Below are 60948 nucleotides of genomic sequence, written 5' to 3'. Positions count from 1 at the left end.
CACCGTGCCCTTGAGGTATTTTTTTACGAAAATGGCGCTATATAAGTTATCCAATTTTATTATTATTATTATTATTAACAAAATTTGCTTCATAAATCAATTTCTCATTTTAAAACTTAAATTTACTTATTCATTAATTATTTATATATATATATCGCTCACTCCTTTCAACAACGTCATAAATCAAATACTTGATTTTTCAGGAGATTGTTTTTAATGTAAGAATATAATAAAATATATTGAAAATAAATAACAAGCCACTTATTGAACTTTTTACTGTACAACAGATCTTTTAACCGGATCCACGCGGTCGCATAACCGTATGTGTTTTCACAAAACATTCCCCGTACGCGGCTGACATAAGCGTTTGTGTTTTTACTTTGCTCCAAGTTTCCAACCTCAGTTCAACTTGGAGGGATTTTTTAATGATGTGGAACTTTGGGTAAAATAATACGTCGATCCTCGGCCTTATGACATCTGTTGAAATATCTGACTAATAATTAGTAACATCACAAGGATAAATAAAAGAACAGATCCCTGATTTTTCTCGAGGTCGGTAATTAGTCCGCGCCATAATCATGCCTTATATCTGTCTCACTCTCGACGCTACGCATCGCCAGTGGGTAAGAGTGACACACGATGCGCGCTTTGATTTATTTATGTTACGATCTTATTTGTTTATATTACGATATATTTCAAGAATTATGTGACACAAGTGTATTATAAAGTACCAAAAAGGCACAAAGAATCCCATTGAATGTTTTTGTTTAGGAAAATAAATCGTTTCTTAACTAAATACATGATAAAAGTAATCATTTAAAAAACGGCAAAATACCGCCGCGCACGGGCGTCTCTCAGGAACAAAGTGAACGCAGTTAAAAGGTTAAGGTAAAACCTGAAGGTTTTTCTCCATTTGAAAAATATTTAGTATATTTAGAAAAATAATTAAACAATACCTTTTCTTCGAAATGCAAAAACAACACTGCCCTGTAGCGGGTAAATATTAAGTTAAAAATATGCCGCTCCTAAAAACTAACTGAATATCAATGGGTAGAATTGGTGAATATTACACGTGTGTAAAGTGATCACTTAACCAAGCCTAAGACGGTTGTAAGCTCCGTAAATACCCAGACTTCCATATTCTTCTTCATCTATGTTGAGGTGTCAAAAAACAACCCCTGATTGGAGATAATCCATGTTTCTGAACAAGTATTTGGACACACTCAAAATGTTGTACATAAAATCCTCATTAAAACTCATCAGTCAAAATCAGCAATGAATCCAAATAACACCGCGAGGATTTCGTCCGATGCCCTATGCACCATTTGGGTTCAAAAAGGTTGGGAAAAATGGATAAAACAGAAATATAAATAAACATTTATTATAGCCTTATTTTATATAACTATTTACAAAAACAAAGGATTTTAAATTATACAAACTGGACCTCAACTAGCGGCAAACTGTGGATCGCAAAATGCCTTCAGCAGATCAAACAGCCGTTGCAATAATCAATAATCTACCTCAAAATGCTCGTATGGTAATTTTTAAAAAAACCCCTGCACCGGTGATATGTATTTTGTACACCATATGAATGTAGTTTAAAAACGGGAAAAATGTGAATATCCCTAAATGTTGCTTTTATCGACCATAGTTGAAAGTGAAATGTAACAATTTTGTAATGTTAGCTCTGGTAATTATCTGAAAATGAGAAAAAAATACGTCGCAAGTGTCCGCAATAGCTGGCGTAGCGACACGACCGCCACGCAAGACGATCTGCTCATATGTGTGTATACTTATAAAGCACGCCACACGTGCGTGGCGCACACACAGAAACGTTTGCGTATTGGTAATCTCATCCCCGATTTATTCACAAATTATTTATCTCCGTGGCTGCAAATGAATAAATTTATATTTTATTATATTATATTGTCCGCCTCCGTAGTGTAATGGTCAGCATGCTCGGCTACCGTTCTGGAGGTCCTGGGTTCGATTCCCAGCGGGGGTTAAATAAATATAAGTGATTTTTTCACTGTAATATGTATTACCCTGGACTGGTACCTGAAGCGGAGGGCTGATCACCTTTCCTTCATGTGTAAATGATCAAGATAACACTGCGTTTATATGATGCAGTGCTCTATGCACCATTGGGGTGGGGATAAGGGTTTTATTATTATTATTTTTTTATATTATATTATTATTATTTACTTTTGTGTAATACATAATTGTATTACGGAGAAATACAAAAATTGTGAGGCCGTATCTATTATATTTTATATTGATATTCTCATTTGAAAAGTCAAGTTGTAGTAAATACATATCGCCGGGAGGCGAAGGTTAAATTCCTACTGCAGAGGCAACTGTTAGAGTGAAGTTTGCTCGGGGGTCCCGGGGGCCCCGGGTGTCTGGGGGCCGGGCGGCCGGGGGCCTACCGGTCGATCTCCCCGAACACGACGTCCAGGGTGCCGATGATGGCCACGATGTCGGCCAGCATGGAGTTCTTGCCTATTTTGTCCAGCGCCGCGAGGTGCGCGAAGCCGGGCGCCTTGATCTTGCAACTGCGGACACAAAACAAATCGTTTTTTCAAATTTTATCATAGAATAAAATAACAACTATGAAAAAAATATAAAACTAAAATTTTTTCGAATTTCATCATGGAATAAAATAACAACTATGTAATTTTTTCCACATGTATTTAATTTGACCAGCAACCGGGTTTTGTCATAACCGACATCATCAGACTGGTGTTATTATGTAAACATATTTCATCACACTGTTGTCGGGCGCATACGGACAAGAATTAGTGCCAGGAGTAAGTGTTTTTATGGGGTCATTTTAGGCACTTATATAGAGTAATTTGGTGGCGTTTTATAGGGGTAATTGTAGGTTTTTTATGGGGTCATTTTAGGCGCTTTTATGGGTCATTTTTGACGTTTTTATGGGGTCATTTTTGGCGTTTTTACGGGGTCATTGTAGGTGATTTTATGGGGTCATTGTAGGTGCTCTTATGAAGTCATTCGGTAGTCATTTTAAGATGTGTTCTTATGACGTCATTTGGTGGTGATTTTAAGGGGTCATTGTACGTGTTCTTATGAGGTCATTTGGTGATGATTTTATGGGGTCATTGTAGGTGCTTTTATGAGGTCATTTGGTGGTGATTTTATGGGTTCGTTGTTGGTGCTTTTTTGAGGGTAATTATATGTGCATTTATGGGGAGGTGCTTTTTTGAGGGTCATTATAGGTGCTTTTATGGGGTCATTGTAGGTGGTTTTATGAGGTCATTTAGCGGTGATTTTATGGGGTCATTGTAAGCGCTTTTATGGGGTTATTGTAGGCGCTTTTATGGGGTCGCTTTAGGCGCTTTTGTGGGGTCATAAGGTAACGTTTTTATGGGTCATTTTAGATATTTCATGGTGTCATTGTATGCGCTTTTATGGTGTTATTTTAGGCGATTTTATGGGGTTTTCGTAGGTACTTTTATGGGGTCATTGTAGATGTTTTAATGTAGTCATTTTAGGCGCATTTATGGGGTTATTTTAGGTAATTTTATGGGGTCATTGTAGATGTTTTTAAGTGGTCATTGTAGGCGTTTTTATGGGGTCTGGGTACCTATCTCAAAATTTTAGGGGGGTTTACTGTATTTTCATTCAGATTAGCGAGACGAAACTATATATCTGGTGTTTGAAATAAAAAACCCCGCATTTTTTCCTAATGAATTCTTCATCAAAGTGTTAAACATAAAGAGCCAAGGAACTGAGCAGTGTTGCATAAGCTGTAGCTAGATTTCATTCATTGTTATCGACTAGTCGCCGCCCGGGACAGCCAAACAACCACACGTGAACCACAGTCTTTACATATCTAGATACACGTCAGTCCAACCCTCCTCCGCACCCCGACGGTGCATGGGGCACTGCATCATATAAACGCAGTGTTATCTTGATTGTTAGTTAGCATACGAAGGAAAGGTGGGCTGTCCCTCCGCTTCAGGTACCAGTCCGGGGTAATATTGAATAAATATTAGAGTGAAAAAATCATTAATGCTTATTTGATCCAGGCAGACAAACATAGCGTAATTTCATTAATTGATTCGGCAGTCACTTGGTGGTAAAATCTATCTATTTTTAATTAATGTTTTACTTAGTAAATACCACTATTTCTTCAAATCCACTGTGACACGTGTTTTAATGCATTCCTAAAAATAATCACTAAGAAAAGCCATAAACTGCAACATTTTGAAACAATAGAAATTCATAAAAATATAAGTAACAATAAACCCATAATAACAATATGACAATGACTAAAGCCTCCCCCTTTTTGTCTATGTTCCTACTGACAAGAAAAAAAAATTAAAATTAATAATAAAAATTAAATAAATAAATAAAAATAAGAAACAGCTACTACCCCCTCTTCAACCTTCTACGTCCCAAGGACCCAACTCCAAAATTTAGAATTAGCTTCACAAACGGCGTTTGAAACTGATGCGGAATGCATCGAAACACGTGTCACAGTAGATTTTAACCGGATCCACGCGGCTCGCATAACCGTATGTGTTTTCACAAAACATTCCCCGTACGCGGCTGACATAACCGTATGTGTTTTTACTTTACTCCAAGTTTCGAACCTCAGTTCAATATTACCCGAGACCGGTACCTGAAGCGGAGGGCTGATCACCTTTCCTTCGTGTGTTAACTACCAATCAAGATAACACTGCGTTTATATGATGCAGTGCCCTATGCACCATTGGGGTGCGGACAAGGGTTTAATTATTATTCAATTAAATTATATATAGATTATATAAAGTATTTTGTAAATATCTGTAAATATCTATAAAAGCGTTAACTGTAAGTACAGCATTCTTTAATTTTATTCTGGTATCTCTTGAAAATACGACCACCCAGCGTGATTACAAAACGCGGCAACAAGTCGGCAAACCTAAAAATAGCTAATCGCAGGGGTAGGCAGAGAGAATAGAACCCCACACCACTCTGTCTTTGCAAACATTCTTCGCCCCTTCCACGTTCATGCATCTCCTCATACGTACCCGCCGATTGTTGCAACTCCTAACCTGACCACTTTCAAGTATTTGGCATACCTGATCGTGCCATGTTTTTCTCGGTCTTCCTCTGCTCTTTTTTCTACTTACATTCGCCTCATAAATTTGTTTTACCGTTCTTTCCTCACTCATTCGTTCTACATGTTCTAGAAATAGCGATTGGCTATAATAGCGGCCGTACTGACCGGTAAGGCTTGGAGGAGCCGTCGGCCACGAGGTAGACCCCGAACTCTCCCTTGGGCGCCTCGATGGCCGTGTACGTAGCCCCCGGCGGCACCTGGTAGCCCTGCGTGAACAGCTTGAAGTGGTGGATGAGCGCCTCCATGGATGTCTGCAAGCATATATCACTTTGCACATATTCTGCTCCATCGTCATGCCAACATCTAGACAGCGGATTTATACTGTCTAATATTGTTTAATACAATCCACAAAGACTGTTAGATAAAGATAGCTGTTGTTCAAAATGCAAAAACAACACTTTCTACCCTGTAGCGGGTGAATATTAAGTTAAAAATAATCCGCTTTTGCTGGGATATAGTACATTTTCTGGGCATTCCGAAAACATGCACAGCTGAAAATTGTCAATTTTTGATTTATGACGTTCTTGAAAGGAGTGAGCGATATCTTTTATATTTTCGATTGATATTCTCATTATTAGAGTAGAGTTGTATTAAATACATATCAGCGGGAGGGGAGGGGGGGTTAATAATAATAATAAATCAATTTATTCAATAATTAATATATACATAACAAACTAACATTTAAGGCGTATACATTAAAAAAAACAAATAAAAAAGTAATCAATAAGACTCTTGTTAAAGGTGTAGAAGAATCCTGCTTCGGAAAACTTCTTCGGACACATGTATCAGATCAATATCCAATGTGATACCATGTGATACAATGTGATAAGTCCTACCAAAATTCATTTTTAAATCGAGATGTGCAATGAAATAGACATCAATAATGTTTCTTTTAATATGTTTAAAAGAAAAATTGTTGATGTTATTTGACCAGTTGATAAAGAAATGTTCTATATAGTCATACTTTTATGACAGTTTAGTTGAATTGTTTTATTTTTAAATTACTTAGGTGGAAACCTGTAATTGATTTTTTTTTTGTATTTTATCATATTATGTTATTTTTGTCGAAATATTCTGTTGGTTTTCCAATCAAATAAAATATTGTTCAACATAGCGGTAGCTCTTCCTACAGGCATAACCATCGGCAGGTTGGTCCTGTGTATAGGAATGTGAAACAACCTATGCAGACGCTGTCTTAGGTAACTATCAGGAACATACAGACCAATGTTCCGGATAATTTCAGGATTATCCATTATACCGCGCAACAATGGATAAAAATGCCTCATCAAATACACATTCCTTCTAGTCTCTAAACTATTGTAGCCAAGCATACCCTGGAGAAACTGGGTCGGGTAGAGCCGAGGATAATAGCCGTACTCTCTCATGTAGAGATACCTCAGAAACTTCTTTTGGACTTTCTCTACCATAAGAGAGTACTTAAGCTCGTGTGGCCCCCAAATCATGGAGCCACTCTCGAGTCTACTTCGCACCAAGGAGTTATAAAGAATTCTCAGCACGCGGGTATCATACCGCGCAACAATGGACTTGTTAATCTAAGGGGTTACCTTCATCTCGTTTCTAGACGGCGGACAGAGCTTGGCGTCGTCGGTCTTGATGTCCCCCGGGGGCATCTGGTTGAGGCATTGGTCGATGATCCTCAAAGACTGCCTCATCTCCTCGACGCGGCACAGATACCTGAACGCAAAAATACCACATTTTGAGACTTAGATATCTCAAACTTGTCTCGAGCGTTCAAATCAGAATTTCAATTAAAACTAACTAAACAACACGCTGCTTCTCCGCAGGGGTAGGCAGAGAGAATAGAACGCCACACCACTCTGTCCTTGCAAACATTCTTCGCCTTTTCTGCTTTCGTGCATCTGATAATAGATACCCGCAGATTGTTACGACTCCTTACCAGACCGCTTTCAAGTATTTGGCATACTCCGTCGTGCCAAGTTTTTCTCGGCCTTCCTCTGCTCCTTTTTCCAATTATATTCGCCTCAAAAATTTGTTTTACCGTTCTTTCCTCACTCATTCGTTCTACGTGTTCAAACCATCTCAACACGCCTTTCTTAATTTTATCGATAATGCTTGTTTTAGCTTTGCATTCCTTCCTTATTTCACTATTCGAACATCTATCATACATCGTTTTATCGCACATTCCTCTGAGAGATCGCATTTCGACTGCATTCCTGCATCCTAGTTGCTCCTGTATATAGGAATGGGAAACAATCCGAAGTGTCGGGTTGTGGTCCCAGGGTTTCTCAGTTCGAACCCACTCTACCACAATTTGATACCTATTTCTAATAATGAGCCGCTTAGGCTCACAGAAAAATACATACTATGAAATTGAAGTATTTTTCATTAATAATAAAAAACAAATATGTTTTTCCTTTTTTTTTTTTTTAAATATTTATTTGTATTAATTTACTTTGTTTTGTGTTGTATGCTCTTATATATATTTTTTTATACTGTAAATGAGAGTATTATCACAGGCTATGCTAAGTGAGGCGTTTAAAAAAAATATCAAAAATTATTTTACAGCATGTTATAAAGCATTGTAAAAAAAAAATAATGTCAAAATTTATATAGAAATGACGATAAATGTAACCTGTCGTAGCAGTCGCCGTGCGTCCCGATGGGCACGTCAAACTCCAGCAGGTCGTACGCGTCGTACGGCTGCGTCTTGCGCAGGTCCCACTTGATGCCAGATCCGCGCAGCATTACTCCGCTGCAAAATCGGACATTCTTCTAAATTAACACATTATTACAAAGAAAGAAAACATTTTGGTTGCTAGATTGGTTCAGGCGTACATAGGAAATATGCAGGTACTACTGACATTACAACAATAAGGGCGATTGTCCACTACCCGGAGTTACCGGGAATTCTACCGTCCGGCACGTCAGTTAGCATTTAAAAAACGATGATTGGCTTGGATTGGCTTGTGCTTTTGTCCATCTTTCTTTGGATTGGTGCGTGAACACGTTGCACGTAAATTCCATCACGTTAAACTGTCGTAAGCTTTTTCATTTTTCAAAAACAGACTGCCGATATCCTGTGAAATCCTGTGTAGTGGACAAACGCCCTAAGAGCGCTTGTACACTATACGGAATTTTACCGTCCGGCAGTCCGGTTTTTTAAAATAAATACCACTACGAAAGTCCAAAGTTAGTCCAGTGGTTAGTGTCGCAGACTCTTGAGTCAGAGTTTCGCGGTTGGAACCCACTCTACCACAGTTTGATACCTATTTCTAATAATGAGCCGCTTAGGGTCACAGAAATAGTATGAAATTGAAATATTTGTGTGAATAATAAAAAAACACAATCTTTTTGTAAAGAAAAAAATAAATAAATAAAAAAGTTTTGTACTGACATTTCTCAGTGGAACTGCATTTTATAGAATTAAATAACAACTATGTAATTTTTTAAGACTGGTCTGATGATGTCTGTTACGACAAAAATTGGTTGCTTGTCAAATAAAATTCATGTGGAAAAAATTACATTTTAAATTAGTTATTTTATTCTTCAAAAAACAATGTTTGATTTGAATATTGAACACATATATAAGACATGCTTATATGATGACGGATATTAGCCGGATCCACGCGGCTCACATAACCGTATGTGTTTTCACAAAACATGCCCCATACGCGCCTACATAAGCGTATGTGTTATTACTTTGCTCCAAGTTTCCAACCTCAGTTCAACTTGGAGGGATTTTTTCATGGTGTGGAACTTTGGATAAAATAATACGTCAATCCCCGGCCTTATGACATCTGTTGAAATATCTGACTAATAATTTGTAACATCACAAGGATAAATAAAAGAACAGATCCCTGATTTTTCTCGAGGTCGGTAATTAGTCCGCGCCATAATCATGCCCTATATCTGTCTCACTCTCGACGCTACGCATCGCCAGTGGGCAAGAGTGACACACGGTGCGTGCTTTGATTTATTTATGTTACAACCTTATTTGTTTAATATTACGATATATTTCAAGAATAATGTGACACACGTGTATTATAGAGTACCAAAAAGGCACAACGAATCCCATTGAACATTTTTGTTTAGGAAAATAAATAGTTTCTTGATATCCACCCGTCTGATGATGTCGGTAACGACGAAACCCGGTCGCTGGTCAAATAAAAAAGTGGAAAAGCTAAAAATATTGGTTTTAATCTAATAATAAATTAAAAATGCAATTCCATCACGAAGTGTCAGTGGATAATATAAATCTATTAAATAGTTTCTTAACTAAATACATACATGATAAAAGTAATCATTTAAAAAACGGAGAAATACCGCCGCGCACGGGCGTCTTCAGGAACAAAGTTAACGCAGTTAAAAGGTTAGTCAAAGAGCCCATTCCACCCGGGAGTGGAGAGACGGCCGACAGGAAGGAAGATGCACTAGCGGGTCACCTGAAGCCGTAGTTGAGCGCGTCCTCGGCCGACACGACCCCGATGTCCTTGGTCCGCTGCACCCAGAGCCGGTTGGTGGTGAGCACGTCCTCCACCTCGTCCAGCCGCTCCCCGAACTTGGCCGAGAACTCGTAGATGTCGTCCATCAGCCCCAGGGGGATGTCCTGCGCCAGCCCACACCACAATATCACCACAAAGTCAACAGCACTCAGACCCCGCTTTGCGTCGTTTCAATTTGCGTCTTTTCAAAGAAAAAATGGTCACAGTGGAAAGGGTGAAAATAATTATTCAGAGTATCATTTTTAAATTTTCTAAAAGGTAATTTCCCGTTTAGTAAATATCAATTTTCGTCGCGTTATTCTGGAACGTATCTGCTACGCAAAGTGAGGTCTGTGTGTATTTATTAAAACTTCATGTACGGAAAATAATTAGTACATTGGCGGGCCTTATTGTTACCAATATCTTCCATTCATTCATTCCTTCAAACCCTTATCCGCACCCCAATGGTGCATAGGGCACTGCATCATATAAACGCAGTGTTATCTTGATGGTTAACACATGAAAGAAAGGTGATCAGCCCTCCGCTTTCGGTACTAATCCAGGGTAATATTGAATAAATATAAGAGTGAAAAAATCACTTACATTTATTTGACCCCCCTTATAAAACTAATAATTACATCTACATATATAAATTCTTAAAAATAATTTTACCAACAATTGTATTAAGCTTTAAAATATTAATTCTCTAAAATATGGCCACGTCAATAAATTCTTCCTTTCCCAGAAAATAAATATAAGGGTACGTACCTATGTACATCCCCCATTAGCTACTGTTGTCTCCCATAAATTATTGCTGCACGTGTTAAAACTGTCACTTAGAATTGTATAGCTACATAAGGACCGTAGTCCATTTATTCTTCACATTCGTTTGATAATGCCCTAACAAGGCGAAACAATTGTCACAGTATAATTTTTTATGTGTTTTTGTTGATAAAATATAACTTAGTAGACTCAAAAACATCTGTGTTTGATTTAAAATTAATATGGAGTTCTACAAATTAAACAACAAATCTATAAATAAGTTAGGATTCTACGCCTGTCCAAATTTAAAACACAGTAACGGACATTTTTTTGTAGTACGTTTTTTTTTGCATTTATGGATTAAGTAGACTCTACTTAGTCCAAAAATGCAAAAAAAACGTACTACAAAAAAAATGTCCCTTACTGCGTTTTAAATTTGGACAGCCGTCTAATGAAGATAGTAATGCCTATTGCGAGGCTGACCGAGTCAGTTCAAAGTTCATTCTACTAATACTACTACTACTACGATGGAACGCCACACTCTTCTGTCATGACATACACTCCTCGCCTCCTTCACATCCATACATCTAGTCATACATGACCTCCGATTACGCAGACTTTTGACACCGCTAGATTTTAGGTGATAATGAAAAATAGATGCCTGAGGCGAATACTGGGTATAAAGTGGTATGACTTCGTCAGGAATGACGATGTGAGGAGAAGAACTCAACAGCCCCTCATACTGGAAGTCCTGAAGAGAAGAAGGTGGACATGGTTGGGACATGTCCTTAGAATGCCACCTGAGGGCATCAACCCCTCATGTCTCTTCTTCCAACCCCGAGGATTCCGGCGCCCCGGAAGGCCGCTGACGACCATTCACCGACTATACTCAGCGGAACTTCGAGACGCCGGACTGACCTGGGAGGAAGCCAAGGAGATGGCGCGTGACAGAGTGACTTGGAGACGACTCGTGTTGGCCATATGCTCCACCTAGGGAGCGAACATGGAAAAAGAAGAAGAAGAAGATTTTAGGTTCTGATTGATCTGATCGTGCCAAGTCTTTACAGCTCATTCCAAACATTATATTCGTCAATTCTAGACGTTGGGTCGGTTAGGCGGGCGGGCTGGATACTCACGATGGCCACGCCGCCCGGGCGGATGTAGGCGGCGTGCATGCGCGCCCCGCTGGCGCGCTCGTAGAACTCCATCATCTTCTCGCGCTCCTCGAACAGCCAGAAGAAGGGTGTCATGGCGCCGATGTCCAGCGCGTGAGTTCCCACCGCCATTATGTGGTTCAGCAGGCGCGTGATCTCCGCAAACAGCGCTGCGGACAACAAAACCAGTTACATCTAAACATCACAAACAGACCAAGAGGAATGCGGAGGAACTCGGATAGATGAAGAAGAATATGGAAATATATCGCGCACTCCTTTCAACAACGTCATATTTCAAAAATCGTCAATATTCAGAATGCCCAGAAAATGTACTATATCCTAGCAAAAGCGGCATATTTTTAACTTAATATTTACCCGCTACAGGGCAGAAAGTGTTGTTTTTGTTTTTTAAATATACTTAATATTTTTCAAATGGAGAATAAACCTTCAGGTTTTACCTACAAAGATCTGTTGCACAGTAAAAAGTTCAATAAGTGGCTTCATATTTATTTTTAATACATTTTATTATATTCTTAAACTTTAAAAACGATCTCCTGAAAAATCAAGTTTTTATATAAATGACGTTGTTGAAAGGAGTGAACAGTATATATATTTTTTTTAAATAAAAAGATAAATATTTTTGTATTCATTATTTAAAAAATACTTCAATTTCATACTATTTCTGTGAGCCTGAGCGTGTCATTATTAGAAATAAGTATCAAACTATGGTAGAGTGGTTTCGAACCCAGGAACTCTGACTCCAGAGTCCGCGACACTAACCACGGGACCACAACCCGACACGGGTGTATACATATTGTGTCTTCCATGGGTGTAGAAGATTTTTTCTAACCCTTATCCATACTCATAGGTGCATAGGGAACTGCATCATATAAAGGCTTATCTTATCTTGATCGTTAACACATGAAGGAAAGGTGATCAGCCCTCCGCTTCAGGCGCCAGTCCAGGGTAATATTGAATAAATATAAAAGTGAAAAAATCATATACATTTATTTGACCCCCCCCCCGAGAATCAAAACCAGGACCTCCAGAATGGTAGCCGAGCGTGCTGACCATTACACTACGGAGGTGAATAAGTGTTTATTAAAGTGGTTTTACACAAAGTGAAGGATGAATAATAAGCAGAGTGTTACATTCTGACTACACAGTTAGTTAGCAATTACTGAAGGATTAAGTACTAAGGAGAGTTTTACATTCCGACTGCATATGTAGTTAGTCAGCAAGTACTGGGGGTGAAGGATGAATGATAAGGAGAGTGTTACATTCCGACTGCATATGTAGTTAGTCAGCAAGTACTGGGGGTGAAGGATGAATGATAAGGAGAGTGCTACATTCTGACTATATATGCAGTTAGTTAGCAAGTACTGGAGGTGAAGAATGAATGATAAGGACTGCACATGCAGTTAGTTAGTTGGCAAGTAATGGAGGGGGAGTTACTTCGGATGTACTTGGCGCGCAGGGGCACGTCGATGTTGAGCAGCTTCTCCACGGCCAGGCTGTAGCACTGCTCGTTGCACATCATGGACACGTAGTCCAGGCGGTCGAAGTACGGCAGCGCCTGCGTGTACGTCTTGTACTCGATCAGCTTCTCTGTGCCGCGGTGCAGCAGCCCGATGTGCGGGTCGGAGCTGCGCACCGTCTGCAAGCGGGGAGCGCCACTATAGCCACAACACTCAACTAACACAGCCAAACAACCATACGTGAAAACAGTCTCTACATATCCAGGCACACATCAGTCGAACCCTTGTCCGCACCCCAATGGTGCATAGGGCACTGCATCATATAAACGCAGTGTTCTCACATGAAGGAAAGGCGATCAGCGCTCCGCTTCAGGTACCGGTCCAGGGTAATATTGAATGAATATTAGAGTGAAAAAACCACTTATTTATAAAAATAAAAATATTTATTATACCCCCTCTGGAAATCGAACCCGGGACCTCCAGAACGGTAGCCGAGCGTGCTTTTGTATTGGGGGTTCCAAACGGGAGATGCAAATTCTAACTGACTATGAACATATCGCTCACTCCTTTCAACAATGTCATATATCAAAAATTGTCGATTTTCGTTTGTGCATGTATTCGGAATGCCCAGAAAATGTACTATATCCCAGCAAAAGCGGCATATTTTTTAACTTAATATTAACCTGCTACAGGGCAGAAAGTGTTGTTTTTTGCATTTTGAAGAAAAGGTATTTTTTAAGTATTTTTCAAATGGAGAATAAACAATTTCAAAGGTTTTACTGTGCAACAGATATTTTTAGGTAAAACCTGAAGGTTTTTTCTCCATTTGAAAAATATTAAGTATATTTAAAAAAATTATTAAACAATACCTTTTCTTAAAAATGCAAAAACAATACTCTCCGCCCTGTAGCGGGTAAATATTAAGTTCAAAATATGCCGCTTTTGCTGGGATATAGTACATTTTTCTAGGCATTCCAAAAACATGCACAACTGAAAATTGACAATTTTTGATATATGACGTTGTTGAAAGGAGTGAGCGATATGGGCAGTGCAAAACACATGATTGCGATAATTATAAGGCAATTTTAAAATAAAAATCTACAGGGGGTGAATTTGACAATGTACAGTTACGGCGACATCCTGCTAGCCCAGTTTGGTCTCGCCCTATGAGTAGTGCCATCCTCTGGGATGGGTATTTGTGAATTACCTCTCCGTCCAGCTCGAGCACCAATCGGAGCACTCCGTGGGCGGCAGGGTGCTGCGGACCGAAGTTCAGGAACATGTTCCTTATCTCCTTCTCGATAGGGGCCACATTGCCTGCAAACACAACAATTGTGATAAAGAGAGAGAAATATGTACAAATTTATTTAAATTCAAACCCTTATCCGCACCCCAATGGTGCATAGGGCACTGCATTATATAAACACAGTGTTATATAATCATATCACCGTCCATGAGATTCACCCTATGGACGCTGTGTGTGCCAACATGGTGTAACCTGGTTTCCATATGTATATTAACCTTCCATCAAAATCACCCTATGGACGCTGTGTGTACCTACATGGTGTCAGAATGGTAACCGTATGTATTATATCACGGTCCATAAAAATCACCCTGTGGACGGTGTGTGTACCTTCATGGTGTCAGCATGGTATCCGTATGTATTATCACCGTCCACAAAATTCACCCTATGGACGCTGTGTATACCTACATGGTATCCGTATGTTTTATCACATGGTATCCATATGTTACTCCATAATTATCAATACATTTTTTTAATCCCTTAGACCTTAGACTAAAGCATGTCTAGATAGCAACCACTATTACGGTTTCAACGTATGGGCTCCATACAAACCATAATATGACTGTAACAGCAGAACTTGACGTGATACAAGCTTGTCACCATATACACTTTGAATAAGAATGATTAACTTAGTCCAAATCAGAGTGAAAAAATCACTTATATTTATTAAACCCCCCTGGGAATCGAACCCGGGACCTCCAGAACGGTAGCCGAGCATGCTGACCATTACACTACGGAGTGATTAGTCATATTTTCTTATTTTGTTTTTACCTTATGTTTTTCTATATTTTCTCATTTGTTATACTTTCTCATTTTTTATATTTTCTCATTTGTTTATTTTAAATATGCTTCTTACCTTATGTTTTCTCATTTATTTCTTTTAAATATGCTTCTCTTATGAGGCGAATGTTAGCGGGAAAAGAAGCAGAGGAAGACCGAGAAAAACATGGCACGATCAGGTATGCCAAATACTTGAAAGTGGTCAGGTTAGGAGTCGTAACAATCGGCGGGTATGTATGAGGAGATGCATGAACGTGGAAGAGGCGAAGAATGTTTGCAAGGACAGAGTGGTGTGGCACTCTATTCTCTCTGCCTACCCCTGCGGGGAAGCGGCGTGATGGTTAGTTAGTTAGTTAGTTAAATATGCTTCTCGTGCCTATTTATTATACCTGTTTATTGTTTTTATATTTTGCCATGTATTAGTATTAGTTTTGGTTATTTAAAAAAAAAAATTGTTACTTTATTATTTGTGTTCCAGTCTTGTTAACCTTAATCCCATGTCCCAAAATGATAAATAGAAATTACTCATCGGGAATATTATATGTATATATGACTTATGTATGTGATATGTTTTTGAAATAAATAAATAATTTGGACACACTCAAAATGTTGTTGATAATTAGTTAGTTTTTTATGTAAATATTTAGGCAGCTGCCTGAATATCCTCACGAACAGCACGTCAGTCACAGTTCCTACGAAGAAAATGTAAAATATATTTTACCGTTATAAGGGTGAAGAGTGAGATTCTTTGTCTCCGGTGTAGGGTACATAACTGGTCCAGAAAACTGTTTCGCGAACTCGACATCCGGATACCAAGCGGCGCCTCTTTTAAAACTAGAAAAATAAAACAAAATTACTCCAAGTCTAACCTAAAATTCATTACATAATCTCGTCAAAGACCGCGGCGAAATGACAAATAACGGCGTATATTGCGCAAATAAACGTGCGGGGTTTACCTGACGTTGTGAACGGCCGGGATATTCTTTACGAGGGCCGCCCCTTGTGGAATGGTGACACTTTTTCTCAAAACGGTACCCAGCAAACCCGCCATGTTGGATAATCTCTTCAGCAAATTTGACAACCCGCTAAACAATATTATGGAGTTGGGATTCGAACGTCAAACGAAAATAGTTTATGGCTGCAAAATTTAAGTTTATCTATGTATCTACCCAGACTTGTCACAGGTAAGTACTTTAGTAAATTTTTAGAGATTTTCGAAAAAATTAAGAGAAATATCGCGGTTGCTTGGAGGATTTTTTCGAAATGTATTAAGAAAACAATATTTATAGTCGTTGATAGGCACTATATTAATATATTTTTCAAAAATAATAATAAAATATTTACACAGTTTGTTTCTGAGTAAAAAAATTACTTAAGTAGAGAGTACGATATTGAATTTTTTATGAGAATTTTGTTCAATATATTTTTATTTATTTATTTTACATTAAGAATAAACATTAATTCAATCGGCACGTGCATTTTTTCATACATTTTTACAAATTAATTTTTTTTTAATAAAAAAAATTCATAGTTCAAAATAAAATTAATCTCTCGCGGCAATAGATTAATATCACGATGTGTGATTATTGGCTAATAAATTAATATGAAATATCACAAGACTATCGATAACATTCTTATTGAAATCTGTAGGGAACTAAGAGAGATATTATTTAAAAAAATATATTACAAAGAAGAATATCCGTGCGTAATACACACAGAGTTGGCACCTGGAATTTCAGAGGATTACGCCTGCCAGGAAAGACGGATATTCTAGAAAAAGAAATGACCAACCATAACATACACATATTAGGAGTCTCAGAAACACATTGGACCGAAAGTGGACACTTAACAACAGCAAACGGTAATACAATATACTTCTCAGGCAATGCAAATGCAACATTTAGTGGGGTAGCGGTAATTTTAACATCTCAGTTAAGTAAGTCTGTCATCGGATATAACCCCATTAATGACAGAATGATCCACATCAAACTGAACACTCAACCCTGCAAAATGAATATTGTACAAGTGTATGCACCGACTGCCGATGCTCCAGATGAAGTTATTGATATTTTCTATTCTGCTCTCAAAGATACGCTGGCTCAAATACCCAATAAAGAAATAACGATGGTTATTGGTGATCTCAATGCAAAAGTTGGATCAAACAGTTACCTCGAAGGTGCAGTTGGCCATTATGGAATTGGCACCCAAAATGATAGAGGTGAACGTTTGATCCAATTTGCTATTGAAGAAAAAATGATAATCATGAATACTTGGTTTAAACAGCACATCAGACGCCTATACACATGGATATCACCGGGTGATAGATGTCGCAACCAGATTGATTACATCATGATAAATAGCCGCTGCAGGTCAGGTAAGTAATGTTAAAACTTATCCTGGTGCAGATTGCGGCTCTGATCATAATCTGCTGATTGCACAAATCAGAGCCAAGTTCAAAATTATAAAAAGGGATAAGTTTAAAACTTTAAACCTCAATGAGCCAGCAATTAAATGTTTTGGCACAGATATCAGGAAACAAGACGCTGATTTCAACGTAAACTCCTCAGAAAATGTCGAACAGCGTTGGAACAGTCTCAAAGAGAAAATTGTCAAGACTGCAATGAAATATCAGGAGCCGAGAAATGAAAAGAGGAAATCTTGGATATCAGACCCCACATGGGATATGATATCAAAGCGAAAAGCGATGAGAGTAAAAGGAACCTCATCTGCAGAAGCGAGACAAGAATACTCTAGGCTCAATAAAGATATACAAAGACATTGCCGACGAGACAAAAATAAACAAATTTCGGATATCTGTGCTGAGATAGAAGATAAAGCGAATAGCGTCACTACAAAGGATCTTTTCCAAAAGGTTAAACTCTTAACCCGTGCCTTCAAACCTCAGACATGGGCAATAGAGGACCAAAATGGAAGCGTTCTGACGGACATTGGCAGCGTCTTGGAGAGATGGCGAGGTTACTGCTCCGGACTATATGCCAAGACCTCAACAGCAGGAAGTCCTTCCTTTGAGAATCAAACCATGGAACCCGACATTTTGGAAGAAGAGATTCGAAATGCACTGAAAAAACTAAAATGCAACAAGTCCCCCGGCAATGACTGCATACAGGCCGAGCTTCTAAAAGAACTAGGGGATAAGGGCATAAAAACAGTGCTGGATCTCTGCAACCTCATATGGAGAACGGGAACATGGCCTCAGGAATGGGCTGAATCTGTTTTCATTCCTCTTCACAAAAAAGGCTCATCCAAAAAGTGTGAAAACTATAGGACAATAGCACTTATCTCTCACACCAGCAAGATAATGCTATATGTTCTAAAAGCACGATTACACAGTTACATTGGATGGCAAATACCAAAGGAACAAGCTGGTTTTGTGAAAGGAAGAGGAACAAGAGAGCAGATCCTCAACATCCGCCAAGTGATCGAAAAAAGCCGAGAGTTCCTGACGCCAACAGTTTTATGCTTTATCGATTACAAAAAAGCTTTCGACTGCGTGAAGTGGGAACATCTGTGGAAAGTACTCATGGAGATGGGAGTCCCATCCCATTTGATAAAACTCATCCATGGACTTTATGCCCAAAGTAAGGCAATCGTAAGAATCAATGGCATAAACACTGCAAGCTTCCCCACTGAGAAAGGTGTAAGACAGGGATGCATACTCTCCCCTGACCTGTTTAACATCTATGGGGAATACATCATGCGCAGGGCTCTCTACAAATGGAATGGAGGAGTGTCCATTGGTGGCGTAAAGCTGTCCAATATACGATATGCGGACGACACAACACTTTTGGCCAAAGACCCAAAAGAGATGGTAGATCTCCTTAAACGAGTAGAGATTGAGAGCAAGGCACTGGGACTAGAGATTAACCAAAGCAAGACCAAGATCATGATCATAGATCGATCTAAGAAGTTTGGTGATCTCGGGAACTCACTCGAAGGTTTAGAGATAATAAACGAGTTCCAGTTCCTTGGATCTCAAATCAGCAATGAAGGAACTTGTGAAGGAGAGATTAGACGTCGTATCGCCATCGCCAAAAGTGCCATGTCTAAGCTAGACAAAATCTGGAAAGACCGGGGTGTGAGTAACAACACCAAGATGAAGCTTGTCAGGAGCTTGGTCCACTCCATTTTTCTCTATGCTGCTGAAACATGGACTATAAAAGCAGCAGAAAGGAGAAAAATTGATGCCTTCGAAATGTGGTGTTGGAGGCGCATGCTCCGAATTCCATGGACAGCTAGACGCACCAATGAGTCCATTCGCCAGGAACTACGCTTGGATGGCTTGTCTCTGGCCAATATCTGTACCCGACGGATTCTCCAGTTCTTTGGACACGTTGCGCGTGGCAACGAGGATAGCCTGGAACGCCTAGTTGTGATCGGTAGCCTGGAGGGAAAGAGAGGGAGAGGAAGATCCCCCACACGATGGACCGATCAAATTAAGGCAGCAGCAGGCACCTCAGTGGTTGGAGCGCTACGTGCAGCGCAGTCAAGGGATAACTGGAGAAGAGTCATTGCTTCTGCAAGGGTCACAACCCTCAGCAATGAGGATTAAGACGGAGAAGAAGAAATTACAAAGAAAAACGTGCGTACGCATACGTCATCAAATTTCCATCATTGCACGTTTTACAGATTTTAGGCTGCCGTTTCAGTTAACAGATTTTACTTTTGTTTTATACAGATTTTTGGAATTGAACATGCCTCGATTTTTTTAAAGAAGAAGCCAAACAAATAAAGATCCGCTACAATTTTGAAAACCAAATCACAAAAATATTAGATTTTCTTTATCCGATTGTAATTCGCCGAAGTATAGGATCATTGAATCACGTTGCACAAGTTTTTACTAACACAATCCAGTAAGAAAATTTACAAATATAAGATAACAAGTGTCATTTAAGAATAAACGATAATCTCTTGGACTACAGTAAAGAAGATCCTGAAATTTTCTGGCGATAACCTTTCTGTGCACAAGACATTGACGGAAATTTATTTCATCCGACTTTGAAACAACTGGCTACCGCTTTATTATGTCTCTTATTCAAACTAAATCAAAACAAAACATATTTTAAACTGAAACGATGGAGGGACTATTATTAACAAAACAGCTACTTAAAAATGAGCCATGCTACTAACTAAAAATAGAAAAGGATTTGATATCTAAAATTAAAAAAAAATAGTAATAAAAATATTTTTTGTAAGTACAAGTTCTGTTTTATTTTCTCAAAAAGGTTTGTATTTCAATAAACTACAATAATTTATAAGTTAGATTTTTTTCAGATTTCATACAGATTATGGGTTATTGATTCTATATAGATTTTCTTTGGTTTGGCATATGGCAGCACTGTGTCGAACTGTCAGGCCGTATTTGACTTAATCGATTTTAGATCTGATCTCCAGACTCCAGACATTGTCGCCGTAAATTTCCCTCGTCGATCTGAAATTTTAGCAAATAACAATTTTTTTGTAATAAATAATAAATTTAAGCCAATGCCGGTGATAAATCCGTCATCATAAATGTCAATATTTGGTAAGTTGTCAGATTGTGCCTCTACAAAGCCACTGTCCGTCATGATTAATAAAAATTAAATAAGAAAAGGTTGAAAATTACTGAAATACTTGAACTGGAAATTAATCACGTTACGTCTCATGTGTGTTTAATTGTTTACCTGTCAGATCAGGACCATAGACACCAAATAGAGCCGCCAATAATTTAGCAATGACACCAACATTAGAATCACTCCATCGTTTCTGTGGCGTTATTCATTGCCATCTTACGAAAACAACGTTTTTTCGAAGGCGAATTTTCCAAAAGAAAATGATGAATGAAAATATTAATTATATCGGGTGCTATAAACACTTCACGAGTCTAATACAACCCTTAATAGGTTGAGTATGTTAAATTACATATTCCTCCCGTCTGACACAAACCCATTCTTTTGGTATATTTAAAAAAAATCATCAAAAAATACGAATAAAGTGAATAATCAATAAAATTTTATAAATAATTAAAATAACGCGACCGGAAGGTGCTGCCGCCAATCGTTATTGTGTAAAAATTTGTAACTAGTAACAGTATCTCCTAATAAACGAGTTCCAGTTCCTTGGATCTCAAATCAGCACTGAAGGAACTTGTGAAGGAGAGATTAGACGTCGTATTGCCATCGCCAAAAGTGCCATGTCTAAGCTAGACAAAATCTGGAAAGACCGGGGTGTGAGTAACAACACCAAGATGAAGCTTGTCAGGAGCTTGGTCCACTCCATTTTCCACTATGGACCATAAAAGCAGCAGAAAGGAGAAAAATTGATGCCTTCGAAATGTGGTGTTGGAGGCGCATGCTCCGAATTCCATGGACAGCTAGACGCACCAACGAGTCCATTCGCCAGGAACTACGCTTGGATGGCTTGACACTGGCCAGTGTCTGTACCCGACGAATTCTCCAGTTCTTTGGACACATTGCACGTGGCAACAAGGATAGCCCGGAACGACTTGTGATCGGTAGCCTGGAGAGATAGAGAGGGAGAGGAAGATCCCCACACGATGGACCAATCAAATTAAGGCAGGAGCAGGCAACTCAGTGGTTGGAGTGCTATGTGCAGCGCAGTCAAGGGATAACTGGAGAAGAGTCATTGTTTATATGATGCAGTGCCCTATGCACCATTAGGGTGCGGATAAGGGTTTGAATGAATGAAATGGAAAAGTGATAATGTGGTATGAATGTAGGTAGAGAATAAACACATTTTTTTTAAGTAACAAATTTATTTTATTTTAAAAATATCAATATTATTCACTGACCAAAAATCTCAAAACTAAAGTTAATCATCAATTGCTCTGATGCAGCATTTCATGCATTCTATCACATATATATTTATATAACTAAAGACATCACATCACATACATATTCATATAACTAACTCACATTGTACATATTGAGGTCCTCACAGTGTAAATATACTTCCCTTTCAAGCATCATCCACCCAATGGGTAGAAATACCTTACCCAACCTTATTGTATGGACATATCGCTAACTCCTTTCAACAACGTCATATATCAAAAATCATCAATTTTCAGTTGTACATGTTTTCGGAATGCCCAGCAAATGTACTATATCCCAGCAAAAGCGACATATTTTTAACTTAATATTTACCCGCTACAGGGCAGAAAGTATTGTTTTTGCATTTTGGAGTAAGGGTATTGTTTAATTATTTTTTCAAATATACTAAATATTTTTCAAATGGAGAAAAAACCTTCAGGCTTTACTTAAAAGGATCTGTTGCACACTAAAAAGTTCTATAAATGGCTTGATATTTATTTTCAATGCATTTTATTGTATTTTTAAACTTTAAAAACGATCTCCTGAAAAATCAAGTTTTTTGATATATGACGTTGTTGAAAGGAGTGAGCGATATGTCTTCCAATATTAATTGACATTATTTAATTTGAACTTCTCACAAAATGTCAATAGTAAAAATTGGACAAATACATACTCTATTTATTTATTGTCGTAATATTGTACATCTGAAATAATGTGAAAATTTATTTTTCTGACCTTCAGTGGTCAGTGTTGCCACTCTGGTAATTATACAGGCACTACAGCAGTACCTACTCGCTATGCAAGTCTTTATATCTAACCTGTCTGGGAGTGCGCCCGTACACAGTCATCCAAACAAAACTTTCCTCAAAGGAGTACGCGCTTATTTGTTTATTTGATCTTATTTATTTATATTCGATATATTTCAAGGATAATGTGACACACGTGTATTATAGAGTACCAAAAAGGCACAATGAATCCCATTGAACGTTTTTGTTTAGGGAAATGAATTGTTTTTAACTAAATACATGATAAAAGTAATAATTTAAAAAACGGCAAAATACCGCCGCGCACGGGCGTCTCTTAGGAACAAAGTTAACGCGGTTAAAAGGTTAACATGAAAACTTGAAGAAATAACTCAATAAAAAAATATACCTGGGAAGTAAAGTTTTGATTTCTCACTGATTTTAGTTGATATTTCATATATTTTATAATCAAAAGGATAATTCTATCCTTACAGAGACATCTTTGGTCAAGTGTCGTCAATAAATTTGTATTAAAATTAAAATAAATAATGCATTACAAAAAGCTTTCTTTACTGATTTGTAGATATCACACAAAAGTATCTTTATAATATGAACTACCACGGATGGGGGCGTGGCTTAAACTGCGGCTGATTTGCAAATGTAAAAACATACCTACCGCCAATGTTTGGCGGTCGGTAGGCGGATGGGTTAAAATAAAATACATCTGTGAAAAAAGGTGCCGGAACAACGTTCCAACGCGTTACATGAAAAAACAGCCCTGTATATAAAGTAAGTACATATATTCATAATCATTTGATAAGGCACATTCGCCATCACTGCTCCTGCAGAAGGAGCTTTGCTTGGCTTGAATTTGAGATAGTCAGTCTTGTATGGAATTGTGGTGGCCGGCGGAGCGGTAGGGCGCCGGGCGGCGGGAGCCGATGCTCTCCGCCTCCTCCACCGTGTCCGGGAGCCGGGAGCCCAGCGTCTCCGGCAGCAGCAGCGCCAGTGCGCCCCCGGCCAGCGCCGTCACGCCAAACAGGATGAGCGGCAGCGACTCCGCGTACACTCCCTGCAAACCAGCAAATTGCTATAGAACAGTGTTCCGTAAACTTTTTCTGCCTAAGGTTCGTTCGAACCCTTATGATTTTATGGAACATCAGCTACCAAGGTGCCCATATGGCTACCTTACATGTCTTCACAGAGCATCAGCTACCAACCAGTGTACGTAAACATAAGTGATTTTACATTCCGATATATATTCTGAGTCCGCCTCCGTGGTGTAATGGTCAGCACGCTCTGCTACAGTTCTGGAGATCCCGGGTTCGATTCCCAGGGGAGGTCAAATAAATATAAGTGATTTTTTCACTCTAATATTTATTCAATATTACCCTGGACTGGTACCTGAAGTGGAGGGCTGATCGCCTTTCTTTTATTTGTTAGCGATAAAGATAACACTGCGTTTATATGATGCAGTGCCCTATGCATCATTGGGGTACGGATAAGGGTTTAAAAAATAAAATAAAACAAAAATATATTACAGCTCATGTTATAACTACTACATAAGTACATACCTAGAATTGTATAGGAATGTGAATGTTACATGTGTACAAAGTGACCACTTAAACCAGCCTGTGAGAGGCTATTAACCCTGTAAATACCCAAACTTCACTATTCTTTTTCATCTATTTGTTGCCAAAATGTAAATAAATTAAGCAATGTTTGAGTTGTTTACCAGCAGAGGCACGAAGGGCGCCACCATGGCGCCCAGGCGGGCCAGCGTGGAGGAGAAGCCGACGCCCCCGCTGCGGATGCCGGTGGGCAGCAGCTCCGCCGTGTGCACGTACACCACGGCGAAGGAGCTCGTGATGCCGAGCTTGCCCAGCAGGAACAGCACGGTGGTCAGCCACACCAGCTCTGCGGGACAAAACAGAACACTCTTTAATGCCTTACATTTTTCGAGAGACTGGAAAAACCTGGCTTTTAAATCATATATCGCTCACTCCTTTCAAGAACGTCATAAATCAAATGATTTTTCAGGAGAACGTTTTTAAAGTTTAAAAATATAATACAATGTATTAACCGGATCCACGCCGCTCGCATAACCGTATGTGTTCTAACAAAACTTGCCCCATACGCGGCTGACATAAGCGTATGTGTTTTTACTTTGCTCCAAGTTTCCAACCTCAGTTCAACTTGGAGGGATTTTTTCATGGTGTGGAACTTTGGATAAAATAATACGTCAATCCTCGGCCTTATGACATCTGTTGAAATATCTGACTAATAATTTGTAACATCACAAGGATAAATAAAAGAACAGATCCCTGATTTTTCTCGAGGTCGGTAATTAGTCCGCGCCATGATCACGGCCTATATCTGTCTCACTCTCGACGCTACGCATCGCCAGTGGGTAAGAGTGACACACGATGCGTGCTTTGATTTATTTATGTTACGACCTTATTTGTTTATATTACGATATATTTCAAGAATAATGCGACACAAGTGTATTATAGAGTACTAAAAAGGCACAATGAATCCCATTGAACGTTTTTGTTTAGGAAAATAAATAGTTTCTTAACTAAATACATGATAAAAGTAATCATTTAAAAAACGGCGAAATACCGCCACGCACGGGCGTCTCTCAGGAACAAAGTTAACGCGGTTAAAAAGTTAAGAATGGTTCTACCACATCCCCTGGAGAGGGGGCTCACCGGGAGGGGTGTAGGCGGCCCCCAGGCAGCTGAGGGCGCACAGCAGCAGGGAGCCGGCCAGCGACCAGCGCCGCCCGGCCCTGTTCATGGCCACCCAGGCCAGAGTGTACCCGGGAATCTCCACCTACACACACCAATCAAATTACCTTCAGATCTCTATTTAAACTAACTTACTATAGCTGTTTGCTATGTTAATTCTGGCTGGTTTTTTTTGTGGCCGTTGTGATGTGGATTTGGTGACCAGTGACAAGTGATGACACTTACCAGACAAACCAGTGTGAAGTTCACCACTAAGTGATACCAAGCAAATTAGTGTGAAGTTTACCACTAAATGATGATACTCACCAAGCAAACTAGTGTGAAGTTTACCTCTAAGTGATGACTTACTGGGCAAACCAGTGTGAAGTTCACCACTAAGTGATGATACTTACTAGTCAAACTAGTGTGAAGTTTACCTCTAAGTGATGACTTACTGGGCAAACCAGTGTGAAGTTTACCACTAAATGATGATACTCACCAAGCAAACTAGTGTGAAGTTTACCTCTAAGTGATGACTTACTGGGCAAACCAGTGTGAAGTTCACCACTAAGTGATGATACTTACTAGTCAAACTAGTGTGAAGTTTACCTCTAAGTGATGACTTACTGGGCAAACCAGTGTGAAGTTCACCACTAAGTGATGATACTTACTAGTCAAACTAGTGTGAAGTTTACCTCTAAGTGATGACTTACTGGGCAAACCAGTGTGAAGTTCACCACTAAGTGATGATACTTACTAGTCAAACTAGTGTGAAGTTTACCTCTAAGTGATGACTTACTGGGCAAACCAGTGTGAAGTTCACCACTAAGTGATGATACTTACTAGTCAAACTAGTGTGAAGTTTACCTCTAAGTGATGACTTACCAGGCAAACTAGTGTGAAGCTCTAAGTGATGACTTACCAAGCAAACTAGTGTGAAGTTTACCACTAAGTGATGACACTTAACAAGCAAATTAGAGAGAAGTTTACCACTAAGTGATGACATTTACAGAGCAAACCAGTACGAAGTTTACCACTAAGTGATGACTTACCAGGCAAACCAGTGTGAAGTTCACGTACTTATTCCCACTCATGTTGATGGAGTTGAGAGACAGCCCGTAGAAGACAAACGCATTTGTTGCCCTGAAAACATATTTAACTTAATATTGATCTCGCTCAAAATAGAAAAAGAAAACATCCTACTTAAAATACAATGGGATAAGGATTTGGACGCTCCAAAAATGTTTTATATTTTTCTTCATCTATGTTGATATCAATAAAATAATATATTTTGACATCTCATCAAAGATGAAGAAGAATATGGAAGTCTGGGCATTTGCGGGGCTGACGACCGTCATAGGCATAAGTGATCATAAGTGATCACTTAATCCAGCACACACGTGTAACATTCACCAATTTTACCCATTATTGACAACCACACTACTCAAATTCTTGGAAGTTCTATATATATATGAATCAATTTTGAAACATTATTCTTGAATCAATTGAACTTCACTAGAGACATCTATTGGTGAGATTAAAAGAAGCTTTTTATTGAGCAGAAACTCTTATATTAGTATGAAACGCCAGAATATATCATTTTCATTTTTATTATTTAAGAATATAATTTGACCAGATAATTTATTTACAACATTTTGAGTGTGTCAAGTAAGAGTGAGACAGATATAGGACATGATTATGGACTAATTACCGACCGCAAGAAAAATCAGGGATCTGTTCTTTTATTTATCCTTGCGATGTTACAAATTATTAGTGAACAAGTATTTAGACACACTCAAAATGTTGAAAATAAATATTAGTTATTTTACACTAATATTTATTTAATATTACCCTGGACTGGTCCTTGAAGCGCCGGTGTGACCACCCTGTCTTCATATAAGTAACGAACAAGATCCATATCAATACGATGCAGTATCCTATGCACCATTGGGTGCGGATAATGGTAAGAAGAAGAAGATTTATGTGTTGTTGGGTAATATATCCAAAATAAAACAAGGTTTGTTGGATTGAATTCTACATTTATTTATGTATATGTTAATACGTGACGCGTTCCCTCTTATTAACCTTTTAACCGCGTCAACTTTGTTCCTGAGAGACGCCCGTGCGCGGCGGTATTTCGCCGTTTTTTAAATGATTACTTTACTCATGTATTTAGTTAAGAAACGATTTATTTTCCTAAACAAAAACGTTCAATGGGATTCATTGCGCCTTTTTGGTACTCTATAATACACCTGTGTCACATTATTCTTGAAATATATCGTAAACTAATTAGATCGTAACATAAATAAATCAAAGCACGCATCGTCTGTCACTCTTACCCACTGGCGAAGCGTAGCGTCAAGAGTGAGACAGATGTAGGGCATGATTATGGCGCGGACTAATTACCGACCGCAAGAAAAATCAGGGATCTGTTGTTTTATTTATCCTTGTGATGTTACAAATTATTAGTCAGATATTTCAACAGATGTCATAAGGCCGAGGATTGACGTATTATTTTATCCAAAGTTCCACACCATGAAAAAATCCCTCCAAGTTGAACTGAGGTTGGAAACTTGGAGCAATGTAAAAACACAAACGCTTATGTCAGCCGCGTATGGGGCATGTTTTGTTAAAACACATACGGTTATGCGAGCCGCGTGGATCCGGTTAAGACATTATCAAATAGTGTGAAGACGAAACGCGTCACGTATTAACATAAACATAAATAAATGTAGAATTCAATCCAACAAACCTTGTTTTATTTTGGATATATTACCCAACAATTCAATATGGAATTCTACCAACTGTCTGCAGTTACAATAAAGAATAATTATATGTACGATGAAATAAAAATAAAATGATATTCACCAGATGTAAAACATGATCAGGAAGCGTCCGACCATAATTTTAGACTTGGCCGAGGACTGCAGTAGCGGCCATAGACGCACCTTCTCCGGGTCTTCATCATCGTTATCATCAGAATCCAACTCCGGAACGCTTCCCTTCATATCCTGAAATCGGACCCCTATTTAGTACAAATAGCAGCACACATATCGCTCACTCCTTTCAAGAACGTCATTTAAAAAAAATATATATATATTTAATAGTTACATTTTTATATTATTTTTTGAATATTATATTATTTAATTATTATTATTATTTTATTTTTGAGTATTATATTATTTTTGAATATTATTTTTTTATATTATTTTTTATATTATTTTTTAACTCCTGTAATTGGGAGATAATCCAGATTTTGTGAACAAGTATTTGGACACACTCAAAATGTTGTTACATTTTTAAGTACAACATAATACATTTTCTAAACATTGATACATATGGCAAACTTTTAGTTTTAGATTTGCCATGCTTCTCCAAAGAAGAGACTGAGCTCTTGTGCTTGGAGAGGGACTTACACTCAAGGTTTAAGGTATTATATAATTAATGGTATAATAGTCTTTTTTTATATATATTTTTTAAAATTTATTTGTAATAGGCATTAATTTTTTCTACCTTCTATTTTTTAAATTTCTTTAGGGAGTTTGTTGAAATATAACTAACTAACTAACTAACCATCACGCCGCTTCCCCGCAGGGGCAGGCAGAGAGAATAGAACGCCACACCACTCTGTCCTTGCAAACATTCTTCGCCTCTTCCACGTTCATGCATCTCCTCATACATATTCGCCGATTGTTACGACTCCTAACCTGACCACTTTCAAGTATTTGGCATACCTGATCGTGCCATGTTTTTTTCGGTCTTCCTCTGCTCTTTTTTCCACTTACATTCGCCTCATAAATTTGTTTTACCGTTCTTTCCTCACTCATTCGTTCTACATGAAATTTTTAATTACCAAATTTGATGTTTAGTTTTAATTCCTTAGTATTGCATTTTGGAGTTGAAAAATCATTTAAAAATCTCGAAGAATTTTTTTTTAAATTCAAATATATGCCACCTTTTAGTATTTGAAAAATTTCGTTTTTTTTTTATAAATGGTTTCTATGTGGGACTTGAAATTTTGTAAGAGTTTTGTTGGATATGTTTTTTTTTCAGAATAACTTTAATTATTTAATTTGTCATAAATCAAAAAAGTTCAGAAGAAAATTTTAAAGTTAAAAATTATAATAAAATGTATTAAAAATAAATATCAAGCCGCTTATTGAACTTTTTACTGTGCAACAGATCTTTTTAGGTAAAACCTGAAGGTTTTTTTTTTATTGATTTGAAAAATATTTAGTATATTTAAAAATATAATTAAAATATACCTTTTCTTCTGAATGCAAAAACAACACTTTCTGCCCTGTAGCGGGTAAATATTAAGTTAAAAATATCCCGCTTTTGCTGGGATATAGTACATTTTCTGGGCATTCAGAAAACATGCACAACTGAAAATTGGCGATTTTTGATTTATGACGTTCTTGAAAGGAGTGAGCGATTTGTAATGTTTTTAAGTTCACAGAAATATGAAAAAGAAGTATTTTTGTAAATAATAAAAACACAAATACTTCTCCTGTAAAATTATAAATATTTAGGGAATTCATCAAAGATGAAGAAGAATATGGAAGTCTGGGCATTTAGGGGGCTGACGACCGTCATAGGCTGGTTTAAGTGTAAATATAAAGTTATTTATTTATATTTGTTCAATATTACCTTGGACTGTTACCTGAAGCGGAGGGCTGATCACCTTTCCTTCATGGGTCAAGATAACACTGCGTTTATATGATGCGTAATTAATATAATATATAATATTGATAGTAAATGTTAGGTGTGGCGGGCATGCACTAGAAGAGGGTCGCATCCAACAGACAACTGTGCAAGTCCAAGAAGGAGGTCTTTGTCCAATACTGGAAACGATAAGAAGGCTGAGTAAGTAAGTATACAAAGAGTAAACTAAGTTCTCACCTTGCCCAGTTGAGTGGAATCCTGGAAGGTCTCTAGGAGCAGCTCGGATAATACTACTTTATTGACTTTGGCAGCCCTCTTGATGATCTTGTACGCCTTCTTGTTGCGTCGTTTGGCCATGAGCCACCTCACCGATTCGGGAACTATCCTACGGAAACAAATACATGATTAGGTTAGGTAAGGTTTTTTTTTTTCTTTTGGGGTCAAGGGATCTTGCATCCCTTATGTCAATGCGACCATATTGGGTCTATTTTGACCTCCTTTGTATTACAGCTCAAGACCTACATGAGTCATGTAACTCACAACCTGTCTTGGTGGTAGGAGCTTCACCTTCTCGGAGTCCAGTAGAGGTCCTCCAAGGGTGTGACTTCGTTTGTGAGCGAGTATATATAAACAGCGCGTGAAAGTGTGCAAGAACCGCGATATATTCACATCTCACATACTCATCCTGCATACATACACTATGCAAGCGTGAAGAGCTCAAAGCTCAATGTTCTCTAGCTAGCGGTCAGTAGCTCTTGAGCTGCTGACAAGAGCGGACCTATACTTGTTTCGTGAGAGTTGTCAGATTGTTTTTTAATGTTTTCAGAAAATAAATCTTAATTATTATAATTTTTTACTTCATTTAAAATTAATTAAGCTGATTAGCTTTGAATGTCCGTATTTTTCCAATTTAAAATCGCTAATTTTTTATTGTGTAGTGTAATGGTCAGCACGCTCGATACCGTTCTGAAGGTCCCGGGTTCGATTCTCAGGAGGGGATGTTAAATAAATAAAAGTGATTTTTTTCACTGTAATATTTATCCAATATTACCCAGGACTAATTAAATGAGTTTCTGATTACTAAAAAGCTTCTTTCATCTGACAAAAGATGTCTCTAGTGAAGTTCTAGTGATTCAAGCACAATTTTCGAAATTGGATATATATATATATATATATATATATATATATATATATATATATATATATATATATAACATTTTGAGTGTGTCCAAATACTTGTTCACAAAATCTGGATAATCTCCAATTACAGGAGTTATTTTCATATTATTTTTTGACATCTCATCAAAGATGAAGAAGAATATGGAAGTCTGGGCATTTACGGGGCTGACGACCGTCATCGGCTGGTTTAAGTGGCCACTTTACACACGTGTAACATTCACCAATTCTACCCATTATTGACAACCACACTACTCAAATTCTTGGAAGTTTTATACATATGAACCAATTTAGAAACCTTGTTCTTGAATCACTAGAACTTCACTAGAGACATCTATTGGTGAGATGTAAAGAATATGTATATGTATATATATATATATATATATATATATATATATATATATATATATATATATATATATATATATATATATATATATATATATATATATATATATGAAATAGACCATATTCTTCTTCGTCTATGTTGACATGTCAAAAAATAATGTCCAACTAAAAAATGTTTTATATTATTAATTAATCGGTGTCGGGAACGGGAGGGATACTCTAGTGTGGGCACGGGCGCAGGCAAGGACTAGTCACCAGTAGTAGACGAGGAAGAGGGCCGCGGGCGCGGAGACCAGCAGCTGCAGCGTGACCCAGTGCGGGCAGAGCCAGGCCAGCAGCCCCACGGCCGCCTCCCCCAGGGCGTAGAAGTAGTTCAGCACGATGCCGCTCATCTCCCGCTTCCGCTTCCCGACCATCTCCACACCTGGAAGGTGACCACTCAGTATTGCGGTGCCTCATTCGGCCCTGACCTCCATAGACGAACTGGATGGCAAACCATAGACGGCCGTGCAACAGCATGACGTCACCACGCCTTTGACCGGTTAACTGCCAAGAGCGTCTTAAGACGCATAATTTTCTGTGAACGGAGCGCCGCTCATACAAAAATTGCGTCTTAAGACGCGTCGTTTTAAATGGGCTTTTGCTAAAGAAAATCAGTTATTTAAAATGTACAAATATATTGAACGCATAGTGACATCTATTGAGAATATCTTTGCATACTTAGAATTGAAACACAATTTGTTTTTACCACTTTAAACATGGATTAAAGAGAGCTTTGTCGTCGGAACAACTAATGGCGCTCAGGGTTGTCCAATAATCCCCGAGTTGCCGTCACTGCCGAATCTGACAACAGTGATTTTGATGATTTTTTATTTTTTATTTTTTAAAATCAAAGTGCGTGTGTGTGTATAATTTTACAAGACAGAGGAAGACGAAAGAGGTTTACCAAGTAGACCCTCACTTCTGCTTGGAAAAAAACTTTGGCCAGAGTGTATTCATTAGTGTATTTTTATTACTGTATTAATAATAATAATAAAACCCTTATCCGCACCCCAATGGTGCAAAGGGTACTGTGTCATATTAACGCAGTGTTATCTTGATCGTTTACACATGAAGGAAAGGTGATCAGCCCTCCGCTTCAGGTACCAGTCCAGGGTAATATTGAATAAATATGACAGTGAAAAAATCACTTATATTTATTTTACCCCCCTTGGGAATCGAACCCGGGACCTCCAGAACGGTAGCTGAGCGTGCTGACTATTACACTACGGAGGCGGACTAGATACTGTATTAGTTACTGTATATATGTTATGTTAAAGGCTTTGGCCGTTCAATTAATAAATAAATAAATAAATACCTATGATGAAGGCGAGAGGGAACACTCCGGAGGTCCCGAGCGCGTTGATGAACACAAACACACAGAAGGTTACGTAGTCCGGAGACAGAACCTGCAGAACTCCCGACACGGCCATGAGCAGGATGCTGAAGATGAACACAAACTTCCGGCCAAACCTGTCACAGCGGGGAGACATCACTTGGGATGATCATAATAATAAAATAATTGAAAATTCACCCATCTAACTAATTAGTAAATAAACAAGATAGCATACCAATATGTCTTTGCAAACAATCTTCCCCTCCATAACACATCGCTCACTCCTTCCAACAACGTCATAAATCTAAAATCTTCAATTTTCAGTTGTGCATGTTTTCAAAATGCCCAGAAAATGTACTATATCCCAGGAAAAACAGCATATTTTTAACATAATATTTACCCGCTACAGGGCAGAAAGTGTTGTTTTTGCATTTTGAAGAAAAGGTATTGTTTAATAATTTTTTTAAATATACTAAATATTTTTCAAATGGAGAATAAACCTTCAGGTTTAACCTAAAAAGATCTGTTGCACAGTAAAAAGTTTAATAAGCGGCTTGATATCTATTTTTAATTAATTTTATTACATTTTTAAACATTAAAAACGATATCTTGAAAAATCAAGTTTATTTATATATGTATGACATTGTTGAATACATGTATGACATTCTTGATTATGCCAAGGTTTTCCCAGCCGTCCTCTGGTTCTATCACCATTCTACTACATTCGCCTCATAAATTTGTAGTTTTTGTTCTGCTTCTACCATATTACCAGTATCACCATTCTTCTTCATTCATTTGATTCACATGCCCAAACCATCTTAACACACTTTTTTAAATTCTATTGACGATACTTATCTCAGACTTGCATTTTGTCAGCCTGCTTTCATCCTTCTTTTACCAACTCCATGCTTCACATATGGACATTAGGTTATGTTTGAATATATGGACATTAGGTTAAAATTAGCAGGACTCAATTGAGTACTGCCAGTCTAGCTTTAGCTGAATGGTTTTTATGTGGCATAATCCATTGTCCACCTCCGTATAGTAATGGTTAGCACGCTTGGCTACCGTTCTGGAGGTCTTGGGTTCAATTCCCAGGGGGGATCAAATAAATGTAGGTGTTTTTTTTACTCAAATATTTATTTAATATTACCCTGGATTGGTACCTGAAGTGGAGGGCTGATCGCCTTTCCTTCACGTGTTAATGATCAAGATAACACTGCGTTTATATGATGCAGTGCCCTATGCACCATTGGGGCGCGGGTAAGGGGGTTTGACAATTGATTTCAGTCATTAAGTGGGCAAGACAACGAAGAAAACAATGGTATGTGAGGAGAATGGAACCATCCAGACTCCCCCCCACATTGCACTGCACGGCCAATCCCAAGGTAGACGATTCCCGGGCAGATCACCAAAGAGATGGATTGACAGCAGCCATCGCAGCAGCCTAATAATCCCCCTTAAAAACAGGCTTCAAGGCCTAAACATGAAGAAGAAGAGAAGGTTTCAGTACAAACTTACCTGTCTGCCAGAAGCCCAAATAGGCCGGAGCCGCAAACTATCCCCGCAAAGTGGAGAGTCCCCACTAGTGACAGCATCCATTGGCGATCGAAACACGTGATGTCCCACTAAAAAGCAATTCAAGCGTGTTGACAACGTGCCAATGTGTGATCCCGTAATTGTATCTACAATATATCATTTTATAGCGAGACGGCTCACCAGAAATGGCTCATTTATCAAGCTGAAGTGAGACTTTGAACCATAGTTTTGTGTCATGAAGCACGTAACTATAGTGCATAGAATATGTCCTTTAATAAATGGACATTGCACCATAGTTAGAATATGTTAAGAATCAAATTTAGTGCAACATTTCCAAAGTATAATCCAGTAAAATTGGATCTGCGCTCTTCCATTTTATAGAGAGACGGCTCACCAGAAATGGCTCATTTATCAAGCTGAAGTGAGACTTTGAACCATAGTTTTGTGTCATGAAGCACGTAACTATAGTGCATAGAATATGTCCTTTAATAAATGGACATTGCACCATAGTTAGAATATGTTAAGAATCAAATTTAGTGCAACATTTCCAAAGTATAATCCAGTAGAATTGGATCTGCCCTCTTCCATTTTATAGAGAGATGGCTCACCAGATATGGCTCATTTATCAAGCTGGAGTGAGACTTTGAACCATAGTTTTGTGTCATGAAGCACGTAACTATAGTGCATAGAATATGTCCTTTAATAAATGGACATTGCACCATAGTTAGAATATGTTAAGAATCAAATTTAGTGCAACATTTCCAAAGTATAATCCAGTAAAATTGGATCTGCCCTCTTCCATTTTATAGAGAGACGGCTCACCAGATATGGCTCATTTATCAAGCTGGAGTGAGACTTTGAACCATAGTTTTGTGTCATGAAGCACGCAACTATAGTGCATAGAATATGTCCTTTAATAAATGGACATTGCACCATAGTTAGAATATGTTAGGAATGAAATTTAGTGCAACATTTCCAAAGTATAATCCAGTAAAATTGGATCTGCGCTCTTCCATTTTATAGAGAGACGGCTCACCAGAAATGGCTCATTTATCAAGCCGATGTGAGACATTGAACCATGGTTGTGTCATGAAGCATGCAACTGTGGTCCATAGAATATGTCCTTTAATAAATGGACATTGCACCATAGTTAAAATATGTTGAGAATCAAATTTAGTGCAACATTTCCAAAGTATAATCCAGTAAAATTGGATCTGCCCTCTTCCATTTTATAGAGAGACGGCTCACCAGAAACGGCTCATTTATCAAGCCGATGTGAGACATTGAACCATGGTTGTGTCATGAAGCATGCAACTGTGGTGCATAGAATATGTCCTTTAATAAATGGGCATTGCACCCTAGTCGGACAATGTTTAGTATGTTGATATCATGGATATAATGTATGCAGGGCTAAAGTGCCAATATGTGATTCAGCAATCGTATCTAAACTCTCTCGTTTTAAAGCGAGACGGCTCACCAGAAATGGCTCATTTATCAGGTCGAAGTGAGACATTGAACCATGGTGGTGTCGTAAAGAACGCAACTATGGTCCATTCATAAATAGACACTGTAACATAGTTGAAAAATGTTTATGATGAAATTTAGTGAAAAATTGCTAGTAAAATTGGATCTGCGCTCTTCCATTTTATAGAAAGACGGCTCACCAGAAATGGCTCACATACCAGGCTGTTTGGACTAAAGTGAAACTTTGTACCATTTTGTCGTGAAGTTTGCAACTATGGTCCATAGAATATGTACTTTAATAAATTAACATTCCACTATAGTTAGAAAATATTTAGAACGAAATTTAGTGCAACATTTTCAACGTGTAATCCAGTAACATTGCATCTGAGCTCTTTTATTTTATAAAGAGACGGTTCACCAGAAATGGTTCACAACCAGGCTTGTTCATGCCAAAAATTGTGTATTTTTTATAAGAATTTGTGTACTAAAATAGTATTCATAAATATATGCGAGAAGAACAAAGAGACGCAGTTCATCGACTTTTATTTTATTGTTGGGTAATATATCCAAAATAAAACAAGGTTTGTTGGATTGAATTATCAAACACGTGTTTGATAATGTCCCAAGAAGACGAAACGCGTCACACATAAACATATACATTACAACATTTTGAGTGTGTCCAAATACTTGTTCACAAAATCTGGATTATCTCCAATTACAGGAGTTATTTTCATATTATTTTTTAACATCTCATTAAAGATGAAGAAGAATATGGAAGTCTAGTGAAGATTTTGTGAACAAGTATTTGGACACACTCAAAATGTTGTAAATAAATTATCTGGTCAAATTATAAGCTTAAATAATAAAAATGAAAATGGTATTTTCTGGCGTTTCTCTTGTGTGTGATTATAATCCAGGATTCGGACCTCACATACTAATAAAAGAGTTTCTGCTTAGTAAAAAAGCTTCTTTACATCTCACCAATAGATGTCTCTAGTGAAGTTCTAGTGATTCAAGAACAAGGTTTCTAAATCGGTTCATATATATAGAACTTCCAAGAATTTGAGTAGTGTGGTTGTCAATAATGGGTAGAATTGGTGAATGTTACACGTGTGTAAAGTGATCACTTAAACCATCCGATGACGGTCGTCAGCCCCGTAAATGCCCAGACTTCCATATTCTTCTTCATCTTTGATGAGATGTTAAAAAATAACAAATACATTGATTAAAGAAAACACTTGTTTTATACTACTTGAGTTTTATTATAGACTACATGTTTCAGAAGTTAAACTTCCATCATTCAGGTCTGTATAATAACTGAAATATAAAATAGTTCTATAAATAAGGAGAGGGGAAAGTTAGGGGGAGGGGGTTAGTCAAGGGGCGGAGTTTGAAAACAAAGGAAAAATGGAAAGCAAAGGTGAAGAATTTTGAAACAATATTTTATTTAATAAATTATTATTAGAATTCAGGTTATTTTGTATTTCTAAATTTTCAAGATAATTCATAATTTGGCCTTTGGCTTTTTATCACAATCTCCACACGAAATTTCATAGACACCACTTTTTTGTAATAAATCAATTTTAGATTTTGAGTTATCGAGGATTTTATGTAAATTATTATTTGTATAATATGCAGGTTGGATATGGGAGGGTAAGATATAAAAAATATATTGGCCAAACTGCGAGAAATTTAAAGATTAGAATTAAAGAACATCATAGCGGTCTTGTTAGTAATTATTTTTCGGAATTTGCAAATCACATAATAGATACTAATCACTCATTTCACTCTCAAAAATTAAAATTATTACACCTTGTTCCATATAAAGGCCAAATTATGAATTATCTTGAAAATTTAGAAATCCAAAAAAACCTGAATTCTAATAATAATTTATTCAATAATATATTGTTTCAAAATTCTTCACCGTTGCTTTCCATTTTTCCTTTGTTTTCAATCTCCGTCCCTTGACTAACCCCTTCCCCTTACTTTCCCCTCTCCTTATTTATAGAACAATTTTATATTTTATATTTTAGTTATTATACAGACCTGAATGATGGAAGTTTAACTTCTGAAACATGTAGTCTATAATAAAACTCAAGTGGTAAAAAATGAAGTGTTTTCTTTAATCATTACAAGTGTTCTAGTACCATTAGATGAAACAAGACTGTTTGGACCACACTTGGTCCAAATCTCACTAGATTATGTACTATCGTGTCATTAAGCACGCAACTATGGTCCACGGAATATTTCCTTTAATAAATGGTTCATAGTTGGCATCCTTGAAGCTAATCAGCCCTATTTTCAATGCTGATATCTTAGTATGCAAGGTATTGCATGACCAAACCAATCAATTCTAAAATAGTACACACATAACCTAGAATAATCATTGAAAAGGTCTCAGGCGGCAAAACTCAATGAATTACGTAAAAATGCAATTAAAAATGATTATTTATTTTTATTTTAAGTACCGTACACATGTCCATATGATGGTATGGACATATCGCTCGCTCCTTTCAACAAAGTCAAAAGACTTGATTTTTCCTGAAATCTCCTGAGATTAAAGTTTAAAAATATATTATTTTCTGACATCTCATCAAAGATAAAGAAGAATATGGAAGCCTGTGCATTTACGGGGCTGATAACCGTCATAGGCTGGTTTAAGTGGAAAAAATAATATGAAAATAACTCCTGTAATTGGAGATTATCCAGATTTTGTGAACAAGTATTTGGACACTCAAAATGTTTTAAAAATATAATAAAATGTGTTGAAAATAAATATCAAGCCACTTATTGAACTTTTTTACTATGCAACAGATCTTTTTAGGAAAAACCTGAATGTTTTTTCCCCATTTGAAAAATATTAAGTAATTTAAAAAAAGTAATTAAACAATACCTTGATTTTTACCAAAATGCAATGACAACACTCTCTGCCCTGTAGAGCGGGTAAATATTAAGTTAAAAATATGCTTCTTTTTCTGGGATATAGTACATTTCTGGGCATTTCGAAAACATGTACTAAAAATTGTCAATTTTTGACATATGACGTTGAAAGGAGTGAGCGATATGTTAATGAGAGAATGAATATGAAAGTTTATTTGGCGAATAGGAAGACTGCTGATATACAGTACGTCAAGATGTGTCTCTTCCTAGCTCCATCCAAACTATTCCTCTTTGTAGACTGTCGGGGTTAGCTCATGGGCAATGTCACCTAGACCATGCCTTGAAATCACATTATCTATCTGCGGTATGTATGAATTCTTGGGTCTTCCTCTCGATGTCTTTCATGGATAACATATGAATGTTTAACTACAATATATCTGGTTACCTCGTTGACGATGGTGGTCTCTCGGTCCGTGTAGACCCAGGCGTGGCATCGCGTGGTCCTGTTGGTGAAGGACTCTGCGTCGCACCGCGAGGCGTTGGTGCGCGCGTACACGTCGCACTGCGAGGGCTTGTAGGGGCCGCTGGGGCGCAGCGGGGGGATGGCCATCTGCACGAAGGAGGAGTCAAACTGGGGGGAGTCCGGGTCGTCACAGCCCGGCACCAAACATCTGCGGAAAGGAAGGATAATAATTCATGTAGTTTCCCGATCATGGTCTGTCTACTTCTCAGGAGAGAACACTTTCCTTTCTTCACACAACACATCATTCTTCAGTCAATCCTGCACCGGAATTGCTGAGGAAAACCTGGCACAATCAGGTATGTCAAATACTTGAAAGTGGCCGGGTCAGGAGTCGTAATAATCGTCAGGTATGTATGAGGAGATGCATGAACGTGGAAGAGGCGAAGAATGTTTGCAAAGACAGAGTGGTGTGGCGTTCGATTCTCTCTGCCTACCCCTGCGGAGAAGCGGCGTGATGGTTAGTTAGTTAGTTATATATATATATATTTTTTTTTTATATTATTTTTTATTTAAAGATTTTTTTTTATCAAATGATTGAAAATGAGAATCAAACAAATTTTTGAAATTACAGTAAGCCAAAACAAGAAATAATCAGAAAACTTCTCAGTTCTTCTGTTACTCTTCTCTTCTTTGCTCCAACGTCTTTACTACTTGACGCCATTATATGGGTCTTGTAATTGTCACGATAGTGAAATACTTCCATATATGGGATATGATACGAACTACGCATGGTGAAATGTTCTTTTGATGGTTTTATGTACACTTAAAGAAAACATATGTGAAATGCTCCGCGGGCCGCAAGAAGACACCCGTCATAGGCTGGTTTAAGTGATCACTTTAACCATTTTTCATGTGTGTGATTATAATCCGGGATTCGGATCTCACATACTAATATAAGAGTTTCTGCTTAATAAAAAAGCTTCTTTACATCTCACCAATAGATGTCTCTAGTGAAGTTTTAGTGATTCATGAACAAGGTTTCTAAATTGGTTCATATATATAGAACTTCCAAGAATTTGAGTAGTGTGGTTGTCAATAATGGGTAGAATTGGTGAATGTTACACGTGTGTAAAGTGATCACTTAAACCAGCCTATGACGGTCGTAAGCCCCGTAAATGCCCAGACTTCCATATTCTTCATCTTTGATGAGATGTCAAAAAATAATATGAAAATAACTCCTGTAATTGGAGATAATCCAGATTTTGTGAACAAGTATTTGGACACACTCAAAATGTTGTAAGATATTTATATATAATATAAAGATATTAAAAAAAATAAAATAAATAAGGGTACTTTCTTTAACAAGCACTAAGATTTCTTCAAATACAGGTTAAATATTCAGTACAATAAGTGAAATACACATATATACGATTAGGAACATTCACAAAATCAATAAACTCATGACCCATTTCCCTACAAAGACAAAAGCCAATGCCTACTATATTCTCTATAAAAGACTTTGCTTAAAAAATGTTTTAGCTGTCGCACAAGTAAAAAAGAAACACCCGCGCCTTATAATACAACGTTGTATCAAAATTTCAAAGCTAATAACTTGAGAAGATTAAAGATTTGTAGTTTATATTAGTACTTTTAATCTATTTTTATTTCTGATATCTAAAGTATTCTTGCCAGTGCCCTTTATTATAAACTAAAATATAATGTATACCCACACACAGGCCATAGTTTTAAAATAAAAATATAAAAATTCACACTCAAAATGTTATTTTATATATTGCTCACTCCTTTCAAGAACGTCATATATAAAAAATGGTCAATTTTTAGTTGTGCATGTTTTCGGAATGCTCAGAAAATGTACTATATCCCAGCAAAAGCGGCATATTTTAAACTTAATATTTACCGGCCACAAGGCAGAAAGTGTTATTTTTGCATTTTGAAGAAAAGGTATTGTTGAATTATTTTTTTTTAAATAAACTAGTTTTTTTTCAAATAGAGAAAAAATCTTCAGGTTTTACCTAAAAAGATCTGTTGCACAGTAAAAAGTTCAATACGTGGCTCGATATTTATTTAATAATACATTGTATTCTATTTTTAAACTTTAAAAACTATCTCCTGAAATACAAGTTTTTCAATTTATGACGTTGTTGAAAGGAGTGAGCGATATGTAAACTGTATTTTTCTATTCTCTTCTGACTCATTTTGTCTTTAGCTGTACGGATTTATGGTTGTTGACTTAGTAATTTATATTTAATGAACCAGCGCTTGAAATGTCCCCTTCATTTAACAAGTACTGTAATCAGTGTAGCGATTAAATTGCCCTACTTACATCCGCCATTAATGGGTTTAATAACAGACCGCTGGATCCTACAGAACGGAGCTAATATTGTAAACAAACCACTTTTGTATAAATAGATATTCAGGCAGACCTCATTTTTAGCACAATTCGCTATTTTGCACATTTAAAAAAATATTTTTTTGGCAACAATGCAAAAAGGTTTTTTTTCCCTGCAGTTGTTTCCATTTCATATTATTTTATGACATCTCATCAAGGATGAAGAAGAATATGGAAGTCTGGGCATTTACAGGGCTGACGACCGTCATCGGCTGGACAATAGATGTCTCTTGTGAAGTTCTAGTTCTGGTTCATATACAGTGTATCGTTCTTCGAATAATCGTTTTCCCGGATGTGTCGTTTATTTCTTCTATCCCGAATTAATTTCATACTAAACTAAACCGTCCGCCTCCGTAGTGTAATGGTCAGCACGCTCGGCTACCGTTCTGGAGGTCCCGGGTTGGATTCCCAAGGGGGGTAAAATAAATATAAGCGATTTTTTCACTGTAATATTTATTCAATATTATTACCCTGGACTGGTACCTGAAGCGGAGGGCTGATCACCTTTCCTTCATGTGTAAACGATCAAGATAACACTGCGTTTATATGAAGCAGTGCCCTATGCACCACTGGGGTGTGGATAAGGGTTTTGTTATATTATTATATATTTCCACTGTTAATAATCCATAATAATCAATAGTTTTTTTGAATCCCTTAGACCTTAGACTAAAGCATGTCTAGATACCAACCACTATTACGGTTTCAACGTATGGGGTCCATACAAACAATAATATGACTGTAACAGCAAAACTTGACGTGATACAATCTTGTCACCATATACACTTTGAAAAAGAAAAGAAAGATTAACTTACTCCAAATCAGTCATCAAAATTTCAATAGCAAAATCATTGTTGGCCAGTGTGTTATTATAATTTTTTTAATGAGTACTGACGACATATAATAGCCCTCAACACATGAAGGAAAGGTGATCAGCCCTCCGCTTCAGGCGCCTTCTTCAACTTCAAACCCTTATCCACACCCGATGGTGCATAGGGCACTGCATCATATGAACGCAGTGTTATCTTGGTCCTTAACACATGAAGGCAAGGCGATCAACCCTCCGCTTCAGGTACCAGTCCAGAGTAATATTGAATAAATGTTAGGGTGAACAAAATCGCTAATATGTATTTTATTTACAACATTTTGAGTGTGTCCAAATACTTGTTCACAAAATCTGGATTATCTCCAATTACAGGAGTTATTTTCATATTATTTTGTGACGTCTCATCAAAGATGAAGAATATAATATAAGAGTTTCTGCTTAGTAAAAAGCTTCTTTACATCTCACCAATAGATGTCTCTAGTGAATTTCTAGTGATTCAAGAACAAGGTTTCTAAATTGGTTCATATATATAGAACTTCCAAGAATTTGAGTAGTGTGGTTGTCAATAATGGGTAGAATTGGTGAATGTTACACGTGTGTAAAGTGATCACTTAAACCAGCCTATGACGGTCGTCAGCCCCTTAAACAGCCCAGACTTCCATATTCTTTCTTCTTCATCTTTGATGAGATGTCAAAAAATAATATGTATTTTATTCATAAAATTTTATGAGTACTGATTGTGGAAACGATGTATTCACTATATCATTAATCATTGGTCAGTCGGCAGAGTCCGCTGGTAAGTTAACTGGCAATCGTTCTAGCGATTAGTATCAATCAGCTTGATAAATGTTTCCCAACACACTTGTACACTTCTTACATCATAATTAGTTTGATTGATACATCAATTGGAGACCCGCCGGAAAAGAACTGGCTGACTTATACATATTAGGTATTTTTTGTCCATTTGTGTTTTATTAATGGTTTTAAAACACAGGTAATATTTCGCTCACTCCTTTCAACAACGTCATATATCAAAAAACTTGATTTAACAGGAGATCGTTTTTAATTATTTAAATATAATGAAATGTATTTAAAATAAATATCAAGCCACTTATTGAACTTTTTACTGTGCAACAGATCTTTTTAGGCAAAACCTGAATGTTTTTTCTCCATTAGAAAAATATTAAGTATTTTTAAAAAAATCATTAAACTATACATTTTCTTCAAAATGCTAGAACAACACTTTCTGCCCTGTAGCGGGTAAATATTAAGTTAAAAATATGCCTCTTTTGCTGGGATATAGTACATTTTCTGGGCATTCCGAAAACATGCACAACTGAAAATTGACGATTTTTTATTTATGACGTTCTTGAAAGGAGTGAGCGACATGTAGTACCTTGTACACAGATACCCCCTTTGCGCCTAGCAGGCAGCGCAGACCCATCCATCAACAGCACTGAATAATTTATACAATATTGATTTATACGAAGGAGAGGCGAAATAATTGAGACATTATCAGGGAGCCGCGATAACGCTTGTATTTCATATTTAATGTAATATTCTCTAACACAGAATTCCATTCTTTTTAACATCTTAACATAGATGTCGAAGAATATGGAAGTCTGGGTATTTTGGGCCTTTCGACAGTCATAGTACAGTGGAACCTCCCATAACGAGCATAATTCTTTCCAGAATCTTACTCCTTAAGCGAATCATTTTTTTTTTTGACATTCCATCAAAGATGAAGTGGCTTCATATGATCGATTTTAAAGTCTTGCAGTTAGATTTTATAGTGAATTTATAATGGTATTATTTTTTGACATCTCATCAAAGATGAAGAAAAATATGGAAGTTTGGGCATTTACGGGGCTGACGACCGTCATAGGCTGCGATAAGTGATCATTTTACACACATGTAACATTCACCAATTCTACCCATTATTGACAACCACACTACTCAAATTTTTGGAAGTTCTATATATATATATATATATATATATATATATATATATATATATATATATATATATATATATATATATATATATATATATATATATATTTAACCAATTTTGAAACATTATTCTTGAATCACTAGAACTTCACTAGAGACATCTATTGGTGAGATGAAAAAAAGCTATTTATTGAGCAGAAACTCTTATATCAGTATGTGAGGTCCGAATCCTGGATTATAATCATGCACATGAGAAGTGCCAGAAAATACTCTTTTTTATTTAAGCTTATAAGCTTAGTTAACAAAATTCAATTTATAATTTGACCACATAATTTATTAATAACATTTTGAGTGTGTCCAAATAATTGTACATAAATCTGGATTATCTCCAATTACAGGAGTTATTTTCATATTATTATATAATAATAATATGAAAGTAACTCCTGTAATTTGAGATAATTTTTTGAAAAAGTACGTCACACACTATTTATTATTTATTCAAGTATTTCATACACACAAACAGTAGGACACACTCAAAATGTTGTAAAGAAACATTTTTTGTTTTGACTGGCGCTGAAGTCCCGGCTCACAAGTGAATGCCGTGAAAAAGGGACTTGCTTATTCTCTGTCACACATTATACGAAATGTCGCTTGTTAACCTTTTAAACACGTTAACTTTGTTCCTAAGTTACGCTCGTGCGCGGCGGTATTTCGCCGTTTTTTAAATGATTACTTTTATCATGTATTTAGTTATGAAACGATTTATTTTCCTAAACAAAAACGTTCAATGGGATTCATTGTGCCTTTTTGGTACTCTATAATACACGTGTGTCACATTATTCTTGAAATATATCGTAATATAAACAAATTAGATCGTAACATAAATAAATCAAAGCACGCATCGTGTGTCACTCTTACCCACTGGCGATGCGTAGTGTCGAGAGTGAGACAGATACAGGGCATGATTATGGCGCGGACTAATTACCGACCGCAAGAAAAATCAGGGATCTGTTCTTTTATTTAGCCTTGTGATGTTACAAATCATTAGTCAGATATTTCAACAGATGTCATAAGGCCGAGGATTGACGTATTATTTTATCCAAAGTTCCACACCATGAAAAAATTCCTCCAAGTTGAACTGAGGTTGGAAACTTGGAGCAAAGTGAAAACACAAACGCTTATGTCAGCCGCGTATGGGGCATGTCTTGTTAAAACACATACGCTTATGCAAGCCGCGTGGATCCGGTTAAGTGAGCAACTTTATCATTTGCTTGTTATTCGAATTACTCGCTATGAGAGGTTCCACTGTATTACCAGATTACCTTACTACATACCTCTACTGCCTACGCTAGTAATCAGTACCAGCTAACCCTACTACCTACCTCTACTGCCTGCCCTAGTAAGTAGTACTAGCTTATATTATTTTGAGAAATAAAAACTAGTATAATAAGATCTAAAACCAACTAGTTTTGGCAACAACCTATTACCCTTTTCTTTTTTTAGGGTTTATTTTTCAATATTAAAAATATAGTACCAGCTTACCTTACTACCTAGCAGTGGCGTGCCTAGAGTTTACCAGTAAGGCAAACGCATTATTTTTCACATTCGTGAATACATGATGTACCTATAATTTCTTCACCTCATATCATTCCCAGTATAGTAAGCACCCAGAAAGTATTATAAATATAAACAATGTATTGTAATCATTGTAAAAATATGCTCGTATTATTATGTGTATGTATTACATGTAACTTTTGTAAGGCACATGTAACTTTAAATAAAGAAAATGTTCACTATAGTAAAATATCTTCCCCAGATATCAACCATCGCCAATAAGTACCATCACCATATAATGGCATGCATAGTGTTTAATAATCATATAAGCGCGCGATAATTTAAAAACAGTCATACATTAATTATGTATTTTTAATCATTTGATCTAGATTAAGTCATTTTTATTTGGAGTTGTTTGGCAAGCCGGGCTTTTGGGCTTCTAGGGAAGTACCGCCACTGCTACCTAGCTATACTGCCTACCCTAGTAAGTAGTACCAGCTTACCTTACTACCTACCTCTAATTAATTCTCTGTGCACGCCACTGAATGTGTGCATCACATAATCTAAATACCAACGTACTTGGAATAAATGTCAAGCTGTAAGATAAGGAGCACTTATCGGGAACAATATAACTTACCTGAAGTAATATTTGATTAATATTACAATTCAATTTGACGATCATTAAAAGATTAGATCGCATATATTACGTTACGATGGATTTTACTAATGACAAGTCAAGTGTACGCAGTCGGGAATCGTTTGAAAGAGCTGCTGTTCAACGAGTCCGAGAACACACACATTTACACACATATCGCTCACTCCTTTCAAGAACGTCATAAATCAAAAATCGACAATTTTCAAGTTGTGCATGTTTTCGGAATGCCCAGAAAATGTACTATATCCCAGCAAAGGCGGCATATTTTTAACTTAATATTTACCCGCTACAGGGTAGAAAGTGTTGTTTCTGCATTTTGAAGAAAAGGTATTGTTTAATTATTTTTTTAAATATACTAAATATTTTTCAAATGGAAAAAAAAACCTTCAGGTTTTACCTAAAAAGATCTGTTGCACAGTAAAAAGTTCAATAAGTGGCTTGATACTTATTCTTAATACAATGTATTATATTTTTAAACTTTAAAAACATTCTCCTTTAAAATCATGTTTTATTTTATTTATGATGTTCTTGAAAGGAGTGAGCGATGTGTGTAATAGGTAAATTGTATGAATTTTGTTTCAATTGCGATATATTGTGGTTATGTAACCAATTCCAGATTACATAGTTCATGTGATAGGCATGTTTAAAAAATACCTATTCTCGGATATAACGAGTAACGGTTATAACAAGCAATATTTCCTGTTTAATATTTGAATATTTGACTTCTTTCCTATTGAATATTGGAATGTTTGACTTCTTTCCTTATGAATATTTAAATGTTGGACTTCTTTCCTATTGAATATTTGAATTTTTAATTAATGTTTTACGTAGTAAATACCACTATTTCTTAAAATCTACTGTGACACGTGTTTTGATGCATTCCGCATCATTTTCAAACACCGTATGTGTTTACTAAGTAAACATTAATTAAAAATGGATAGATTTTACCACAAAGTGACTGCCGAATCAATTAATATTTGAATGTTGGACTTCTTTCCTTTTGAATATTTGAATGTTGGACTTCTTTCCTATTGAATATTTGAACGTTTGGCTTCTTTCCTATTGAATATTTGAATGTTTGACTTCTTTCCTGATAAATATTTGAATGTTGGACTTCTTTTCTATTGAATATTTGAACGTTTGGCTTCTTTCTTATTGAATATTTGAACGTTTGGCTTTTTTCCTATTGAATATTTGAATGTTTGACTTCTTTCCTGATGAATATATTTGAATGTTGGACTTATTGTTCCTATTGAATATTTGAACGTTTGGCTTCTTTCCTATTGAATATTTGAATGTTTGACTTCTTTCCTGATGAATATATTTGAATGTTGGACTTCTTTCCTATTGAATATTTGAACGTTTGGCTTCTTTCCTATTGAATATTTGAACGTTTGGCTTCTTTCCTATGGAATATTTGAATGTTTGACTTCTTTCCTATTGAATATTTGAATGTTGGTCTTCTTTCATGTTGAAAATTTGTCCAAACATCAAAAGATTTGTCTCATAAAAAACCAAGACAAAATATTATAAAATGAATGCAGACCGTTTAAAGATCAGGTTACATGAATGAACGATAACTCCGCAGGTTGGGCATATTAAACTTGTTTTGAAATTCACACGTAGCGTTATAAACTCAATTTTAAAACATGGTTCACTAGCCATAATTTACAAACGTTTATTAAAATTATTTTTTGTTAAGTTATATCGAATTATGACTGACTGGCGCCGCTCTAGCTGGTTTTGATTTTAACAACTTATTTTACAATTACAAAAATATTAGACAAATTTTTGTGTGCTCAGATTAAATAATATTCAAAACATATATACGCCGCGCTCGCTCTGTTTCTATTGGCGTCGCTTTGTTCTTCTCGCCTTAATAAGTTTTGTAATTTTCAATATATTTGTGACCCTAAGTTCTTATAAGTTTTGATTTTTTAAATAAATAAGATTGTCTTCATTTGCGCGTTTCCGTCTTCCTCATCAAAAGTGTTACCTGTAATCTGGGATTCCGGCCGTGAAGACGTAGGACAGGCTGTTGGCCGCCCCGAAGAAGACGGGCAGGCAGAGGAGCGCGTAGTTGATCAGCTGGAACCTGCCCAGCTCTCCGATCTCATCCAGCACTGCGTCGAAATCCATCGTGAAACGGCTCTGAGAAAAAATTCAAAACATTAATCAATAAAGAAAATTCAGGCGTTTTTATGGGGTCATTTGGTGGCGTTCTTATGGGGTCATTTTGGGCGCTTTTATGGAGTCATTTTGGGGGCTATTATGGTGTCGTTAGGGCGTTTTTATGGGCCATTTGGTGAAGTTTTTATGGGGTCATTTAATCACATTTTTATGGGGTCATTTTGGGCGCTTTTACAGGGTCATTTTAGGCGCTTTTATGGGTTTATTTGGTGACGTTTTTATTAAATCGTTTTGGTCGCAAATATGGAGTCATTTTAGGCGCCATTATGGGGTATTATAGGCGCTATTATGGGGTCATCTTGGGCGGTTTTATAGGGTCATTTGTTGGCGTTTTTATGGGGTTATTATAGGCGCTATTATGCGGTCATTTTAGGCGCTTTTATAGGGTCATTTTAGGCGCTTTATGGGGTCATTTGTAGGCGTTTTTATAGGGTCATTTTAAGCGGTTTTATGGGGTCATTTGTAGGCAGTTTCATGGGGGTCATTTTAGGTGCTTTTATGGGGTCATTTTAAGCGGTTTTATGGGGTCATTTGTAGGCGTTTTCATAGGAGTCATTTTAGGCGCTTTTATGGGGTCATTGAAGGCGCTTTTGGGATCATTATAGGCGCTTTTTATGGGAACATTGTGGGCGTTTTAATGGGGTCATTGTCTGCCTCTGTGTGTAGTGTAATGGTCAGCCGTGGTTGTCAATAATGGGTAGAATTGGTGAATGTTACACGTGTGTAAAGTGATCACTTAAACCGGCCTATGACGGTCGTCAGCCCCGTAAATGCCCAGACTTCCATATTCTTCTTCATCTTTGATGAGATGTCAAAAAATAATACCACTATAAATTCCCTTTAAAATCTAACTGCAAGACTTTAAAATCGACCATATGAAGTCACTGAGCTTGAACTGGGAGATTTGAGGACTTCTAAATGTTTTAATACATACGAGAACAATTGCTATTACGTAAAAGTATGTGTAAAAATAGAAGGCCAATCTTAGCCAAATTAAATGTAATTTGTGTCACAAAGCACGTTCACATTTTCCAAATTATGATTGATCACTATGTCCGCTCAGCGTGCTGGAATAGATATTCATGGAACAAAACTCAACAATTGTTTTAAACCACTTTCATTTTCAGTACTTTTTCCAACCAGTTTCGACAAGCACCTTGTCATCTTCAGGGATGGATATTTACTTAACTTATAACAGCACTTAGAGTAGCACAGGAAGTGAAACATGGAGTTGGCAAAAGAAGGATGAAAGTAGACTGAATGCAGTCGAAATGCGATTTCTCAGAAGAATGTGCGACAAAACGATATATGATAGATGTTCGAATAGTGAAATAAGGAAGGAATGCAAAGCTGAGATAAGCATTATCGATAAAATTAAGAAAGGTGTGTTAAGATGGTTTGAACATGTGGAACGAATGAGCGAGGAAAGAATGGCTTAACAAATTTACGAGGCGAATGTAATTGGAAAAGGGAGCAGAGAAAGACCGAGAAAAACGTGGCACGACTAGGTGTGCCAAATACTTGAAAGTGGTCAGATTAGGTTAATATGATCCAATTTTGAAACATTATTCTTGAATCAATAGAACTTCACTAGAGACATCTTTTGGTGAGATGAAAAGGAGCTTTTTATCGAGCAAAAACTCTTTTATTATATTTTAACAGTAACAATCGGCGGGTATGTATGAGGAGATGCATGAACGTGGAAGAGGCGAAGAATGTTTGCAAAGACAGAATGGTGTGGCGTTCTATTCTCTCTGCCTACCCCTGCGGAGAAGCGGCGTGATGGTTAGTTAGTTAGTTATTTTTTTTTTATATATTCTCACAGTTCAAAAACTATATGCTAAAACAACCCTTGCATATGCATTTCAGAAATACTCTCACATAACACAAGAAAGCGCCTCCTTGCAAAGCACACTATTTCAATTTCAATTTCAATTTATTTAATAAAAAAATAATATATACATTACAAACAATATTCAAGGCGTATATATTATAATAAAAGTAAGCAATAAGACTTAAAGGTGTAGAAGAATCCCGCTTCGGAAAACTCCTTCCGACACATGGAACAGATCCATATCCAATGTAATATTGTTCAACATAGCGGTAGCTCTTCTTACAGGCATAACCATCGGCAGGTTGGTCCTGTGTATAGGAATGTGAAACAATCTATGTCGACGCTGTCTTAGCTAACTATCGGGAACATACAGACCAATGCTCCGGATAATTTCAGGATTATTGATCATACCGCGCAACAATGGATAAAAATGCGTAATCAAATACACATTCCTTCTAGTCTCTAAACTATTGTAGCCAAGCATACCCAGGAGAAACTGGGTCGGGTAGAGCCAAGGATAAATATATAATATATAAAACCCTTATCCACACCCCAATGGTGCATAGGGCACTGCTTTATATAAACGCAGTGTTATCTTGATCGTTTACACATGAAGGAAAGGTGATCAGCCCCCCGCTTCAGGACCAGTCCAGGGTAATATTGAATAAATATTACAGTGAAAAAATCACTTATATTTATTTGACCCCCCTGGGAATCGAACCCGGGACCTCCAGAACGGTAGCCGAGCGTGCTGACCATTACACTACGGAGGCGAAAACAAGCCAAGGATAAAGGCCAAAAATAAGCACACTAGTCACAATGAGCACACTTTATGGTAGCGTACATACAATTACAAGATCTATAACACAGAAACACATCAAACAAACCTAACGCGCACCTGTTTTGAAAGATGAAAATCACTTATATTTATTTGACCTCCCTGGGAATCGAACCCGGGACCTCCAGAACGGTAGCCGAGCGTGCTGACCATTACACTACGGAGGCAAACACAAGCCAAGGATAAAGGCCAAAAATAAGCACACTAGTCACAATGAGCACACTTTATGGTAGCGTACATACAATTACAAGATCTATAACACAGAAACACATCAAACAAACCTAACGCGCACCTGTTTTGAAAGATGAAAGAACTTTGATTATTATGCAATAAGTTGTATAACCTGCTCCATTATCCACAAGTAAATGAAAAATTAAATAATTATAGAAGAGCTCTTCACAAATAGATAGAGGTGGGTAGATCTGAATACAATAGATCCCATGACGCATTTGTTTGCATGTCATAACAATTTTCTTTCATAAAGCTTTATAAAAGACTTGTAAAATGTGCAAAACTCGCTCACTCCTTTCAACAACGTCATAATATTGACAATTTTTAATATGTTATGTCAAAAATCGTCAATTTCCAGTTGTGCATGTTTTCAGAATGCCCAGAAAATGTACTATATCCCAGCGAAAGCGGCATATTTTTAACTTAATATTTACCCGCTACAGGGCAGAAAGTCTTGTTTTTGCATTTCGAAGAAAAGGTATTGTTTGATTATTTTTTTAAATATACTAAATATTTTTCAAATGGAGAAAAAACATTCTTGTTATGTAAATAAAAAGATCTCGGCTGACCAAATTTAAAACACAGTAAGGGACATTTTTTTGTAGTAGGTTTTTTTTGCATTTTTGGACTAAGTAGACTCTACTTAGTCCATAAATGCAAAAAAAAACCTACTACACAAAAATGTCCCTTACTGTGTTTTAAATTTGGACAGCCGATCTGTTGCACAGTAAAAAGTTCGATAAGTGGCTTGATATGTATTTTTAATACATTTAATCTCCTGAAAAATCAAGTTTTTTTTATATATGACGCTGTTGAAAGGAGCGAGCGATATGATGAAATAAAAATAAATGAATAATAGGTAAAAATAAATAGTTACATCGTCTTGGCGCCGGTATCCAAATAGTACACAGAGACCGACTATCAACTAAACATTGTTTCAACAACAAAACATCGTGTCAACATCAAAATTACAAATTTGTTGAACAATTCACACGCAGAAACACAACCGGTCGCGACAAACGCACGCGAAAACTGACCATAAATCATTTTTTATCTTCCTTTTGTAATCTCTGTCGACTTCCAATTCAATGTCACATATCGCTCACTCCTTTCAAGAACGTCATAAATCAAAAATTGTCAATTTTCAGTTGTACATGTTTTCAGAATGCCCAGAAAATGTACTATATCCCAGTAAAAGCGGCATATTTTTAACTTAATATTTACTCGCTATAGGGCAGAAAATGTGGTTTTTGCATTTTGAAGAAAAGGTATTGTGTAATTATTTTTTTTAATATACTAAATATTTTTCGAATGGAGAAAAAACCTTCAGGTTTTACCTAAAAAGATCTGTTGCACAGTAAAAGTTCAATAAGTGGCTTGATATTTATTTTTAATACATTGTGTTATATATTTAAACTTTAAAAACGTTCTCCTGAAAAATCAAGTTTTTTGATTTATGACGTTCTTGAAAGGAGTGAGCGATATAATTACCGCTCTGTCGCCGATTATATTTGTCATTCTGAATATATTTTTGATTAATAAGGTAATCTTTACTTAATTTGAGATGACACCATACTAATTATATATATAATATATTTATATATAGTAGTGAAATGTAAAATTTCTTCTAGAAATTCGTATAAGAATGTCGTTTTATTTTTAGATACATTCTCTGCAGTAGCGATGGGCATACAATTAACAAAACGTGTAGCTACAATCGAACACTACGTTTGTAGCGTAGCTCTAATAATAATAAATTTAGATAATTTATTTAGCTAGGTATTATATCCAAAATTAAATACGGTCATTGTATTGAATTCTACTTTTATTTACATATAAATATATACGATAATATGTGACGCGTTTCGCTTAGTAAGACATTATCAAACACTCGTGAGTGTTATGTTAACTATCGTTTATTCTATAGAACTTAACTAATTTTCTGAACTTTCTACCATATTTAGCTAATTATTGTCTATTGTCACTTTAAAGAAGGTAAGAGTTACATTTTGACGAGATTACAACAGTGTTTACTTGAACTCCGCCTGTAATATTGACATTTCACCTACTTCATTGTAGTAGACTTCAGTTTTGACAGGTGTTTTTCAGTGTTGCCAGTTAAATAAAAAAAAAACATGATTATAATGTTGCAATCGAGAAAACACTAGTGACGTGATAATCAATTTAATCGATTATTTTAAAAGAATAATTTGAACTAAACAACAAAGAAGTAATTAAAGTGAGTGAAAAATTAAGGTCAGATCAGACACGGTTTTATTGCATTTTATATCTTGTTATTGAATAATAATAAAAATAAATTATTTAAATAGGGCTATTTTCGTAAGTATCTGCATCCGCGGTGTAATGGTTAGCGTGTTTAGCTACCGTGCTGGAGGTCCCTGGTTCGATTCCCATGGGAGGTGAGAATAAATATAAGTGATTTTACACTCTAGTATTTCTTTAATACGTATTACCCCCTGGACTGACACCTGAAGCACAGAAGTGATCACCCTTACCCGTGATTAAGTAAATAAAGATAACACTGCGTAAATATGATGCAGTGCCCTATGCACCATTGGGTGCAGATAACGGTTTGAATGAATGAAATTTTCGTAAAGTACTACTACTATTAGTCGTAACGTAATTTTCGTAAAGTACCTAAATGGCGTTTAAACCTATTCTGATGGCGTTAGTTTTATTTTATTTAAACTTCATTTACAGAAAATAAATAAGTACATTGGCGGCGTTATTACCAAAAAGCAATATCATCCAACCAACCAAAAACAGACTAGTGATATTGATCAAAACATTTGATACCATATATAGCTGTTTGCAATCAGAGGGTAGATAGTATTTGAACATTTAAAATAAACATAAATGACAAAAGATGATAATAAGGCGGGCAAAGGAAGAAGGGAGTTTAGGGAAGGAGGTAGAGGGAGGAGGTTTGATGGACAGTTAGGATTCTAATGATAGATAGTAATGTCTCAGACGTTTCTTGAAAGTGATTAGAGAAGGTGCATTTGTTTACGCGGAGAGGTAATTCATTCCGTAGTCTGGCCGCTTAGACAGAGAAGGAACTACTGAAGAATGATGTGTTATGGCGAGGAATGGAAAGTGTCCTTTCTTGGGAAGGACCAAGTGATAGACCTTGATCTGAGAAGTTTATAAAAAGGTATTTTTTCCTTGAATGTTTTCCGCAGATACTTTGTGGTACATTTAATAGTACTTTTTAATAGATTTATATTATCCACTGACACTTCGTGATGGAATTGCATTTTTAATATATTATTAGATTAAAACCAATATTTTTAGCTTTTCCAATTTATTTTCATTTTGACCAGCGATCGGGTTTCGTCGTTACCGACATCATCAGACTGGTGGGAGGCTATACAAATTGTTATGTTATATATAAAACAAGGCAGGAATTGATAACCATGATTTGATATAATTTCATTGAGAAATGAATTTAATTTGAGTGAATTTAAGTATTGTATGATATTAAAATTATATTATAAAAAATATTTTTAATATCATACAATACTTAAATTCACTCAAATTAAATTCATTTCTCAATAAAATTATATCAAATCATGGTTATCAACTCCTGCCTTGTTTTATATATAACATAACAATTTGTATAGCCTCCCACCAGTCTGATGATGTCGGTAACGACGAAACCCGGTCGCTGGTCAAAATAAAAATAAAGTGGAAAATCTAAAAATATTGGTTTTAATCTAATAATATATTTAATAGTATCTTTATAAAATTAATAGACTTTGTTTTCACCACTTTTTTATTCATATAATTCAACCTACCGGTTTCAACAATACATTGTCATCATCATTCATTGTAGGTTGAATTGTATGAATAAAAAAGTGGTGAAAACAAAGTCTTTAACTTATTTTTTTTTTACAAAAATGTTAATAAAATTAGTACTCACCGAGATTTTTACGTCTACCGGTTTCGAGACGTACCCGTCTCTTCGTCAGGACAATCACTAACACAGCATGCAAACAATACAACCCTTCACCACCATAGCACCATTTACACACTCAAAACTACATAAAATGTCTAACACATGCGATTTTTGGTCGACCCGAAGACCAACATGCACTATAGTTTTCAATACAGACATGCGTTACGAGCCGAGGTTAAACGTGCAAAAAAATTAGACCTGTAATCGAATCAACTTATATACTCGTAGGATGAAAGGAGTGGGCGGGGTTCGAATTGGATATTGACGAATCGTGTTTAACCGATGTCGAATCAAACAACGGACTATATGTAAAATTTATTTGGTTGTTAATTAGAGGAAAATTATTTTTAAGTGCTTTCCTAATATAAAAAATCTCCATATTATTTAGTTTTAACCCTTTATTAGTGTTTAATACTTTTACTCTTTTTTGAAGACGTGATTTGATTCTATGAGGTGATTGGCAAATTCGGAGAAGTTATTATTGTTTAGACATCGTATGTGTTCTTTTATTCTGGTATTAAAATTACGCGACGTTCTACCAATATATTTAGAAGGACATGAATCACAAGTTAATTGGTATATACCAGAATTGTCTAGGATGCTTTAAATACTAATAATATTGAGAATAAAGTCTATTAATTTTATAAAAATATTATAAAAAGGTAGTTTTATATTTACAATACAAATACAAAAGGAGCAACACATTTTTATTTTGTTTATTTATTTACAATAGAACATGAATACATTTTTAAAATATAAATTGTACATTTGTTTTTTTAAATAAACTAGCCTTACGAATTGGCGGAATTAATTTAAACACAGGTAGCTCCAGTAGTGAACTAAGCAAAGAGATCCAATGACTTTGTTTATATTTATATAAAATAACGCGAATTGAAATGCACTCCCTCAGACAAATTCGCGGAAAATCATTATATGATTATCGCTCACTCCTTTCAATAACGTCAAATATCAAAAAACTTGATTTTTCAGGAGATCGTTTTTAAAGTGTGAAAATAAAATACAATGTATTAAAAATAAACATCAAGCCACTTATTGTACTTTTTACTGTGCAACAGATCTTTTTAGGTAAAACCTGAAGGTTTTTTCTCCATTTGAAAAATATTTAGTACATTTAAAAAAATAATTAAACAATACCTTTTCTTCAAAATGCAAAAATAACACTTTCTGCCCTGTAGCGGGTAAATATTTAGATAAAAATATGCTTTTGATGGGATATAGTACACTTTCTGGGCATTCTGAAAACATGCACAACTGAAAATTTACGATTTTTGATATATGACGTTGTTGAAAGGAGTGAGCGACTTGTTTTTTACCATTAGAGTTATATAGATTGAATATAAATTTAAAGCTCCCGAAACTAATAATAATAATAAAACCCTTATCCGCACCCCACTGGTGCATAGGGCACTGCATCATATAAATGCAGTGTTATCTTGATCGTTTACACATGAAAGAAAGGTGATCAGCCCTCCGCTTCAGGTACCAGTCCAGGGTAATATTGAATAAATATGACAGTGAAAAAATCACTTATATTTATTTGACCCCCCTTGGGAATCGAACCCGGGACCTCCAGAACGGTAGCCGAGCGTGCTGACCATTACACTACGGAGGCGGACCGAAACTAGTCATTTAAAATAAAAATACAACTCAAGTGGTAAAAATCAAGTGTTTTTATTCACAATTAAATGATCATATATTTTTTTTCACTTACAAAGTAAATTTGAACATTATTTTGCTAACTATTCTTATAAAATAATTATTTTTCATTAATATAATAAATAAACACTCGTCATAAATAATATAACTTTGTTTTAAAATCAATATAAATATTTTATTATAACTTAATTATAATGTCTACCGGTTTCCAAGCTAACCGCTTCTTTATATAGGAAAAACGTATAGAAATTTTAACATCCGATATAAAGAGCATACAAGATGTCTTTATAATAATAATTATTCTGAATTTGCCAATCACCTTATAGAAAATAATCAATAATTTAACTAACTAACTAACCATCAAGCCGCTTCCCGCAGGGGTAGGCAGAGAGAATAGAGCGCCACACCACTCTGTCCTTGCAAACATTCTTCGCCTCTTCCACGTTCATGCATCTGCTCATACATACCCGCCGATTGTTACGACTCCTAACCTGACCACTTTCAAGTATTTGCCATACCTGATCGTGCCATGTTTTTCTCGGTCTTCCTCCGCTTCTTTTCCCGCTAACATTCGCCTCGTAAATTTGTTTTACCGTTCTTTCCTCACTCATTCGTTCTTCATGTCCAAACCATCTCAACACGCCTTTCTTAATTTTATCGATAATGCTTTTCTCAGCTTTGCATTTCTTCCTTATTTCACTATTCGTACATCTATCATACATCGTTTTGTCGCACATTCTTCTGAGAGATCGCATTTCGACTGCATTTAGTCTACTTTCATCCAGTAATATCTTTCTACTACTTTCATCCTACTTTCATCCAATAATCAATAATTTGATAAAAATATAGGTATATAATTATATTACACACACGCAATACAAGACTAAAATTAGATTATTTAGAAATATTAGCAATTAAAAAGGCAATTAGTAATAATTTACATCTAATAAATACACAAGTAAATAATTATTCTTAAAGGTCCGTTATTAACCTTTTAACCGCGTTAACTTTGTTCCTGAGTGACGCCCCTGCGCAGCGGTATTTCGCAGTTTTTGAAATGATTACTTTAATCATGTATTTAGTTAAGAAACGATTTATTTTCCTAAACAAAAACGTTCTATGGGATTCATTGTGCCTTTTTGGTACTCTATAATACACGTGTGTCACATTATTCTTGAAATATATCGTAATATAAACAAATTAGATCGTAACATAAATAAATCAAAGCACGCTTCGTGTGTCACTCTTACCCACTGGCGATGCGTAGCGTCGAGAGTGAGACAGATATAGGGCATGATTATGGCGCAGACTAATTAACGACCGCAAGAAAAATCAGGGATCTGTTCTTTTATTTATCCTTGTGATGTTACAAATTATTAGTCAGATATTTCAACAGATGTCATAAGGCCGAGGATTGACGTATCATTTTATCCACACCATGAAAAATTCCCTCCAAGTTGAACTGAGGTTGGAAACTTGGAGCAATGTAAAAACACAAACGCTTTTGTCAGCCGCGTATGGGGCATGTTTTGTTAAAACACATACGGTTATGCGAGCCGCGTGGATCCGGTTAGATATGTTTCCAATTCCTCAACATCCCTGATCCCTTTTGACTGTGACTGCCAATCAATACAAAAAATAAAGCCACTTGAGATCTAGCCAAGCTCCTTTGCCTAACCGCAAAATATTTAGAATTTTGTTAAGTAGATAGTGTTTTAGTATTAATCAGTCTTGATAAAGAAGCGGTTAGCTTGGAATCCGGTAGACATTATAATTAAGTTATAATAAAATATTTATAGTGATTTTAAAAAAAAGCTACATTTTAATTATAAAATAGAAAATCACAAAGTTAGTGCTTCAAAATAAATTATACTCGTAATTAATTTCAAATGGCACACTTAAAAGTTTGTACAATACAAAGAATATCACATAAAGTTATCAAAAACACAAAATATTTTAAAAAAATGAAAAAAATTAATTTTTTTTTTTTAAAAAGTAAAGAGTATGACAGATTCACATAATGCTCAGTTGGTGAAACAATTTAAATATGTCAAAATGTGTGTCGGGTGAATGTTACACGTGTATAAAGTGATCACTTAAACCAGCCTATGACGGTCGTCAGCCCCGTAAATGCCCAGACTTTCATATTTTTCTTCTTCTTTGATGTGATATTGCTGGCGGCAAGTCCTATCTACCCAGTGGTCCAAGCGAACGGTTCAGTCTCTCAGTCTTCCAGCCTTCTAGTAAATGCCCAGACTTCCGTATTCTTCTTCATCTATGTTGAGATGTTAACAAAGTGATTAAGATAAATCCCTCAATATGTGGTTGGTACGACATGAGATATTGCTGGCGGCAAGTCCTATTACATCTACCCAGTGGTCCAAGCAAACGGTTCTAGCCTCTCAGCAGTCTTCCAGTGTTCTTGTAAATGCCCAGACTTCCATATTCTTCTTCATCTATGTTAATAAAGTAATTTAGATAAATCCCTCAATATGCGGTTGGTACGACATGATGAGGTATTGCCGGCGGCAAGTCCCATCTACCCAGTGGTCCAAGCGAAGGGCTCCAGCCTCTCTTCCACGGGAAGCAGCAGGTCGATGTCGGTGATGAGCTGCAGGGCCTGGTTCAGGAGGGAGTGGCAGCGGGTGAGCTGCTGGGACAGCGGGCGCAGCTGGGACAGGCGCTCCGCCAGGCGGGCCCCCCTCCGCTGGCGCTCCACGGCCGCGATTAGCAAGCGAGACACTTCTCCGTCCACCTACATTCAAAACAACAACAGTATTTGTGAGATTTCCCTTGCCAATGCCTACTTTTAGGTGTATGCATATCTTGTTTTGAATGATTAAAGAAAACACTTGTTTTTATACCACTAGAGTTTCATTAAAGACTACTAGTTTCAGAAGCTAAACTTCCATCATTCAGGTCTGAATAAAAACAGTTTTTATTCAGACCTGAATGATGGAAGTTTAGCTTCTGAAACATGTTCTTCTTCTCCGTCTTAATCCTCATTGCTGAGGGTTGTGACCCTTGCAGAAGCAATGACTCTTCTCCAGTTATCCCTTGACTGCGCTGCACGTAGCGCTCCAACCACTGAGGTGCCTGCTGCTGCCTTAATTTGATCGGTCCATCGTGTGGGGGATCTTCCTCTCCCTTTCTTTCCCTCCAGGCTACCGATCACAACTAGTCGTTCCAGGCTATCCTCGTTGCCACGCGCAACGTGTCCAAAGAACTGGAGAATCCGTCGGGTACAGATATTGGCCAGAGACAAGCCATCCAAGCGTAGTTCCTGGCAAATGGACTCATTGGTGCGTCTAGCTGTCCATGGAATTCGGAGCATGCGCCTCCAACACCACATTTCGAAGGCATCAATTTTTCACCTTTCTGCTGCTTTTAATAATAAAATTCAAGTGGTATAAAAACAACTGTTTTTTTTAATCATTGTAACATGTCTTACCACAAAGTTGATGCCGAAACAATAAATAAAATATCTTGTTTTGAATATTGAAAGCATTAACTTTGTGGATCAT

The 60948-nt window shown here is 36.6% G+C and overlaps 3 protein-coding genes across 6 annotated transcripts in view; all 3 read right to left on the bottom strand.

Annotated features, from left to right (window-relative positions):
• Nucleotides 1-2176: 2176 nt before the first annotated feature.
• LOC148304963 (NADH-ubiquinone oxidoreductase 49 kDa subunit-like) lies at nucleotides 2177-16181 on the bottom strand. The gene is made up of 10 exons (XM_088267432.1): nucleotides 16028-16181; nucleotides 15793-15905; nucleotides 14196-14305; nucleotides 12966-13167; nucleotides 11493-11680; nucleotides 9556-9719; nucleotides 7746-7865; nucleotides 6697-6826; nucleotides 5237-5382; nucleotides 2177-2555 (listed from the first exon to the last, which is right to left on the bottom strand). Exons 1-10 carry the CDS (start codon nucleotides 16120-16122, stop codon nucleotides 2426-2428), a joined length of 1398 nt encoding a protein of 465 aa, XP_088123558.1. The 5' UTR covers nucleotides 16123-16181; the 3' UTR covers nucleotides 2177-2425.
• A 7009-nt stretch (nucleotides 16182-23190) lies between these two features.
• Nucleotides 23191-53819, bottom strand: LOC148304962 (organic cation transporter protein-like). 2 transcript variants are annotated; one of them, XM_088267442.1, is made up of 12 exons: nucleotides 53775-53819; nucleotides 48672-48826; nucleotides 39263-39488; nucleotides 34456-34562; nucleotides 32917-33071; nucleotides 31815-31983; nucleotides 30273-30420; nucleotides 28239-28381; nucleotides 26423-26513; nucleotides 25353-25476; nucleotides 24377-24558; nucleotides 23191-23713 (listed from the first exon to the last, which is right to left on the bottom strand). In XM_088267442.1, the coding sequence occupies exons 2-12, from the start codon at nucleotides 48812-48814 to the stop codon at nucleotides 23522-23524; spliced, it is 1680 nt and encodes a 559-aa protein (XP_088123568.1). In that variant the 5' UTR covers nucleotides 48815-48826; nucleotides 53775-53819; the 3' UTR covers nucleotides 23191-23521. The 2 variants fall into 2 exon arrangements, with proteins under 2 accessions (XP_088123568.1, XP_088123567.1); XM_088267441.1 differs by lacking the exon at nucleotides 53775-53819 and adding an exon at nucleotides 52646-52850.
• A 5752-nt stretch (nucleotides 53820-59571) lies between these two features.
• The window catches only part of LOC148304961 (BLOC-1-related complex subunit 5-like), a 12972-nt gene continuing 11595 nt past the window's right edge, over nucleotides 59572-60948 (bottom strand). For 2 of the 3 annotated variants that reach the window (XM_088267435.1, XM_088267436.1), the window contains exon 7: nucleotides 59572-60179. In XM_088267435.1, coding sequence (XP_088123561.1) covers nucleotides 59964-60179 — 216 coding nt within the window. In that variant the 3' untranslated portion in view covers nucleotides 59572-59963. The remainder of the gene's footprint in view (nucleotides 60180-60948) is intronic. The other variant, XM_088267440.1, reaches the window with a different exon arrangement.

Source organism: Brachycentrus maculatus, unplaced genomic scaffold (genome assembly GCF_059751285.1).
Source record: "Brachycentrus maculatus isolate JH-2025_06_01 unplaced genomic scaffold, ASM5975128v1 h1tg000295l, whole genome shotgun sequence".
Classification (NCBI taxonomy): domain Eukaryota; kingdom Metazoa; phylum Arthropoda; class Insecta; order Trichoptera; family Brachycentridae; genus Brachycentrus; species Brachycentrus maculatus.
The sequence above is the reverse complement of the archived record's forward strand: the minus strand, read 5'-3'. Positions and strand labels throughout refer to the sequence as shown.

Coding starts and splice junctions, on each gene's coding strand:
- LOC148304963 (XM_088267432.1), bottom strand. CDS start 16,122: ATGGCGGGTTTGCTGGGTACCGTTTTGAGAAAAAGTGTCACCATTCCA. Junction 15,906..16,027: donor CCGGCCGTTCACAACGTCAG/GTAAACCCCGCA, acceptor TTATTTTTCTAG/TTTTAAAAGAGGCGCCGCTT. Junction 7,866..9,555: donor GCGCTCAACTACGGCTTCAG/GTGACCCGCTAG, acceptor CCGATTTTGCAG/CGGAGTAATGCTGCGCGGAT.
- LOC148304962 (XM_088267442.1), bottom strand. CDS start 48,814: ATGGATTTCGACGCAGTGCTGGATGAGATCGGAGAGCTGGGCAGGTTC. Junction 28,382..30,272: donor ATTCCACTCAACTGGGCAAG/GTGAGAACTTAG, acceptor GTCCGATTTCAG/GATATGAAGGGAAGCGTTCC. Junction 23,714..24,376: donor CGCCCTTCGTGCCTCTGCTG/GTAAACAACTCA, acceptor GCTGGTTTGCAG/GGAGTGTACGCGGAGTCGCT.